This window comes from Molossus molossus, unplaced genomic scaffold (genome assembly GCF_014108415.1).
Source record: "Molossus molossus isolate mMolMol1 unplaced genomic scaffold, mMolMol1.p scaffold_m16_p_5, whole genome shotgun sequence".
NCBI lineage: Eukaryota > Metazoa > Chordata > Mammalia > Chiroptera > Molossidae > Molossus > Molossus molossus.
Genome location: NW_023425388.1, coordinates 111,607,262 through 111,679,350, shown reverse-complemented (window position 1 = coordinate 111,679,350; position 72,089 = coordinate 111,607,262). Strand labels below are relative to the sequence as shown.

Here is a 72,089-nt window from a genome sequence, read left to right as displayed (position 1 = left end):
AATGATATTTAGGATGTGGAGAGATGTGATAAAACACACAGCCTCTACTGGAAGAAGAGAATACGTTTCTATGGTGTTTACAGAAAGATATGCACAAGGATTGTGACCATGACATAATTCGTCATTGTGTAATTGGAAGCAAAGGACACTGTGATGATTAGATCAGTGACACAGTTCTGTATTAAAGGCAAGGAGTTGGCCGGGAGGACCGGACGGCTGAAGCCTAAGGACGTTTTCTCCACTTGCTCCTAACACAGGGACAGACTTAGAGCTGAACTGCAGAACATCCGATTTGAAAAACCACCCGAAAATAGCTGATTGGAAATACTGCCAGCGGGGAGCGGAGAGGGGACAGGAGAGGACTAGAGTGGGCGACTGCACTCCCGCAGGTGCAGCAGCTCCTGACCCTGGGAGCGGGGACTCAGCCCACACAGGGATCCCCTAACTGAGAACAGCAGAGAAGGGATGGGGAGCGCACGCAGCCTCGGACAGTGGGAATCAGAGGTGATTCAGCCCACTGGGGACTCAGACAGCACTATCCCAAGCTAAAAGCGAGTGCTTGGTTACAAGACCAGCCTGGGAAGCTCTCCCTGATTGTGGCTGGCGGGAGGGAACACAAAGCTGAACTGTGTACCCCAGGAGGGGTCTGGGTAGATCACCCAGCAGGGAATCTGAAAGGCTGATTATTCGTTGAAAGACCTTTGATGGGTGCTAGTCAGTGTGCCCAGGGAAAGAGGCTCAATCCCCTCCACCTCTAGCAAAGAGGCGGCATCTCCTCCCCTAACAGAGAACAGCTCTGGGCTGGAAATCAGCACCCCAGAAGCTGGACCTGGCGGTGCTGTGGATTTGGACATCTGGCCAAGTGGGAGCCTGGGCAAAACCTTGCCCAGTGAGAGCATGCTGAGCTGAAAGATTAGACAGCCAAGCATGCCGTTTTCCATTTGTTCCTTTGTTTGCTTTTTGTTGTTAATCTCTCCTGAGGATATTTTTTCATTGACTTTTAGATAGAGGGGAAGGGAGAGAAAGAAAGAAAAACATCCATGAGAGACACATTGATTGGTTGCATACCATACAACCCCAATCAGGGCCTGGGATTGAACCTGTAACCCAAGTATGTGCCTTTGACCAGTAGTCAAACCAGCGACCCTTCAGTCCATGGGCGATGCTCTAACTACTGAACTAAACCAGCCAAGGCAGGGGCGATTTATTTTCTCCTATTTTTTTTTTGTTGTTGTTGTCCCCTGCTTGGGGTGGCAGCCGGGGGTGCCAGCAACCCAGGAAGACCTGAGGCATGGGAAGGAGAGAAGGCGACTGTTTGCCCCTCCTAAAAGCTACAGGCACCACACCAAACGCAAGTCTGTTTAAGCCATTTTGACTGGACCTGATACCCCGCCGAGCCCAGTGCCTTGGGGGAAGGGAAAGCAGCCCAGAACAAGTGAACTCAAGGGGTGAGCCCCAAAGCAGATTCAGCCTCTGGGCTAGGAAGCCCTGGCCACCGGACTACTTGGAGTTCCACCCTGCAGGGCTTCAGCCAAGTGACCCACAGCCAGGCAGGGACAGAAATTTAAATTGGCCTTTATCAAAGAACTGCTCACGAGGGCAGAGACTCACACACCAAGGGGCCAGGTCCAAGTACATCAGAGCAAAGTCCAGTGAACTCTACACGTAGCAGATCTAAGGCTATGTTGTTGTTGCTATGGTTGCTTTCTGTACGTTTTGTTAATTTTTAGTTATTTATTTATTTTAAATATGTTTTTATTGATTTATTTCAGAGAGAGAGAAACACATCTGCAACCCGGTCTTGTGCCCTGACCAGGAATTGAACCCAGATCTCTCCGTTCATGGGACAATGCTCAATCCAGGGAGCCACACCTGCCAGGCTTAATTTTTATTTTTAAATCAAATTTTTTTCTTCTTTTCTTTTCACACATTTTAATTTTATATTCTATATTTTATTTTATTTAGCATTATTACTTTCTAAAATTATTCTTTAATCCATTATTTTCTACCTTATATTTTTTATACTTACCCTATTTCTGGTCTCTGCTTTCAAATTCTTTTATTCCCCTTCACTAATTCTTTCAACCTCACGCCTTATAGTATTCTTAGTGTGTGTGTTTTCTTTTTATTTCTTTTTTAAAAAATTTGTTGTTGAGGTTGTTTTTATCACTGTTGTTACTGATTTTTTTTCAGGTTTTGTTTTTCTGGGGATTTTTTTTTTTTTTTTTGGTTTGGTCTGATTTTGCTCTGCCTTCTTTGCTTTCATATTCTTTTTTACCCTCCTATAATTATTTTGGTATCACACCTTCTAGCATTCTTTTAGTGTGAGTGTGTACCAGAGAACTGCACAAGAGGGCAGGGAATCACACACCAAGGGGCCAGATCCAACAACGTATTAGCAAATTCCCTAAACTCCACAAATAGCAGATTTAAGGGGTTTTTGTGGTGGTGGTGTTTGTTTTGGTTTGTGTGTGTGTGTGTGTGTGTGTCTTTTTATTTTTAAATCAAATTTTTTTCTTCTCCCATTTATTACTTTCTAATTCTATATTTTACTTTATTTTGCATTATTGCTTTCTATTATTATTATTATTATTATTATTATTATTATTTCATTCATTGTGTTCTACCTTATATTTTTTATACTTATCCTATCCTATTTCTGGTATCTGCCTTTTTTGCTTTCATATTCTTTTTTTTTCCCCCTCCTCTAATTATTTGACCTCGTGCTTTATAGTATTGTGTGTGTGTGTGTTTTCTGTGTGACTGTCTTTTAATCATTTTGTGGAGCTATTGCTTTTATCATTATCATTGCTGATATTTCAAGGGATTCTTTTAGGATTGGTCTAGTTTAGGCTTCTTTAGTTAAATCAGCACCTATATAACAGGTGGCATGACAAGGTTGGAGTTAAAACTCCCAGTCAACAACCCTTTGGGCTGAGCCCACCCACAAATGGACAAAAGCCATCAAGACCCAAATTCAACAGGAGGGCCCACATAGCACACGCAGGGTCTCTCCTAGAGCACCCAGCTCAGATGATCAAGGAGACTGTCAAGGAGACTGGGACCAACACGGGTACCCCCCACCAGGACGGGGAAATATAGCATTCTTACCAGATACACACTGACTGCCTACGCATTCCCGTTCACCTCACCTGTCCCCAAACTACCAGGCTGCTAAAATGGTGAGACAAAGAAACAACTCCCAAAGGAAAGAAAAGGAGGAATCACCATTAAAAGAAAGTAAATGAAATGGAGGCAAGCAGTTTTTCAGATAAATAATTCAAAGTAATGGATTTAAGAGTGCTCAAACCACTTAGTGAGAATCACAAGCATTTTAGTAAGAATTATAAACAACTCAGTGGAAACTATGCCAGCATGAAAAAAAAGAGGTAGAAGCAACAAATAAAAATCAAGTGGAAATAAAGAATGACAGCTGAAATAAAAAATTCTCTGGTCTTGGCCGGTTTGACTCAGTGGTTAGAGCATCGGCCTGCTATCCAGAGAGATCCGGGTTCGGTTCCCGCTAAGGGCGCGTACCTCGGTTGCAGTTTGTCCCCGGCCCTGGTTGGTCGTGCGGGTGGCAGCCACTCAATGTGTCCCTTTCACGTCGATGTTTCTCTCTCTCTCTCTCCCTCCCACTCTATCTGAACAAAACAATGGAAGAATTAAATTGTAGATTAGAAGAAACTGAAGCCCAAACCAGCAGTTAAAAGACAAGGTTGGAGCCCTGGAAGGTTTGGCTCAGCGGTTAGAGCATTGGCCTGCGGTCTGGAGAGACCCAGATTCGGTTCCCACTAAGGGCACATAACTCAGTTGCAGTTTGTTCCCAGCCCTGGTAGGGTCGTGTGGGTGGCGACCACTCGATGTGTCCCTTTCACATTGATGTTTCTCTCTCTCTTCCTCCCATTCTATCTGAACAAAATATCAAAAAGTGTCCTTGGGTGAGGATAAAAAAAAAAAGACAAGGTTGAAGAAACACCCAATTAGAGTATCAAACGGAAAAAAAAATTTAAAAAGTAAGAGGAGAGTTTAAGGGAGCTTTGAGATAATATGAAACATAACAACATTTGCACGAAGAGGGTTCCAGAAGGAGAAAACTCAGAGAAAGGAATAGAGAACCTGACTGAAGAAATAATGACAGAAGATTTCCCAAACATGGTCAAGTAAAAAGTCACATAAGTCCAGGAAACACAGAGAGTCACAATCAAGTTGAACCCAAAAAGACCCACACCTAGACCCTTCATAATTAAAATGGCAAGCATTAAAGACAAAGAAAGCATCTTAAGGATAGCAAGAGAAAAACAGAAAGTTACCTACAAGGGAGCTCCCATTAAACTGGCAGTTGATTTCTCAATAGAAACATTACAGTTCAGACGGGAGTGGCAGGAAGTATACAAAGTAATAAAAAGCAAGGGACTGATTGCAAGACTACTCTATCCAACAAGGCTTTCATTCAAAATTGAAGGTGAAATAAAGAACTTCACAGGCAAAAATTTTCTAAAGGAATATACTACCACCAAACCAGCACTGCAAGAAATGCTAAAGAGATTGTTGAAAGAAGAAGAAGAAGAAATAGAGAGAGAGAGGAACACAGGCATAAAAAATAAAAATAGCAACAGATAAGTACCTATTAATAATAACTTTACATGTAAATGGCTTAAATCCTCCAATCATGAGTGGATAAGAAAACATGACCCATATATATGCTGTCTACAAGAAATCCGCCTCAGAACAAAAGACTCACACAGGATGAAAGTGAAGGGATGAAATAAAATTTTTCAATCATATGTAAATGAAAAAAAGCAGAGGTAGCAATATTCATATCTTATAAAATAGACTTCAAAATGAAAGATATAATGCAAGACAAAGACGGACAGTTTTTACTATTAAAAGGATCAATCCAACAAGAAGATATAACTCTGGTGAAAGTATATGCCCCCAATATAGGAGCTCCAAAAAACATTTAAAAACTTCTGGAGGACTTCAAAGGAGAAATCAACATTAATACAATTATAGTAGGGAACTATAACACCCAACTAACTTCACTCAATATATCTTCTAGACAAAAAATTACAAGGAAACAGAGACCTTAAATGATGCACTAAATCACATGGATTTAATTGATATTTACACAAAAGTTCACCCCAAAGCCACAGAACATTCATTCTTCTCAAGTGTACACAAGATATTCTCAAAGGTTTATCACATGTTAGGACACAAACTAAGTCTCTGCAAGTTCAAGAATATTGAAATCATATCAAGCATCTTCTCAGATCACAATGACGTAAACTTAAAAATCAATTACTATAAAACACTCAAACACATTAAGTCTAAATAATATATTGTTAAACAATGAGTGGGTTACAAGGAGACCAAGGAAGAAATCAAAAACTTCCTGGAAACTAATTAAAATAAACACACAACACCACAAAATATATGGGACTAAGTAAAAGCAGTAGTGAGAGGGAAGTTCATAAAATTACAGAACTACCTCAAGAAAAAAAATTCTAATAAGCCATCTAATCCTACAACCTAAAGAATTAAAGAGACAAAAAGAAAAATCCAGATCCCAGCACAGCAGCCCCCTTTCTGAGTCCCCCAGTGGGCCTCGAGCTCGAGTCCCCGGCCCGGCCGCGAGATGCTGGGCACCTGGCCTCGGCCCACCGGGCGGAAGGAGCTGCCCACCCGCAGCAAGGAGGTGAGAGGAGCCTGAAGGAAGAGGACAAAAGAGCTGTCATAAATCCTTAAATTTGTAAAGCCATGTCCAAGGATTTTGTGACATTTGCGGATATGGCTATAGATTTCTCTCAAGAGGAGTAGGAATGGCTGAACCTAGCTCAGAGGAATTTGTACAGGAAGGTGATGTTGAAGAACTACAGGAACAATGTATCACTGGGAGTTTCAGTTTGTAAGCCAGAGGTGATCTCACTACTGGAGCAAGGAAAAGAGCCCTGGACGATGAAGAAGGTGGGGACAGGAGGCTCATGCTATTATTGGGAGTATGCATTTAAAAACTGAATTTTGATTGCAAAATGGCGGTGGAGTGAATGGAAGCTACACAGACTATCTCCCAGGACCAAAATGGAATTACAACAAAAATAAAGACAAATTGTCAGGACAAAGCAACAGAAAAACAGCTTGGAGGACCATATAACCAGGGACACTGACTCAATCCTGGTAGGATTGGGGACGAGGTGCAAGAGGGGGGCTGGGAACCCATGCTCGGCAGCGGCCTTAGCTATGAGCAACATCCTCAAGGTTATACTCCCAAGTGGCTCCAGCGCAGAGCCAGGACAGACATTAAAAATAGCCACAGCAACTCACCTTGGGCTCCAGCAGAGGGAGGGCAGATTGGACTGGAACTGTGTAGGGACACTTGAAATTTGGAGGGCACTCAGAGCTTTTGCTGAATTGTGACCACGCAGGACAGTGTTCATCTTACTCCTTCCCAGGGCTCTGGAGAGAGGTGGTGGCCCCTCCCTCAGAGATTCAACCCCACCTGGTGGGCATTGAAATACAAATTGAGGCCCATTAACAACTAGCATCTGCCCCACCCTCTGGAAATCCTCTTACCCTGAACACCTGAGGGAGTTTTTCATTCAACTGAAGAGCCAAGGCTCTTCAAGTCACTGCTACTAATAGCCTCCAGGCAAAAAGCTACACAATAACTGAACCATTCCTGGGCTTGCAACTCTGCCCAGGAAAGTAAGACTTGACAGTGGTGTTTAACATGGGTCCTCCCAAGCTCATCCAAACCCAGGAGAGGGAGCCACAAACAGCAGAACATCAACACCCACAGGGAAAATTTGGCAGGCTCCAAAGCCCACTGAGATAGCCAAAATGGTGAAACAAAGAAACAAATGCCAAATGAAAGAACAAGAGACCTCTCCTGAAGATGAGATAAATGAAGTGCAGTTAAGCAAGTTAACAGAACTAGAATTCAGAGCCATGATCTTGAAGAAACTCAACAATATGTGTAAGGACATGAGCACCACGAGTAAAGACATAGAAATGTTGAAAATCAACCAGCTGGAAATTAAAAAACAACAAGAAGAAATCAAGAATGACATAGCAGAAATAAAGAACACATTGAAAGATCTAAATGACAGAGTAGAGGAAGCAGAGGACCAGATCAATGAATTAAAAGACAGAGTAGAAAAAAATCAACAAATCAGAAAACCAAAAGGAAAAAACAATTAAAAAACAGGAAGACAGCATAAGACAACTGTGGGACAACTGGAAATGTAATAATATTTAGATCATAGGAGTCCCCAAAGAAGAAGAAAATGAGCAAGGTTTAGAGAATATATCTGAAGAAACAGTGACAGAAAACGTTCTCAATTTGGTAAAAGAAGAAGGCATTCAAGTTCAGGAAGCACAGAGAACCCCAAGTAAGAAGAACCCAAATAAGCCCACACCAAGACACATAGTAATTAAAATGCCAAAAATTAAAGACAAAGAGAGAATCCTAAAAGCAGCAAGAGAAAAGCAACAGGTTACCGAAAATTGAACCCCCATAAGGCTCTCAGCTGACTTCTCAACAGAAACACTACAGGCCAGAAGGGAATGGCATGAGCTAATCAAGGTCATGAAAAACAAGAATCTGAATCCAAGACTACTCTACCCAACAAGGCTATCATTCAAAATAGAAGGTCAAATAAAGAGTTTCCCAGACCAAAAAAAAAAAAAAAAAAGGCTAAGGGAATACATTAACACCAAACTGGCACTGCAAGAAATGTTAAAAGGACTGCTGTAATTGGCAGGAGAAATGGAAAGAAAAATAGAACCACACTAAACAAAAATGGCAATAAATAAGTACATATCTATAATCACCTTAAATGTAAATGGATTGAATGTTCCCATAAAAAGACACAGAGTAGCTGATTGGATAAGAAAGCATGACTCATCTATATGTTGTTTACAAGAGACCCACCTCACAACAAACGACTCACCTAGGATGAAAGTGAAGGGATGTGCCCTGGCCGGTTTGGCTCAGCGGTTAGAGCGTCGGCCTGCGGTCCTGAGAGACCCGGGTTTGGTTCCCGCTAAGGGCACGTACCTCGGTTGCAGTTTGTCCCCAGTCCTGGTCGGTTGTGCGGGTGGCAGCCATTAGATGTGTTCCTTTCGCATTGATGTTTCTCTCTCTCTCTCTCTCTGTTCCTCTCTCTCCCTCCCACTCTACCTGAACCAAAAAATGGAAAAATGTCCTCGGGTGAGGATAAAAAAAAAAAAATAGGTTTAAAGTGAAGGGATGGAAAAAAATCTTCCAAGCAAACAGAAAGGAAAAAAAAAGCTGGGGTAGCCATACTCATATCTCATAAAATAGATTTCAAAATGAAGGCCATAACTAGAGATAAAGAAGGACACTACATAATATTGAAAGGATCTATCTAACAGGAAGATATAACCTTGATAAACATATGTGCACCCAATATAGGAGCACCAAAATATATTAAAAATCTTCTGGAGGACTTCAAAGGAGAAATCGATAGCAATACAATTATAGCAGGGGACTTCAACACCTCTCTGACATCATTGGATAGATCCTCTAGACAAAAAATTAGCAAGGAAACAGAGACTCTAAATGAACCACTAGACCAAATGGATTTAATAGATATCTATGGAGAATTACACCCCAAAACTACAGAATTCACATTCTTCTCAAGTGCACATGGAATATTCTCAAAGATAGACCACATATTAGGACACAAACTAAGGCTCTACAAGTTCAAGAAGATTGAAATCATATCAAGCATCAGATCACAAGGGAATGAAACTAGAAATCAATTGCAACAAGAACATGCAAAGACATTTGAACACGTAGAGGCTAAATAGTATGTTATTAACAATGAATGGGTTACCAAGAAAATCAAGGAAGAAATTAAAAACTACCTGGAAACCAATGAAAATGAATACAGAATACAAAATCTATGGAATGCATTGAAAGCAGTTATGAGAGGGAAGTTCATAGCACTACAAGCCTACCTCAAGAAACGAGAAAAATCTCTAAGAGACTATCTAGCCTCACAACTTAAAGAACTAGAAAGCAAACAGAAAGAAAACCCCAGAGTAAGTACAAAGAAGGAAATAGTAAAGATCAGAGCAGAAATAAATGACATAGAGACAAAAAAAAAAAATTCAAAGCATCAATGAAACAAAGTGCTGGTTTTTCGAAAAGATAAACAAGATTGATGGACCCTTAGCTAGACTCACCAAGAAAGAAAGAGTGAAAACCCAAATACACAAAATCAAAAGTGAAAGAGGAGAAGTAACAAGTGACACCACAGAAATACAAAAGATTGTTAACAACTACTATGAACAATTATATGGCAACAAATTCGACAATTTAAGAGAAATGAACAATTTTCTAGAAACACACAGCCTCCCTATACTGGACTAGGAAGAGATAGAAAACTTGAAGAAACAAATAACAACTAAGGAAATTGAAGAGGTAATCAAGACTCTCCCTGTAAACAAAAGCCCAGGCCTGGATGGCTTCACGGGGGAGTTTTACCGAACATTCAAAGAAGAACTAACACCCATTCTCCTCAAACTATTTCAAAAAAATTCAAGAAGAAGGAAGACCTCCAAACTCATTTTATGAGGCCAGCATAATTCTAATTCCAAAACCAGAAAAAGACACTACAAAGAAAGAAAACTACAGGCCAGTATCCCTGATGAACATAAATGCAAAAATCCTGAACCAAATACTAGCAAATTCGATCCAACAATACATCAAAAAAATTATTCACCATGACCAAGTGAGATTCATCCCAGGGATGCAAGTCTAGTACAATATTCACAAAGCAATAAATGTGATACACCACATAAACAAAATGAAAGATAAAAACCACATGATCACATCAACAGATGCCAAAAAAGCCTTTGACAAAATTCAGCAACTGTTTTTGATAAAAACGCTCAGCTATGTGTGAATAGAGGGATCATATCTCGACATAATAAAGGCCATATATGAAAGACCTACAGCCAACATCATACTCAATGGGCAAAAATTGAAAGCATTTTCCTTAAGGACAGGAACAAGATAGGATGCCCACTTTCGCCACTCTTATTTAACATAGTACTGGAAGTCTTAGCCACAGCAATCAGACAGGAAGAAAAAATAAAAGAGATCCAAATTGGAAAGGAGGAAGTGAAACTGTCATTATTTGCAGATGACATGATACTATATGTAGAAAACCCCAAAGACTCCATCAAAAATTTACTAGACTTAATAAATAAATTTGGCAAAGTAGCAGGATACAAAATTAACGTCGATGGCATTCTTATACACCAATGATGAACTTATAGAAAGAGAAACTAAGACAACAATCCCATTTACCATTGTGGCAAAAAATAAATAAATAAATAAGATACCTAGGAATCAACTTAACCAAAGAAATAAAGGACCTATTTGCAGAAAACTACAGGTCATTGAAAAAAGAAATAGAAGAAGATATAAAAAGGTGGAAGCACATACCCTGTTCATGGATTGGAAGAATTAACATCATTAAAATGTCCATACTCCCCAAAGCAATCTATAGATTTAATGCAATCCCCATCAAAATACCAATGGCATACTTCACAGAATTAGAACAAATACTTTAAAAGTTCATCTGGAACCAAAAAAGATCTCGAATAAGCCACAGCAATCTTGAAAAAGAAGAACAAAGTAGGAGGGATCACATTACCAGATTTCAGGTTATACTACAAAGCCAATGTAATCAAAACAGCCTGATACAGGCACAAGAACAGGCATGTAGAACAGTGGAACAGAACAGAGAACCCAGAAATAGACCCAAGGCAATATGCTCAATTAATATTTGACAAAGGTGGCAAGAGCATACAGTGGAGTAAAGACAGACTCTTTAATAAATGGTGTTGGGAAATTTGGACAGCTACTTGCAAGAAAATGAAACTAGAGCATCAACTTACCCCATACACAAGAACAAACTCAAAATGGATAAAAGACTCATGAATCCATAAAAATGCTAGAAGAAAATGTAGGCAACAAAATTTCAGACATCATACGCAGCAGAATTTTCACTGATACATCACCTAAGGCAACAGAAACAAAGGAGAAAATGAACACATGGAACTACATCAAACTCAAAAGCTGCTCAGCAAAAGATACAATCATCAAAATGGAAAGGCAACACACTCTATGGGAAAGCATCATTGCCAATGATATATCAGATAAGGGGTTAATTTCCAATACACATAGAGTGCTCATACAATTCAACAAAAGGAAGACAAAGAACCCAATTAAAAAATGGGCAGAGGAACGAAATAGACACCTCTCCAAACAGGACCTTCAAATGGCTAAGAAACATATGAAGAAATGCTCAATATCACTAATCATCAGAGAGATGCAAATTCAAAGGACAATGAGGTATCACCTCACACCTGTCAGAATGGCAGCCATCAACACATCATCAAAAAAAATGTTGTCGAGGGTGTAGAGAAAAGGGGACACTAGTGAACTGCTGGTGGGAATGCAGACTATTGCAGCCACTATGTGAAACAATATGGTGTTTCCTCAATAAATTAAAAATTGAACTTATATTTGACCCAGTGATCCCACTTCTAGCAATTTATCCTAAGAAGCCTGAAACACCAATCAGAAAGAATATATGTACCCCTATGAGCATAGCAGCACCATTTACAATTTCTAAGATCTGGAAACAGCCCAATTGTCCATCAGTAGACAAATGGATAAAAAAGCTGTGGTACATATACACAATGGAGTACTATGCAGCTGTAAGAAAAAAAGATCTCTTATCCTTTGAGATGACATGGAGGGACCTGGAAAATATTATCCTAAGCAAAACAAGCTCAACAGAGAAAGCAAGTATCATATGATCTCACTTATTTGTGGAATAGAATGAACATAACAGTCTGTGGATTGAGGTAGTCCCAGAGTCATGGAAGTGGGGTACAGATTGACAATCCCCAGGAGAGGGAGTGGTGTGGGAGAGATAAACCACAGAACTTATATGCATGTATGCATGAACAATGGACATGGACAACAAAGCTGGTGACTGGCGGGGAAGGGGGAAATTAGTGGGGGGGGGGGGAACATCTGTAACAATAATAAATTAATTATTTTTTTAGAAAAAGAAGGCATAATAAATATAAAAGACAAAAAAAAAGTAAAAACTGAAATTTCATCAAAGCCAGTTATTTATGAAGAATCATCCAAAGTAGTGACAATGGGAAGAAGCCCTGTAAGTTACAGCCTTGACTGCCCCAGTTTGAGTGAAGACTGTAAAAGGGGGTGTGGCTTAAGAACAATTTGGCAAGTAAGGAGGTACATCCTCATCAAGTGGTCATCATGCATAAGGAAATCCTCACTGAAGATCGAAGTTGTGAATATATGAAATCTTGGCAAGCTTTCCACCAGGATGCAATATTTGCTATAAAAGAGAGTTTTCCCACCAAAAAAAAAAGTACATAAGCATGAACCACAAAAGAGAAGTTACAAAAAAAAAAAAAATATGTTGAAATGAAGGATAAGAAAGTCTATGTAGAAAAGAAACTTTTGAAATGTAATGAGTGTGAGAAAATCTTCAACCAGAGTTCATCTCTTACTCTTCACCAGAGAATTCACACTGGAGAGAAACCTCATGCCTGTGTTGAATGTGGGAAAACCTTCAGCCAGAGTGCAAACCTAGCTCAACATAAAAGAATACACACTGGGGAGAAACCCTATAAATGTAAAGAATGTAAGAAAGCCTTCAGCCAGAATGCACACCTTGCTCAACACCAGAGAGTTCATACTGGAGAGAAACCTTATCAATGCAATGAGTGTCAAAAAGCCTTCAGCCGGATTGCACACCTGACTCAGCATCAGAGGGTTCATAGTGGAGAGAGAACGTTTGAATATATTGAATGTGGAAAGGCCTTTAGTAATGGTTCATTTCTTGCTCAGCATCAGAGGGTCCATACTGGAGAGAAACCCTATGAATGCATTGAATGTGGGAAGGCCTTTAGCAATAGTTCATCACTGGCACAACACCAGCAAAGTCATACTGGAGAGAAACCTTATATGTGTGAGGAATGCAGGAAATCATTCCTTTAGCCAGAATGCAGGCCTTGCTCAGCATCAGCAAATTCATACTGGAGAGAAACCTTATGAATGTAATGTGTGTGGGAAAACCTTTAACTATAATGGCTCTCTTACTCTGCATCAAAGAATTCACACTGGAGGGAGACCCTATGAATGTAAGGACTGCAGGAAATCTTTCAGGCAGCGTGCACATTTGATTCATCGTGAGAGAATTCATACTATGGAGTCATTCTTGAGTCTCTCTTCTCTCCCTCCCTCCATGTCCAGTCATTTGCCAAGACCTGTCGGTTTTATCTCCTAAATATGCCTTGAATCTCACTCCTTTAATCATTTCCACTCCATTATCTTTGTCTAGTCCGCCACAATCTACTTGACATGGGCTATGGACATAGCTTTCTAACTGGTTTCCTATGTTTACCACTTATTTTGTCAGTTGTCACCTTGCAGACAAACGTATTAAAATGAGTTTGATCACATCAATCCTTATTAAAACCCGTTAGTGGCATGCCATAGTTCTTAGGTTAAAGCACACATCCCTCAAAATAACCTGAAAGACCTTACCCTCAATACCTTGTTCCAGTCTACCTACAAAGCCCCATCTCATGCCAATATCCATCTCATTCTCTGGAGACTTACCCAGATTAAGATTTTATATGCCAGAATCAAATAGATCTTGGCTCTAACCCTTGCTCTTCCATTTATTTAGCACTCTAATTTTGGAGAAACATTTTGTCTTTTGTAAGGTTCAGTTTTATTTATGTTATGGGAATAATAATGGTACTACCTCGAAAGTTAATGAGAGCATTAAATGAGATAATGCGTGCAAATGGCTCAGCACCGTGTGTAGCATAAAATATTTGTTCAGTAAATGTTAGTGTAAAATAAAAAGATACAGTGGTTTACAAAGAAGACATGATCACCGTGACAATGATCAGCTGAAAAATAACAAAAGCAGTAGCTCAAGACACCAGATGCTATAAGGACTTTTGATTAGGAACAGTGGTCATCATTTTAAAGGAGGGTGACCAGGGTATCTAATACAGTAGGATTGGTATTCGAGTACATGACTACATAGAGTGAGATGGTGGCTTCTAGTTCAGCATGAATATATAGGGATAAAGTTTGTTGGTAAAAAATCTAACTTTATTGCATATTCAGTGGTTCAAAGAAGCCAGACTTTAAAAATCAACTTGTGATAAGTAGAATTTACTGAGATATTCTTTCTTTACATTTAAACAAAAAGGCAACAGATATTTGAGAAAACTTGAAAAGATCAATAACCAAAGAAGGCTAAAAGATAAAGTATAAGTTTGACCCCTACCCCTAATTCCAGCTGGATATATTGTATTACATCTGTTCCTTAAAATGAAAAAAGTTACTGCTCCCCTTCCCAAAAAAGAAAAAAAAAAAAAAAAAAAGGAAAAGTAGCCTGCTAGTGTGGCTCAGTGGATTGAATGTCATCGCATGGACTGAGAGGTCCTGGTTCAGTTCCCAGTCAGAGCATATGTCTGGGTTGTGGGCTCAATCCTCAGTAGGGGGCATGCAGGACGCAGCCAATGGAGGTTTCTCTCATATCAATGTTTCTATCTCTTCCTCTCTAATATAAATAAATAAATAAATAAATAAATAATCCAGAGTAAGTGGAAGAAAGGAAATAATAAAGATCAATGTGGAAATAAATGACATAGAGACCAAAATATAAATTAAAAAATCAAAAGATCAATGAAATCAAGAACTGGTTCTTTGAAAAGATAAATAAGATTGTTCAACCTTTAGCCACAAAGAAACAAAGAGAGAAGAGTCAAATAAAATCAGAAACAAAAGAGGTGAAATAACAACGGACACCATAGAAATACAAAGAATTATAAGAAAATGCTATAAATTATATGCCAGAAAACTGGAAAATTCAAGTGAAATGGGAAAATTCACTTAGATTTTGAAATCACACAGTATTTCAAAACTCAATCAGAAACAGTCAGAAAACCTGAACAGACCAATAACAACTAAGGAAATTGAATCAGTAATAAATAAACTTCCAGCAAACCAAACCCTTGGCCCACACAGCTTCACACGGGAGTTTTACCAAAAATTCAAAGGACAACTGACATCTACTGTCCTCAAACTATACCAAAAAATTCAATATGAAGATTTGCAAGCTCCTTTTATGAGGCCAGCATATCCTAATTCCAAAACCAGACAAAGACAGTACAAAGAAAGAAAATTACAGGCCAATAATTTTGATGAACATAAATGCCAAAATCCTCAACAAATACTACCAAATTGTATCCAGCAATATATTAAAAGAAAATTATTCACCAAAACCAAGTGGTATTTATCCCAAGAATTCAAGGATGGTACAATATTTGCAAGTCAATAAATGTGATACACCACATAAACAAAATGAAAGATAAAAATCATATGATCTTATCAATAGATGCTGAACAAGCATTTGACAAAATCCAGCACCCATTTTTGATAAAAAACTCACAGCAAATTGGGAACAGAAGGATCATTTTTTTTTTTTATCCTCACCCGAGGGCGTTTTTCCATTTTTTGTTCAGATAGAGTGGGAGGCAGTGTGAGAGAGAGAGAGAGAGAAACATAGATGTGAAAGGGACACATTGAGTGGCTGCCACCCACATAACCCAACCAGGGCCAGGGACAAACTGAAACCGAGGTACATGCCCTTAGTGGGAACCGAACCTGGATCTCTCTGGACAGCAGGCCAAGGCTCTAACCACTGAGCAAAACCAGCCAGGGCATATCTCAACATTTTAAGGCCACATATGACAAACCTACAGCCAACATAATACTCAATTGGGCAAAAACTAAGATCATTTCCCTTAAGAACAGGAACAGGACAAGGATGTTTGCTTTCACCACTATTACTCAAAATAGTACTGGAAGCCTTAGCCACAGTGAACTAACAAGAAAAAAAAAAAAAAAAGTAAAAAGCATCCAAATTAGAATAGAGAAAGTGAAACTATCATTATTCAAAGATGGAATAATATTCTACATGGAAAACCCTGAAGAGTCCACCAAAAAAAAAAAAAAAAAAAAAACAACTAGATTTAATAAATGAATTTGGCAAAGCAGTAAAATATAAAATTAACATCCAGGAATTGATGGTATTTTTAAACACCAATAATGAGCCTCAGAAAGAGAAATTAAAAAACAATTTCATTTACAGTTGCAACAAAAAAATTAAGATACCTATGAATAAACTTAACCAAGGAGGAAAAAGAGTGGTTGATTGAAAAAACTACAGGATAGGATATGGAAAAAAAGAAATAGAGGAAGATATAAAAAAATGGAAGGAAGTATATACCACATCATGAATGGATTGAAATAAATCAACATCCTTTAAATGTGCATACTACCCAAAGCAATCTATAGATTTAATGCAATCCCTATTAAAATACCAATGGCATATTTTACAGATCTAGAACAAATACTCCAAAAGTTTGTAAGGAACCAAAAAAAAACAACAACAACAACAACAAAAAACCTGAATAACCACAACAATCTTGAAAAAGAAGAACAAAGTTGGACAGATCACAATTCCAGATATCAGGATATAATATAAAGCTATTGTAATCAAAACAGTCAGATAGTGGCACAAGAACAGGCATATACAGCAATGGAACTGAACAGAGAACTCAGAAACTGACCTAAGACATTATGCTCAATTAATATATGACGAAGGTGGTGAGAGCATACAATCGAGTAAAGACAGTCTTCTCAATGTGTGGTGCTGGGAAAATTGGACAGGTACATCCAAATAAATGAAACTAGTCCACCATCTTACACCATACACAAGAATAAAGTCAAAATGGATAAAAGACTAACATGAAACTAGTGAAACCATAAAAACCCTAGAAGAAAATTTGACAGCAAAATCTCAGACATCTCACGCAATAAAATTTTCACTGATACAACACTCAGGGCAAGAGAAACAAAGGAAAAAATTAATAAACGGGACTCCATAAGCTTTGAAAGCTTTTACACAGCAAAAGAAACCAGCATCAAAATGAAAAGGAAACCCACTGTATGGGAGAACATATTTGCCAATGATACATCAGATAAGGGATTAATTTCCAAAATATATAAAGTACTCATACAACTGAACAAAAGGAAGACAACCCAATTAAAAATTGGCAGAGGATCTAAATAAATATTTCTCCAAAGAGGACATACAAATGTCCACAAGACAAATGAAAAAATACTCAGTCACCAATTATCAGAGAGATGCAAATTAAAACAACTATGAGGTATCACTTTACACCTGCCAGAATAGCTACCATCAACAAATCATCAAACAAGTTCTGGCGAAGGTGTGGAGAAAAGGGGACTCTAGTATACTGCTGATGGGAATGCAGACTGGTGCAGCCACTATGGAAAACACTATGGTATTTCCTCAAAAAATTAAAAATTGAACTGCCATTTGACCCAGTGACCCCACTTCTAGGACTCGATCCTAAGAATCCTGAAATGCCAATCAGAAAGAATATATGCACCCTTATGTTCATAGCGGCACTATTTACAATGGCTAAGATCTAAAAACAGCCCAAGTGTCCATCAGTAGATGAGTGGATAGAAAAACTGTGGTACATAACACAATGGAGTACTATGCAGCTATAAGAAAGATATCTTACCCTTGAGATGATATGGAGAACCCTGGAGAGTATTAGGCTAAGTGAAGTAAGAGAAAGACAAGTATCGCATGATCTCACTTGTTTGTGGAATCTAACGAACAAAATAAGCTGATGAACAAAATAGATCTGGAGACATGGAAGTAGGGAACAGACTGAGGAACCTCAGAGGGAAGAAAGGTGGGGTGTGGGAAGAGATAGACCAAGAACCCCTATGCATATATACACAGCCAATGGACAAGAACAAGGTGTGGTGAAGGTGCGGGAGTGGGGAGGACGGTGTAAATGGGGGGGGGGTAGCATCTGTAATACTTTCAAGAATAAAAATAAATTTTAAAAATAATAAAGTCAAGGAGATGTCTAAGATGAATCACAAAGTGGAAACACATGAGAAAACAGTTTGCATAAAAGAATCCTGTGTGTGTTTAAAAAACACGATGCACTTTTGTATACATAGTCATTTTTGAGCGCTTACTCTGTGGCAGACATCGCTCTAAACTTTTTGTATATTTTAACTTCCTTAATCCTTATAAAAGTTCTATGATGTAGATAGTATTGCTACCCTCATTTTACCGATTAAAAAAGAGACACAGAGTGCCATTTGCACAAAGTCACAGAGAGGAGAAGGGATTCAGACCAAAGTGGCTTGGTTTCCTCTCTCTTGTTCAGTCTTATTTTCTCAATTTCCTTACAACCCTCCTTTCAACTCCCTTCTCTCCTGCTCCCTCCCGGTTCTCCCAGTAAATTTTCAAATGTGCCTTAACAGCATCCAACGTAGAGGTAAAGAAGGTATGTGGCCCTTCTTGTCTCCGTCTTTGCCTTTATTGTGTGGAATTTCATGCGTGACTTTTATAAATGAAAAGTTTGAAAGAAAACAGTACACAGTGAATTCTTCAGTTCAGTTCAACGACTATGTATTGCGCTTGGTTGCCAGACCGGGGACCTGAACAGCATTCTGAACACACCCGATTGGTTTGACTTAGAAGAGTGAGGACTGGACCCCGAAAGGGAGACAAGGAACCGAACAGGAGTGAGAAGGCTCCCCAAAGACGCGAGCGTGACCGAGAACCGTCCGCTGCCCCCAGCCCGGAAAGCGCCAGGCGTCTCGGGGATGGAGGTTAGGACCGGGGTAAGGAAGTTCCCAGACTGACTGCCTTCACCCCACTTCGGGGACAGCCCCGCGGGGTTCACGCCTGTCCAGGCCCCCGCGGGTGTGGACGCCGGCCTGGCTGCCCTGAGCGCCGGACCGGGAGTTTGTGAGCCAGGCCGGAGGGCAGGAAGGAGGGCGGGGCGACACTCCCCGGCCGGGGCGGAGGCTCCCCCAGCGGCCCCTCCAGCAGCCGAGCGGGACGGGGGCGCCCGCGGGACACTGGGGCGCAGTTCCGTGTCCCTAGGTCCAGGAAACGAAACCCAGAGCTGAAGTTTGGCGCCAAGGTCCTCGGAAGCCCCTAGCTGGTGACTTCAGGGTAAGTTGCGTAACCAGCCGTGCCCAGGGGAGCAGAACCGCTGTGAGTGCCGGGGTTCCCGGGGTCCCCGGGTCCCCGGTCCTGCGCGGCCCCGGAGCAGCGGCAGCCACAGGTGCGCGGGCGGCGTCCTCGGCTCCGGGCGGGGGCCCGCGTTTGCCAGGCCTGGGCCGGGCTCCAGGGGCTGCTTGTGACACAGGGGTGCGAGGGCTGGCGGGTTGCGCTGGCGCCGCGGTTAGCGGCTGCGGGTAGGGCCGGGGTCCCTCCTGCCACGGAGAGCCTCCCGGAAGTGGAGCCGGGCTCAGCAGGGGGCCCGGCTGGCCCAGTGGTCCCCCAGGCTAGGAGGCGACCCCTGACGAGGATCCCTGCCTGCAACGCCGGCCAGCGGTGTCTTCACAGCCCGGAGAGCAACTTGAACCATGGCAGGAATCTGGGCCCCGGTCATCTGCAGCCTTTGGGGGAATGAGAAGGGACAAGGAATGGAGCCTGCCAGCTGTCCTGCAGCAGTAACTCTAAGTAGGAGTGTGGGTGGGACTCTGCTGGGCACGCTGCAGCACCAGAATAGAAAGAGGCAGCTTGTCGCGGCCCAGGCCAAGGCCATTCTCCCAGGAGTCCATCTGCTTGACTTGAATGCTGTCTCTCCTCCTTCTTCTTCGGGGACTCCAGCCACTTTCTCACAGACCTTCCCTCCTTAGCCCAGCTCGGAAACGGCACCGGTTAAGATTTACAGGAGTTAGAGGGTGAGTGTGTGCGTGTACCTTTCTTAGCGCAGGGTCTGGCACTGCAGAAAGTACTCAGGAAAAATCAGTTTTCATTGTTTTGAATATCTGACAAGGTCCCAGCTTCTCCAAGCTCACCATCGGGTTTCCTAGGGTTTTATTCATAGGTTTGTCTGGGGGGGGGGGGGGGGGGTGCCATGATGACGTCCCAGTTCCAGGAACAGGCAGGAAAGGATTGTTTCCCCGAGTTGAGCAAGAGCATCCGGGATATGTTAGCACTGTACTTAGTGCCAAGTGTCAGGCAGGGGATTTGGGAACCCTCTTTTCTCCCTTGAATTTTGTGACAGCAGAAGTTCCTCTTCATACCAGCCTGGTGAGTATGACAAGCGGAGGAGTTTGAACACTGAAGGAACACAGGGCTGTGGGGAAAATGAGTGGACTTCTGCACTTGGGTAGAAATAGCTAGGTCGTAGATACTAAGCAGATCCCTTCTGATCTGGAAGGGAGCTATGCTTTCTGACGGAAAGGAATGAAATAATACTGTACACCCCTTGTTGAATCAACAAGCTTGTTAAGTGCCCCGCCCTGGACTTGGCTATGTCCTGGCCTTTGAGAGATTAGAGTGCAGATGGAGAGACAGTGATGTGTAAGGTCTGTCTCCTGTGCACCTCCCTGTCCTCACGCCTAGTGCCTCTCCCTCTCTGGTCTGTAGCCCACAGACCTTTCCTTTCTTTGAAGGAGATGCGCTCCTTCAGCCTCAGGACTTCTACCTATGCAGTTACCTACATCTCTAATGCCTCACCTCGCCCACTGTCTAACCTGGTGCCCCCGTAACTCTTTATTATAGCTCCACTGTATTTGGTTATAACAGTGTTTGTAGTAAAGTACTGTCCGTCATTTTGTTCTAGTGATTGTTATAGTGTCTTACATGCTCTATGCCCATCATCAATATTCTTTGAAAAAAGGCACAGAGTGCCCCAGCTTAGTGTTTGGAGCAGTACCAAAGGGTTGTAAGTTTGAATCCCCGGTCAAGGGCATGTACCTGGGTTGCAGGTTTGATCTCTGACAGTCAGGGTGGAAATGGAAGGCAACTAATCCATGTGTCTCTCACACATCAATGTTTCTCTCTCTCTCTCCTCCCCTCCTCCTCTCTCCCTCCCTTTCACTCTCTCTTAAAACAATCAATGGAAAAAATATCATCAGGTAAGGATTAATAAAAGAAAGAAAAAAGGCACAAGCTTTATACTTTTTTTTTTTTTATCCTCACCCGAGGACATTTTTTCACTTTTTTGTTAAGATAGAGTGGAAGGGAGAAAGAGGAAGAGAGAGAGAAACATCGATGTGAAAGGGACACACGGAGCGGCTGCCACCCGCACAACCAGCCAGGGCCGGGGACAAACTGCAACCGAGGTGTGTGCCCTTAGCGGAAACCGAACCTGGGTCTCTCTGGATCGCAGGCCGGTGCTCCAACCGCTGAGCCAAACCGGCCAGGGCAAACTTTATACTATTTATACTAAGTGAATATATAATAGTTGTAAATGTATCTTATATATGTGTGCACACACCTGTATAGCACTTTCTTAAATGAACCAAGAATCATTTTAATTCAGCTAATATGTGGGCTGTCCAACATGAAGTAACCAATTTCTTTTTTTTGAGGGCATAGTTTCCTCATTTGTAAGGAGGAAAAGAAACAACTCAGTGTGTGACCGAGCTCTGACCTGTCCACAAAGGCTTTGTGGGAGGAATGAAACACCCTCCCCCGGATAACTGGCATGAAGTCGTTTTTGTTTCTTTTGTTTTTCTGGTTTGCCTGTTAGTTTTGTAGAACATTTAACCGTCACTCTCTCAGTTGGTTCCAGTTGATTTAATAACTACTTTTGTCTTCAATGTTTCCTATGAAATGCTATCCCAAAGTAGTTCTGAGAGTATTTGTTTTATTTTCTTGAACATAAAATACAGTAGACTTTTATCGGAAGATTCCCCTTTACCAGGTACTTTTGCTTTTATAAATCGGCCTCAACCCTCTGACCTCCATACCTTGTACATGCATTTGGTGGCCTGGTGGCCTCATATCTGTGTAAACTCATCTGGTTTTGGTCTACTTATCTTTTATCGAAACTACAGTTCGACAGATGAAGTGTTTTTTGTCCTTAGTGTTAACTATTTTTTTTTATTTATTTATTCTAATTTAATTAATTTATTTTTGTTACAGGTGTTTCTCCTTTTTCCCCCATTGACACCCACCACCAGCATTGTTGCCTATCTCCATGGGTTATGCTTATATGCATAAGTTCTTTGGTTTATCTCTCCTCCCACTCCCCACCCCCATCGCAACTCTGAAGTTTGTTAGTCTGAACTCTACTTCCATGTCTCTGGGTCTGTTTTGTTCATCACCGTATTTTGTTCATTATATTCCACAAACAAGTGAGATCATGTGATACTTGTCTTTCTCTGACTGGCTTATTTCACTTAACATAATACTCTCCAGGTCCCTCCATGTCATCTCAAAGGGTAAGAGATCTTTCTTTCTTACAGCTACATAGTGTTCCATTGTGTACATGTACCACAGCTTTTTTATCCACTCATCTACTAATGGACACTTGGGCTGATTTTAGATCTTAGCCACTGTAAATAGAGCTGCTATGAACATAGGGGTAAACATATTTTTTCTGATTCGTGTTTCAGGCTTCTTAGGATCTATTCCTAGAAATGGGATCACTGGGTCAAATGGCAATTCAATTTTTAATTTTTTGAGGAAACACCATATTGTTTTCCATAGTGGCTGCACCAGTTTGCATTCCCACCAGCAGTGTACTAGAGTCCCTTTTTCTCCACACCCTCGCCAGCACCTCTTATTTGATTATTTGTTGATGGCAGCCATTCTGGCAGGTATGAGGTGATACTCATAGTCATTTTAATTTGCATCTCTCTGATGATTAGTGATGCCTAAGGCAAGAGAAACAAAGGAAAAAAATGAATAAATGGAACAACATCAAATGATAAAATTTCTGCACAGCAAAAGAAACAAGCATCAGAATGGAAAGGGAACCCACTGTATGGGGAAGCATAATTACCTTCGATACATCAGATATGTGGTTAATTTCCAAAATATATATAGTACTCATACAACTCAACAAAAGGAAGACAATAATCTAATTAAAAATGGGCAGAGGACCTAAATAGACACCTCTCCAAACAGGTCATGCAAATGGCCAAGAGACATATGAAAAAATGCTTAACTGAAGCTTTTTAAATGAACAAAATGTACTTACAAACATAAGATGAACAACAATGAAAGTATTTTATTTGTGACCTATTTCAGCTCAGCAAATGTTGGGTTCTTTACTTCCTGTGTCCAGTTTCTCCCCCGCTCCCTCCCAGCCTAATATCTCATTCTCACTTATTCATAGGAATTTAGGGACATTGAATTCTGTGACTGATTTTAGAGCAGAAACATTTCTAAAGTAATTTAGAACTTAGATTCCTCATCTTGGGAATCTGAGAAAAAAAATGTGAACTGACTTGTTCTTAGGCAATTAAGAAGTAAATTTGGATAAATAATTCAAATATCGTTTTTCATAATTTGTAAGCATAGTACTGTTAGAATTTCCAAAATGAGGGGTGCTTCCCCCTTGGGTTCTAGGTTTTAGATTCATACTTTTTGAAAGCAAAGAGATAGAAATTTTAGGACCCCAAGAGATGGTCAAAATGGTTTCACTCCATTATGACCTGTGGAACAATAACTGGATATCAACTGCGCTATTTCTCCTTCTCCAGGTGATAGAAATTTATAATTTGAAGTTCTATATATGTCCTGAAGTAATTAAGATCCAATGGTACCATATGTAATATGACTTTATTAGACACTGTTTTTCTTTTAGTACAGGATAAATGTGACTTTCTCTTTCTTGGAAGTCTTTTGGGATTTGTTTCTTATAGAAGTAGTGAGAGGCATTATTTAATAAAAATTATTATTTTAATTATTTAATTCATTCACCCAAGACTCAGCTCAGTCATTTCCAAAGCTGAGGGACATTATATCTTGTAATAGACCCATTACATTTGAGAAAATCAAAATATCCTTAAAACAGCACAGTGTGAACAGGGATGAACATGGTGCATATCTGTAATCCACACGTGCTTTCTTCGACCTGGCACATGCAGGTTGTACCTTCGACCTGGCACACGCAGGTTGTACCTAACATTTTTGCACCAGAGCTTATGACATACCGTTTTTATGCTTGCGATATTATGCAACAGCGAAAATTCTAACACCCAGGAAAGTGAGGGCCCAGGTTTTGTTCCATGCTATTTTTCAGATACTCATCCTCACAGACTCCAAATAATGTAACCAAATAGGAAGGAGAAGAGCAACTATGAACAGAAGAGTTCTGTGTTGGGGACCATTTAGTTTTTCTTCCTGGAATTTCTGTGCAGGGAGGGAGTGATACCCCATGAAAGAAAGGCAAATACTCTGGTATGCAAGTTGGTACCCATCTGGCCTGGCGTTGGGAGATTCCAGCACTTTGTTGCTTAGGAGCCCCCACCTGTCCCTAATGAGATGCACAGCATTTGTTTATGACTTCCTTTCTGACACACCCATTCTTTCTGGCTGGTCCTGGACTGCCAGGCTCAAACAACTAAATGTAAGAGAAATACTTTTAAATAAAAAATATTCTATTTTTTTAAGTGAAATTTTTTTATTTTGTTACTTTTAATGCTCCCCCCCCCCCACATACACACACGGGGGACTTGTCTGTGTTCTTCCTCCAGGTTCATACTTGAAATGAATACCGTTCTGACATTGTAGGCAAGTGGAGAATGGTGGAAGCAATGGTCCTTTAAAATTGCTGTAAGATTGGTTAAAGGTATAGGAGATTTTTAAATTAATCATATTAAAGATGGCTGTCCTATGAGCAATAGAGGACAAATAAAACCTTTAGAGATGTCCAGTCCAGCATGTTGGTTAAAGGATACTATTTAATTCTACTCCACAACTGTAGTGTTTTAATTTTATGTATCTATAAAAGTACTCAGTGTATTTTAAGGTAATGGGTGTTACTTTTAATGTATCATATTTGATCATGGAAATATGAGGTTAACAAAGTAACCATGGCATTTGGTCTTTAGTCTTTTACTGTTCCTTTTATGATAGAACCTAAAACATAAATGTGGCTTATGAAAACTTTTAGCCAACTTTGGTTACATACTTTTTTATTATTATTATTATCAACCATCTTATAGATTAACTGAAGAAAAACATAAATTTTAATCTGTTTGCCCTTCCAGCATGATGAGTTCCATAGCAGTTGGTTTCTGACTAGTGAAAACTTGGGTTAATATTATTCTAAGAAAATCAAGGAAGTCAAATCAGTAACTCAAACACAGTTTTTGCTTTATTCCAAGGCCAAGTAAACCCATTCCAAATTATTCAACCATTGCTGAAGTTTTGAGTACACATAATTAAGATGTGACTATAATTGGAATGTTCATAATAGTTTTACTAGATTATAAAGTTTTATGCTTAAAATAGGTAATGATAAAGAAATAAAATTAAAAGGAGCCCTGGCTGGTGTGGCTTAGTAGTTGGAGCATTGGTGTACTTGAAGGGTTGTGGGTTCAATTCCCGGTCAAGGGCACATACCTAGGTTGCAGGCTCCATCCCTGGCCCTGGTCAGGGTGTGTGTGGATTGCAACCAATCAGCATGTCTTTCTCAGATCAATGTTTCTCTTTTTATTTGTCTCCTTCCCTCACTCCCTCCCTTCTACTCTCTCTAAAAAAGTGATTGAAAAATATCCTCAGGTGAGGATTAACAAAAAAATAAAATGAAATCAGAAGAAGGACATGATTTCTTCTTGCGAACATCAGATTTTAGTAAAGAATGTAGAGGGATCAGTTGGCTGTATTTCCCACTTACGTCAACACAGGAGGAGGAGTTAATAAAGTGGCAGCCAGACTGGAGAGGCCCGGGGAAGGGCGGGGCTGATGTATGTTAGTGTGTGGGTCCACGATAAAGCATTCAGGTAACACAGTTTTGTCTCATGCGTTAACTGTCATTTACAGGCATACTGGGGGTTGGGATTTAAAGTGCAGAGACAGAATGTAGCCACTGGGTAGGAGTGGGAACGTATAAGATGCGATCAAGGCACTGGAAGGCAGAAGTACTGAGTCCATTGTTTATTATTATTTATTTCTTATCATTATCTATTGTTTTTCAGTAGAAATAACCAGACATAAATTTTCAGTTGGATTGTCATGCTACTACAACTATGACTACCCCTGAGTGTGGGTGCTCTGGCTAAGAGCACGTCTTAAAGAATAGAGCAAAGGGCCAGGCCTTTTCATATTTACCAGTCACGCTGGGCACAGCTCATCTGCAGGAGCTGGTATTTCCAGAGATATTTGCAGTATATCTCACCTTCCTTCCTGTCGTGTTGAGCACACCCAGAGCCCAGCCCTGACTGCTAGCTGGGCTGACCAGCCCTGGCTGACCACGACTTCTGGAGTCCGACTCAGAAACATAGCCGTGGGGCCTGGGTCCGGACCAAAGCGTTCAAATGACCAGATGCTGGTAAACTGGATGAATGGAGGAATACCGTACGTGCATGTATAGTTTCAGAGTATCTGGCTTTAACAGTATTATTTGACCATAAAATTGTGACCGATGTATTAATATCAGGTCTTCTTTTTCAGAACTTTTTAAATCATGGACAAACAAAGTAAGTAAATTATGTGTTTACTTTTCTCCTATGATGTTAAATCTTTCGTTAATATATTATTTATCATATGTTTTATTCAGTTTCTGAAAGAATATAATTTGCTGTGTATTGTTTATTCTCCAGAATCCAAAGTTTAGTTCAGTGTTTTTATATATAGTGTACAGAAATATTCACTACCACAAATTTTTTCTTAAGAAAAAAAAAAGCCTTAGATAAACCTAAAAAATTTTACTTACTCAAAAATATGTTGTGCAACTTATGCTATATTTCATCCAGATCAGTTTTTCCTTTTCTATGTGTATTTCATATTCATAAAGATTATTCAAATCATATTAACATATAAATTTTATATGTTCTGTTTATTGTAATAAATCCCTGATATATATTTCATAATATATGCACATGATTATTTTAAAATAAATACCAATCATTATATTCTTTTTTTTCTTTTAAGAAAATTCTAAATAAGTTGAGTATTGACCAAGCATGCACTAAGATATTTTCTGATTGAAAACCTAACGCAATTCATGTGGGGAGAGATATAAAAAACAAAATCCCGTGTTCTGAAAGGATTTGTATTCTCTATTTTTGTCTAGATAGACAAAGATGTTTATCTCTCACCACAATGTCAACCTTGCTATATATAGTATCATTTATTAGGATCAGAAACCTTGGCTCCTCTTCAGCAGTTTCATGATTTTCTCTTAACGTTTGCTGTATTAATCATGTTTACAAAACTCAAAGCTTTTAAAATGTAAGTTTATAGAATATTAAGTTGTGTTGTTTGCTGTAAATTTTAGGATCCTTCAAATCACTTTAGAAAGATTCTTTTGACCACAGTCATAGTCACCTTATAACTCATCAGTTTCGTATATGTAAGTTGTACGTATATGTATGCATAAATAGAAGTGAAGTGTACATTAGTATATAAATATACATATATAAATAAAAATAAAATACCTTTACAACCACGGGACACTCTTATGATTTTATAAGTTATTTTAAGTTGAATTTCACAAATTCATTCGGGATTCATATGCTCGTTGCCCTAGTCCGCCACTTGCCCATTCACACATCTCTCTTTGTACGAATTTCCACGACTCCTGTTGCCAGGCTCATTGCTCTGGAGCCAAAACCCCAGAGATGATGAGGTCCTAATTTTTTGCTTCTGTCAGGCCATGGATAGATGCGCACCTTTAGTCTTGTTCAAACAATGGCACAGTGTGGCCTATGATTTAAGGGTAGCTCTTTGAGTCAGACTTGCGGTGTGTTTCCTTAGGACGCATTGAGTCTGATGATCCTGTTTTCTCCAAGGAGGCTGAGCACGGGGGCTGTGAGCGGAGCCCAGAGAACTAGGAGCTCGGCCGCTCACGTGACGCTGAGAAAAGAAGGGAATGGTCAGGAGAGAATGGCTTTGCAGTGTTTCAGGAGTCTGTGCTAATCCGGTGTGTCTGTCCAGAGGCAAGTCCTCATGGAAGAGCTCTGGGGCCTGAATCTGCAGTCCCCATGGACTCCATTCTGCTGAACTTATTATGAAGCCGATTGAATGGAGGAGAGAGTGGCCCCCAGTCCAGCCTTCCTGCTGAAACCACGTGTTGAGTGATCTTAAAAGGCTCATGAAAGAGAAGCATATAGGAAAGATTTCAGATTGAAAGTCTGACCTACAGTTTCTTCTCTATTGATGCCATGTCCCATAATTCAAAAAAAAAAATTAATTTACAATTAGTAAGTCATAAGAAAGAGAGGAGGACATCATACAAGGGGAGAATCCAATAAACCATAGGTTCCATGAAGGCAGAGCCAGGATAGCCCCAGAGCCCAACTCAGAGGTAAGACGGGAGATACTCAGCAAATATTTATTGCCTGGCTGGGATGGCTGCTAAATGAATAATTGGAGAAACACAATTATGAAGAATTAGGATGTTGAACCATTTGTACACATATTAGAATTATTTAAGGCACATTGATTAGCAGATAACAACATGTGATATGTTAGTTTATTGTAATTAAGTCAGTTATGATTTTCATAGATCAACATCAGTCAAATATTAGAATTTACTTTGGTCAACTGTATTAGGGTAGTTCCAGAGTAAGCATGAAAGGATATTTAAATACAGATATATATGTGTTATTTTACATAGTTTTAAAAGTCCTATAGCAATGATGGATATCTTTAAAATCATCCATAATCCTTCCATTCCCATGCTCATATCCACCGAATTTTATTTATCTCTTCACACTCTATCTGAGGTTTTAAAACCATCTTTTTTCTAATACCGACAAAATCCAAGTATGGAAGTGAACACACATCAGGCATAGTTGAAAACTAGAAATTCAACCCCGGGAGCTCAGCTGTCTCATTTTGTACAAAGGGAATTTGTTTGCCCTGGTTGCTCATTTGATTGGGCACCGTCCTGAGCACCAAAGGGTTGCTGTTTCATTTCCCAATTGGTGGGAGCATGCTGGAGGCAGCCAATAGATGTTTTGTTCTCACATCAGTGTTCCTCTCACGCTCCCTTTTTTTTTCCTCTCTAAAAATCAATTAAAACTTTATTTTTCTAAGGGAATTTGTTTAAGACAGGAGTCTATGGCAAAATAATTCCGGTAACAGGCACAGTTTGCATTGAGTGAAGAATTAACTTTATTTCAATACAGCACAAAATCATGTAAATGAAGTTATCTATCCACAGACATTGTATTTTTCTTTCTGATGTGTATTTTATTAAAGCAGATAAATGTTTACCTCTCCTTGAATTACAGATGCACAAATGGATGCTCCTCACCCAGGAACAAATTTCCCAGCTGCATACAATCCTCAGTATCCTCCAGCAGCATTCCAAGGTAAAACTTTCATTTAAAGAGTAAAACCAAATGACTCGATCATTGATATTCCCCAAAGGGTGGGTGTGTGTCTGTCCATCTGTCTGTGTGTTCATTAGAGCGTTGCACTTTGTTGAAGCAGCAATAATGTAATTGGCAGCCTAGTTCTTGATTTGTTTTGGTTGACTGTGTGTTATCATCAGTATTGTTAAAGAAATTTTTATTATACAGGAGAGTAAAGGTACAGAGTTAGTAAAAATAGTAGTGAGTTTACATTTAGCAAGGGAAATATAAAGCTGCATGTAACTTAAACCCCCAAATACATGTATTAAGCAAAAGACTGTATTAATTCTTCATCTCTTCAGCAAACTGAGATCATGAAGTCAGTTAGAATAGTTAATCCGGAGTGTTTCTGAGTCATGTAGAGCTGAGGGTAGTTGTGTTCAGAGAGAGTCACAGAAAAGATGTGACTTAAAAAGAAGATGCGAGCAATAAAAATGTTGCTATCTGGGCGTAATTTTCATCTTCATTTGGTAACGTGAAAACTTTTGTGTACATGCTGGATCATGCCTTCAATGGAATAGGTAGGCTTCCCACATCTTGAGAGACCGCACTGGGAACTTGGGACCAAATGGAATCAGGTTTGAACCGAAGGGTGTGTATTGCATTTTGTATTCTACTCTGAACAGTCTTCTTGGGCACTGAAAGTTCTTTTTAATTGTCGAGCCAGACACTTCCCAGTGGCGCCTGGGTGTTATCAGATGTTTGCAATTAAAAGCATGTGAACTAGAAAAAATCCAAGGCTCCAAGTGATAGTCTCAAGAGTGCCTGCACTTCAGCATTACACGAGAGCTCTTCAAAACACTCATGCAAGAGCATCACCCAGAAAAACTGAAGCAGAAGCTTTGGGAGTGGGACCCAGGGACCAGTCATTTTTAATTCCCCAGGTTAGTCTAATGTGCAGCTAAGGCTGAGAACCACTGTGCTAAATTCTTTTTTTTTCTATTGTTTTTTATTTTCAGTTATAGTTGACACAAATCAGTGTACACCCCAGTGACCAGATATTACGTAACTTAATTAATGATCACTCCAATGAATCCCACTCCCATCCAACATCAGGAATAGTCATTAGAATATTATTGACTATATTCCCTATGTTGTACTTTACATTTCCATAACTCTTCTGTAAAAACCAATTTGTACTTCTTAATCCCTTCACCTTTTTCACCCATCCCTCCAAACCCCCTCCCATCTGACAACCAACAAAATGCTCTCTGTATCTATGAGTCGGTTTCTGTCCTGGTTGTTCTTTTTGTTTGTAGATTCAATTATTGATCGATATGTATTTATTGACATTTTATTGTTCATAGTTTTGATCTTTCTCTTCTTCTTGAAGAAGACCTTTTAACATTTCATATAATACTGGTTTGTTGGTGATAAACTTCTTTAGTTTTTTCTTGTCTGGAAAGCTCTTTATCTGTCCTTTGATTCTAAATGATAGCTTTACAGGTAGAGTAATCTCGGTTGTAGGTCCTTGCTTTTCATCACCTTGAATATTTCTTGCCAGTCCCTTCTGGCCTGCACAGTTTCTTTTGAGAAATCAACTGATAGTCTTATGGGAGCTCCCTTGTAGGTAACTAACTGCTTTTCTTTTGCTGCTTTTAAGATTTTCTTTTTGTCTTTAACCTTCTGCATTATAAATATAATGTGTCTTGCTCTTTGGGTTCATCTTGTTTGGTACTCAGCACTTCCTGGACTTGTATTTCTGTTTTCTTCACCAAATTAGGTAAGCTTTCTGTCATTATTTTTTAAAATAGGTTTTCAACTTCTTGCTCGCTCTCTCTTTGACTTCTGGCACCACCATGATGCAAATGTTGGTATGCTTGAAGTTGTCCCAGAGACTCCTTACACTATCCTCTTTTTTTTTGCTATTCTGATTAGATGTTTTTTGCTTCCTTATATTCCAAATCAGATTTGATTCTTGTCTTTATCTACTCCACTGTTGATTCTCTGTAAATTACTCTTTATTTTAGTTAGTGTATCTTTCTGACTAATTTTTTTTTATATATATATATTATTAAGGTTGTAACTAAATTCATTGAGTATCCTTATAACCAGTGTTTTGAACTCTGCATCTAGTAGTTTGTTTATCTCCATTTTGTTTATTTCTTCTTCTGGAATTTTGTTTTTTTCTTTTTTCTTTGGGACATATTGCTTTGTCTCCTCATTTTGGCTACCTCCCTGTGTTTGTTTCTATGTATGAGGTGGAGCTGCTATGTCTGTCTCCCAGGCTTGGTAGCATGGCTAAATGTAGTAGGTGTCCTGTAGGATCCAGTGCCACAGCCTCCTGATCACCCAAGCTGGGTACTCAAGGTGTACCCCCTGTGCCGACTGTACACTCTCTTTTTGTAGTTGAGTGTTCATTGTTGTTGGCACATCGATGGGGGGGATTTACCCAGGGAAATCAATGGCAAGAACTGGTTATGGCCACTGACAACTGACCTCTGACCACCTCGGAGAATCAGTTGTGCAGGGGCCCACCACACAGAGCAGGACTTACTTCAGCAGGGCTCTGGTACCCACTAAGCCCACTCATTGATTGTGTCACTGGTGGAGGTGGTTGGGTGGTAATGCTTTGACATGGTCTGAAACATCCCCTGGGTGCTCTGTCTCTTGATCATCCCGAGAGGAGCAGGCCAGGGTTAGCCACTGTTTATGCCACCAGGTGTAAGCCACAAAGTGATCTGCAGATGGTTGCTTCTTGTGCTGTGCTTGGAGGTGCCCAGGCAAAGCCAATCTGTGAACCAAGGCTGGCTGCTTCTAGTGCCAGACCTGGTGTCACTTAGAAAGAGGTACAGGGCTCACTGAGGCCAGGTGCTGCTTGTTTGAGAGATTTTAAGTGTGGGTGGGCCTGAAAGTGGGGTGGGGAAGGGCCTCTGGGAATCACCAGGGTGGGGCAAATAATATGAGCCAGGTTAATGGAGTCTCAGATATGGTGCCCCTCTGGTGTCTGTGGGGGGAGGGCTCATCAAAGGAATAATGGACTCTGCCAGCCTTTGGTCTGGGAGAAGGCTGCCCCTGTAGCTGTCACCTTGATGCCAAACAATTCAGTTCCTCCCTATCTGTCTTTGGTGCCTTTCCAGCTGCTGCCCCTGTGCTGGAGCTCAGTGGGAGTAAGTCTGAATAAGTCTGTGTCTGGGCCTGAGGAACTGCTTGGGACTCTAGCAGCCCTCGTTCTCACTCAGCCTCAGTTTCCGCTGGTTTTGACAGCCAGGAGTTGTGGGAATTTCTCTTCCTGGCCCTGGAAACCTGGGTGTGGGCCCAGTGAGGGCCTGCACCCCTCACTCCTCACAGAGGATCTTTACAGCCGAGATACCCCTCCAGATTTTTATCCACCACATGTGGGTGGGGGTCCAGCCTTTCCATACATCTGCCCCTCCTACCTGTCTTGATGTGGCTTCTTTAATTTCACAATCGTAGGACTTCTGTTCAGCTTGATTTCATGCAATTCTTAATGATGTTTGTTCTGCGGTTTAGTTGTAATTTTGATGTGGTTGTGGGAGAGGGCAAGTATCAAGTTTACCTATGCTGCCACCTTGAGGAAGTGTACTCTACATTCTTACATGGTTGGTGTTTAGAGAATTATTAGCAGGTCGTTTATACTCATCCCAGATACTTGGAAAATGATTTAATACAGCCATTGCTAATTAAAAGTAGATGATATATAATTAAATTTGGTTATCATAAGATTCGAGAGTTGTAAGAAAATTATAGCTCGATTTTATTTCGCAAGTTCAAAGCCACATATAGTGTAGGTCTTAATATAACAATGACGCTAACAATAATAATAGCTTAATATTGACAGCTTACTCTGCGTGATATGGATTAATTCATTTAATTCTCAGATACTCTTATGAGGTAAATACTATTAATTATCCCTGTTGTGCAAGTGGGAAATCAGGCATAGAGAAGGTTGATCAGGCTTCTGGTTCTGGCTTCTGTGCTTAGTGGTTGGTGGTGGTGTTAAACCAGTTGCTGTCCCTCCAGGCTTCGGTTCTTATCTATAAAATGGGGATAAGCCCGGCCGGTGTGGCTCAGTGGTTGAGCATCGACGATTCCATCAAGAGGTCGCCGGTTTGATTCCCGGTCAGGGCACATGCCCAGGTTGTGGGATAATCCCCAGTGGGGGGCATGCAGGAGGCGGCCAGTCGATGTTCTCATTCATCGATGTTTCTGTCTCTCTTCACCCTCTCCCTTCCCCTTTCTAAAATCAATAAAGAAAAAAAAATTACAGAGAAGGCTTTTCCTATTTTTAAAAATAAATAAATAAAATGGGGATAATATTTCCAATTCAGGCTATTTAGCGATAAAATGAAAGTCTAGGTAAAACACCTAGTACCATGCTTTACAAGTAATAAATGAAAAATATTTGCTGACTAGATTAATAATATGTGCAATCAATTGGTCTTTATATGCATGAAAATATCCAAATTTCAGATAATTGTATATGTTAATCCATTGATTTTGGAAATAATGAACTATCTCATCTCTCCAAGAATCTTGAGATGGTTGAATTAATGCCACTAATGTTACCAATTAACACATCTGCACCTGCTCAGTGGCTCTTTAAAAATACAAATCTATTCATAGTACAGACAGTATTCAGTTTCTGTTGGCATCCTGTTACTTTAAGCTAGAAGCTAGGTCCTAGGTGCTTCCCTGCCCTCCCTTCGAGGTCCTCTTAAGCCATGCTCTACCGTTCGGCTAGACGGGCCTTTTCCTCTGATTTGAAGAGCCCTAAATTGTTACTATGCCAGAGCTTCTCTCAGAAATGATGTTTCTACGCCACAGGCCTGCTCACCTCCTTTTATCTCTGGGTCCTCAAGGAAGCTGCTCCAGCTCCTTCCCTGTCTCTCTCCTCATCCAAACACCTTCGTATGGCAAACATAGTCATAACACTGGTTATTCGTTCAAATGACTTGCCTCCAATTCCAACCAATTGGTTAACCACAGTGCTGTTGTATCTCCTTACAGTAGGGTGCGTAGAACGTTCTCTCTCCCATTCGCCAATGGGGGCAGGGACTTTTACCTGCACTTCTCATTTTAAATCCCAGTGCTCGGCACTCCTAAGACTTCTTCAGATATAAATCAGATCAGGGAAGTAACTCACTCTTCCCCAAACCCTGTAATCCTTGTGAGTCACACTTGGCGTAAAATCCAAACTCCTTAAGGGACTCACTAGATGAACCACTCTCTTCTTTACTAACAGCCATTACTAGTCTTTCTCTTCCTTAGGATGGTTCTCTCTCTCTCTCTCTCTCTCTCTCTCTCTCTCTCTCTCTCAAACATGCCAATTCATCCCTAAATTAGATTTTTACATTAGTTTTCCTTCCTCCTAGAACACTTCTTACCAGTTCGTCACACAAAGCCTTTCCTTTCACACCTTTTAGTCCTCAACGTGAAATTTACCTACTTCAAAGTAACTAGTTGATACTTTTCTCTCTCCCCATGCATTTCCCCATCAGTTCAATGTGAAATCTTTTTGTTTTTAATTAATTTTATGTCTCCCTAAAGTTGCCTGTTAGTCCCATGAGTGCAGGTTGCTTGTTGATAGCTGTATCCTCTGATTATAGAAAGGAGTCAGACTACAGGTCATCCGTAAATATTTGTTCATTGTAGAAGGAATGAATTATAAAAGTTGTAGTATGTAAAAGATGTTCACATGAGGATTAGTCTCTATTTTAAGTCTTGTTTTTTAATGGTGCATACATTTTTTATTAGTGTTCCCTTAAAAGTATTTATAAATTGCCTGTTATAATTACCAAATTATGCATAGCCTTTACTGTTAAAATAGTGTGGAACACAGTCCTTTGAAATTATATTTCATTGCTTGGAATTATTACTGTGGGTACTATATATAAGCTTATGAAGCTTCATTCTAGTCAAAAGAGAGTGAAAATAATGATACAGTTGTGAAATCCATGATATATAAAGTACACGTGTGAAATTCACATGGGATACAGAGTGCACACATATATGAAGTTAACCTGGGATACAGAGTGTGCACAGTGTGAAGTTCATATAAGATATAGAATGCACACAGGGTGAAGTTCACATGGAATGGAGAGTGCACAGTGTGAAGTAAACATAACATATAGGGTGCGCACAGTGTGCAGTTCCCACGGGATGTAGAGCGCACAGTGTGCAGTTCCCACTGGATGTAGTGCGCACAGTGTGCAGTTCCAACGGGATGTAGTGCGCACAGTGTGCAGTTCCCACGGGATGTAGTGCGCACAGTGTGAAGTCCCCGTGGGATGGAGAGCGCACAGTGTGAAGATCCCAAGATTTGGAGAGCGCACAGTGTGAAGTTCCCACGGGATGTAGAGCGCACAGTGTGAAGTTCCCATGGGATGGAGAGCACACAGTGTGAAGTTCCATGGGATGTAGTGCGCAGAGTGTGAAGTTCCCAGGGGATGTAGTGCACACAGTGTGCAGTTCATATGGGATGTAAAGTGAACACAGTGTGCAGTTCCCATGGGATGGGGAGCGCACAGTGTGAAGTTCCCATGGGATGTAGAGTGCACAGTGTGAAGTTCCCATGGGATGTAGAGCACACAGTGTGAAGTTCATATGGGATGTAAAGTGCACACAGTGTGCAGTTCCCATGGATTGGGAGCGCACAGTGTGAAGTTCCCATGGGATGTAGAGCGCACAGTGTGAAGTTCCCATGGGATGTAGAGCACACAGTGTGAAGTTCATATGGGATGTAAAGTGCACACAGTGTGCAGTTCCCATGGATTGGGAGCGCACAGTGTGAAGTTCCCATGGGATGTAGAGCGCACAGTGTGAAGTTCCCATGGGATGTAGTGCACACAGTGTGAAGTTCCCACGGGATGTAGAGCACACAGTGTGAAGTTCATATGGGATGTAAAGTGCACACAGTGTGCAGTTCCCATGGATTGGGAGCGCACAGTTTGAAGTTCCCATGGGATGTAGAGCACACAGTGTGAAGTTCCCATGGGATGTAGTGCACACAGTGTGAAGTTCCCATGGGATGTAGAGCGCACAGTGTGAAGTTCCCATGTGATGGAGAGTGCACAGTGTGAAGTTCCCATGGGATGGAGAGCACACAGTGTGAAGTACCCATGGGATGTTGTGCACACAGTGTGAAGTTCCCATGGGATGTAGAGCGCACAGTGTGAAGTTTCCACGGGATGTAGAGCGCACAGTGTGAAGTTCCCATGGGATGGAGAGCACACAGTGTGAAGTTCCCATGGGATGTTGAGCACACAGTGTGAAGTTCCCATGGGATGTAGTGCACACAGTGTGAAGTTCATATGGGATGTAAAGTGCACACAGTGTGCAGTTCCCATGGGATGGGGAGCGCAGAGTGTGAAGTTCCCATGGGATGTTGAGCACACAGTGTGAAGTTCCCACGGGATGGAGAGTGCACAGTGTGAAGTTCCCACAAGATGGAGAGCGCACAGTGTGAAGTTCCCATGGGATGTTGAGCACACAGTGTGAAGTTCCCATGGGATGTAGAGCGCACAGTGTAAAGTTTCCACGGGATATACAGCACGCAGTGTGAATTTCCCATGGGTTGTAGTGCGCAGAGTGTGAAGTTCACATGGATGGAGAGCGCACAGTGTGAAGTTCACATGGGATGGGGAGCGCACAGTGTGAAGTTCATATGGGATGTAAAGTGCACACAGTGTGCAGTTCCCACGGGATGTAGATCCCACAGTGTGAAGTTCCCATGGGATGTAGAGCACAGAGTGTGAAGTTCCTATGGGATGTAGAGTGCACAGTGTGAAGTTCCTATGGGATGTAGAGCGCACAGTGTGAAGTTCCCACGGGATGTAGTACATACAGTGTGACATTCCCACGGGATGTAGAGCGCACAGTGTGAAGTTCCCATGGGATGTAGTGCACACAGTGTGAAGTTCCCATGGGATGCAGTGCACACTGTGTGAAGTTCCCACGGGATGTAGAGCGAACAGTGTGAAGTTCCCACGGGTAGGAGAGTGCACAGTGTGAAGTTCCCACAGCATGGAGAGCGCACAGTGTGAAGTTCCGAAAGGATGGAGAGCGCACAGTGTGAAGTTCCCATGGGATGGAGAGCACACAGTGTGAAGTTCCCATGGGATGTAGAGCGCACAGTGTGAAGTTTCCACGGGATGTAGAGCGCGCAGTGTGAATTTCCCATGGGTTGTAGTGCGCAGAGTGTGAAGTTCACATGGATGGAGAGCGCACAGTGTGAAGTTCCCGTGGGATGGGGAGCGCACTGTGTGAAGTTCATATGGGATGTAAAGTGCACACAGTGTGAAATTCCCACAGGATGTAGTACATACAGTGTGACATTCCCACGGGATGTCGAGCGCACAGTGTGAAGTTCCCATGGGATGTAGAGCGCACAGTGTGAGGTTTCCACGGAATGTAGAGTGCACAGTGTGAAGTTCCTACGGGATGTAGAGCGCACAGTGTGAAGTTCCCACGGGATGTAGTACATACAGTGTGACATTCCCACGGGATGTAGAGCGCACAGTGTGAAGTTCCCATGGGATGTAGAGCACACAGTGTGAGGTTTCCACGGAATGTAGATCCCACAGTGTGAAGTTCCCATGGGATGAAGAGCACAGTGTGTGAAGTTCACATGGATGGAGAGCGCACAGTGTGAAATTCATATTTAATGGGGAGCGCACAGTGTGATGTTCCTATGGGATTGAGAGCCCACAGTGTGCAGTTCCCGTGGGATGGGGAGCGCACTGTGTGAAGTTTATACGGGATGTAAAGTGCACACAGTGTGAAGTTCCCACGGGATATAGTACATACAGTGTGACATTCCCACGGGATGTAGAGCGCACAGTGTGAAGTTCCCATGGGATGTAGAGCGCACAGTGTGTGGTTTCCACGGGATGTAGAGCGCACAGTGTGAAGTTCCTATGGGATGTAGAGCGCACAGTGTGAAGTTCACACGGGATGTAGTACATACAGTGTGACATTCCCATGGGATGTAGAGCGCACAGTGTGAAGTTCCCATGGGATGGAGAGCACACAGTGTGAAGTTCCCATGGCTGTAGAGCACACAGTGTGAAGTTCCCATGGGATGTAGAGCACACAGTGTGAAGTTCCCACGGGATGGAGAGCGCACAGTGTGAAGTTCCCACGGGATGGAGAGCGCACACTGTGAAGTTCCCATTGGGATGTTGAGCACACAGTGTGAAGTTCCAATGGGATGTAGAGCGCACAGTGTGAAGTTTTCACGGGATGTAGAGCGCGCAGTGTGAATTTCCCATGGGTTGTAGTGCGCAGAGTGTGAAGTTCACAAGGATGGAGAGCGCACAGTGTGAAGTTCACATGGGATGGGGAGCACACAGTGTGAAGTTCCCACGGGATGTTGAGCACACAGTGTGAAGTTCCCATGGGATGTAGTGCACACAGTGTGAAGTTCCCATGGGATGTAGAGCACACAGTGTGAAATTCCCATGTGATGGAGAGCGCACAGTGTGAAGTTCCTATGGGATGGAGAGCGCACAGTGTGAAGTTCCAATGGGATGTAGAGCGCACAGTGTGAAGTTTTCACGGGATGTAGAGCGCGCAGTGTGAATTTCCCATGGGTTGTAGTGCGCAGAGTGTGAAGTTCACAAGGATGGAGAGCGCACAGTGTGAAGTTCACATGGGATGGGGAGCACACAGTGTGAAGTTCCCACGGGATGTTGAGCACACAGTGTGAAGTTCCCACGGGATGGAGAGCGCACAGTGTGAAGTTCCCATGGTATGGAGAGCACACAGTGTGAAGTTCCCGTGGGTGTAGTGCACACAGTGTGAAGTTCCCATGGGATGTAGTGCACACAGTGTGAAGTTCCCATGGGATGTAGAGCACACAGTGTGAAATTCCCATGTGATGGAGAGCGCACAGTGTGAAGTTCCCATGGGATGGAGAGCGCACAGTGTGAAGTTCCCATGGGATGTTGAGCGCACAGTGTGAAGTTCCCACGGGATGGAGAGCACACAGTGTGAAGTTCCCACGGGATGTAGTGCACACAGTGTGAAGTTCCCACGGGATGTAGAGCGCACAGTGTGAAGTTCCCACGGGATGTAGAGCGCACAGTGTGAAGTTCCCATGGGATGTAGTGCACACAGTGTGAAGTTCATATGGGATGTAAAGTGCACACAGTGTGCAGTTCGCATGTGATGGGGAGCGCACAGTGTGAAGTTCCCATGGGATGTAGAGCGCACAGTGTGAAGTTCCCATGGGATGTTGAGCACACATTGTGAAGTTCCCACGGGATGGAGAGTGCACAGTGTGAAGTTCCCACAGGATGGAGAGCGCACAGTGTGAAGTTCCCATGGGATGGAGAGCACACAGTGTGAAGTTCCCATGGGATGTTGAGCACACAGTGTGAAGTTCCCATGGGATGTAGAGCGCACAGTGTGAAGTTTCCACGGGATGTAGAGCGCGCAGTGTGAATTTCCCATGGGTTGTAGTGCACAGAGTGTGAAGTTCACATGGATGGAGAGCGCACAGTGTGAAGTTCCCGTGGGATGGGGAGCGCACTGTGTGAAGTTCATATGGGATGTAAAGTGCACACAGTGTGAAATTCCCACAGGATGTAGTACATACAGTGTGACATTCCCACGGGATGTAGAGCGCACAGTGTGAGGTTTCCACGGAATGTAGAGCGCACAGTGTGAAGTTCCTACGGGATGTAGAGCGCACAGTGTGAAGTTCCCACGGGATGTAGTACATACAGAGTGACATTCCCACGGGATGTAGAGCGCACAGTGTGAAGTTCCCACGGGATGTAGAGCGCACAGTGTGAAGTTCCCACAGGATGTAGTACATACGTAGTGACATTCCCACGGGATGTAGAGCGCACAGTGTTAATTTCCCATGGGTTGTAGTGCACAGAGTGTGAAGTTCACATGGATGGAGAGCGCACAGTGTGAAGTTCACATGGGATGGGGAGCGCACAGTGTGAAGTTCATATGGGATGTAAAGTGCACACAGTGTGCAGTTCCCATGGGATGTAGATCCCACAGTGTGAAGTTCCCATGGGATGTAGAGCACAGTGTGTGAAGTTCACATGGATGGAGAGCGCACAGTGTGAAATTCATATTTAATGGGGAGCGCACAGTGTGAAGTTCATATGGGATGTAAAGTGCACACATTGTGCAGTTCCCACGGGATGTAGATCCCACAGTGTGAAGTTCCCATGGGATGTTGAGCACACATTGTGAAGTTCCCACGGGATGGAGAGTGCACAGTGTGAAGTTCCCACAGGATAGAGAGCGCACAGTGTGAAGTTCCCATGGGATGGAGAGCACACAGTGTGAAGTTCCCATGGGAGGTTGAGCACACAGTGTGAAGTTCCCATGGGATGTAGAGCGCACAATGTGAAGTTTCCACGGGATGTAGAGCGCACAGTGTGAAGTTCCCATGGGATGTTGAGCACACAGTGTGAAGTTCCCATGGGATGTAGAGCGCACAGTGTGAAGTTTCCACGTGATGTAAAGCGCGCAGTGTGAAGTTCCCATGGGATGGAGAGCACACAGTGTGAAGTTCCCATGGGAGGTTGAGCACACAGTGTGAAGTTCCCATGGGATGTAGAGCGCACAGTGTGAAGTTCCCATGGGATGGAGAGCACACAGTGTGAAGTTCCCTGGGATGTAGAGGCCAGAGTGTGAAGTTCACATGGATGGAGAGCGCACAGTGTGAAATTCATATTTAATGGGGAGCGCACCGTGTGATGTTCCTATGGGATGGAGAGCGCACAATGTGCAGTTCCCGTGGGATGTTGAGCACACAGTGTGAAGTTCCAATGGGATGGAGAGCGCACACTGTGAAGTTCCCATGGGATGTTGAGCACACAGTGTGAAGTTCCAATGGGATGTAGAGCGCACAGTGTGAAGTTTTCATGGGATGTAGAGCGCGCAGTGTGAATTTCCCATGGGTTGTAGTGCGCAGAGTGTGAAGTTCACAAGGATGGAGAGCGCACAGTGTGAAGTTCACATGGGATGGGGAGCACACAGTGTGAAGTTCCCACGGGATGTTGAGCACACAGTGTGAAGTTCCCACGGGATGGAGAGCGCACAGTGTGAAGTTGCCACGGGATGGAGAGCGCACAGTGTGAAGTTCCCATGGTATGGAGAGCACACAGTGTGAAGTTCCCACGGGATGTAGAGCGCACAGTGTGAAGTTCCCACGGGATGTAGTGCACACAGTGTGAAGTTCCCACGGGATGTAGAGCGCACAGTGGATATTTCCCACGGGATGTAGAGCACACAGTGTGAAGTTCCCATGGGATGTAGTGCAGACAGTGTGAAGTTCATATGGGATGTAAAGTGCACACAGTGTGCAGTTCCCATGGGATGGGGAGCGCACAGTGTGAAGTTCCCATGGGATGTAGAGCGCACTTGTGAAGTTCCCATGGGATGTTGAGCACACAGTGTGAAGTTCCCACAGGATGTAGAGCGCACAGTGTGAAGTTCCCATGGGAGGTAGAGCGCACAGTGTGTGGTTTCCACGGGATGTAGAGCGCAAGTGTGAAGTTCCTATGGGATGTAGAGCGCACAGTGTGAAGTTCACACGGGATGTAGTACATACAGTGTGACATTCCCACGGGATGTAGAGCGCACAGTGTGAAGTTCCCATGGGATGGAGAGCACACAGTGTGAAGTTCCCATGGCATGTAGAGCACACAGTGTGAAGTTCCCATGGGATGTAGAGCACACAGTGTGAAGTTCCCATGGGATGGAGAGCACACAGTGTGAAGTTCCCACGGGATGTAGAGCACACAGTGTGAAGTTCCCACGGGATGTAGAGCGCACAGTGTGAAGTTCCCACGGGATGTAGAGCGCACAGTGTGAAGTTCCCATGGGATGTAGAGCGCACAGTGTGAAGTTCCCACGGGATGTAGAGCGCACAGTGTGAAGTTCCCACGGGATGTAGAGCGCACAGTGTGAAGTTCCCACGGGATGTAGTGCACACAGTGTGAAGTTCCCACGGGATGTAGAGCGCACAGTGGATATTTCCCACGGGATGTAGAGCACACAGTGTGAAGTTCCCATGGGATGTAGTGCACACAGTGTGAAGTTCATATGGGATGTAAAGTGCACACAGTGTGCAGTTCCCATGGGATCGGGAGCGCACAGTGTGAAGTTCCCATGGGATGTAGAGCGCACAGTGTGAAGTTCCCATGGGATGTTGAGCACACATTGTGAAGTTCCCACGGGATGGAGAGTGCACAGTGTGAAGTTCCCACAGGATGGAGAGCGCACAGTGTGAAGTTCCCAAGGGATGTAGAGCACACAGTGTGTAGTTCCCATGGGATGGGGAGCGCACAGTGTGAAGTTCATATGGGATGTAGAGCACAGAGTGTGAAGTTCACATGGATGGAGAGCGCACAGTGTGAAATTCATATTTAATGGGAGCGCACAGTGTGATGTTCCTATGGGATGGAGAGCGCACAGTGTGCAGTTCCCGTGGGATGGGGAGCGCACTGTGTGAAGTTCATATTGGATGTAAAGTGCACACAGTGTGAAGTTCCCACGGGATATAGTACATACAGTGTGACATTCCCACGGGATGTAGAGCACACAGTGTGAAGTTCCCATGGGATGTAGAGCGCACAGTGTGAGGTTTCCACAGAATGTATAGCGCACAGTGTGGAGTTCCTGCGGATTGTAGAGCGCACAGTGTGAAGTTCCCACGGGATGTAGTACATACAGTGTGACATTCCCACGGGATGTAGAGCGCACATTGTGAAGTTAACATGGGATGGAGAGCACACAGTGTGAAGTTCCCATGGGATGTAGAGCACACAGTGTGAAGTTCCCATGGGATGGAGAGCACACAGTGTGAAGTTCCCATGGGATGGAGAGCACACAGTGTGAAGTTCCCATGGGATGTAGAGCACACAGTGTGAAGTTCCCATGGGATGTAGTGCACACAGTGTGAAGTTCCCATGGGATGTAGAGCGCACAGTGTGAAGTTCCCATGCGATGTTGAGCGCACAGTGTGAAGTTCCCATGGGATGTAGTGCACACAGTGTGAAGTTCCCACGGGATGTAGTGCACACAGTGTGAAGTTCCCACGGGATGGAGAGCACACAGTGTGAAGTTCCCATGGGATGTAGAGCGCACAGTGTGAAGTTCCCATGGGATGTTGAGCACACATTGTGAAGTTCCCACGGGATGGAGAGTGCACAGTGTGAAGTTCCCACAGGATGGAGAGCGCACAGTGTGAAGTTCCCATGGGATGGAGAGCACACAGTGTGAAGTTCCCATGGGATGTTGAGCACACAGTGTGAAGTTCCCATGGGATGTAGAGCGCACAGTGTGAAGTTTCCACGGGATGTAGAGCGCACAGTGTGAAGTTCCCATGGGATGGAGAGCACACAGTGTGAAGTTCCCATGGGATGTAGAGCGCACAGTGTGAAGTTTCCACGGGATGTAGAGCGCACAGTGTGAAGTTCCCATGGGATGGAGAGCACACAGTGTGAAGTTCCCATGGGAGGTTGAGCACACAGTGTGAAGTTCCCATGGGATGTAGAGCGCACAGTGTGAAGTTTCCACAGGATGTAGAGCGCACAGTGTGAAGTTCCCTGGGATGGAGAGCCCACAGTGTGAAGTTCCCAGGGATGTAGAGCACAGAGTGTGAAGTTCACATGAATGGAGAGCGCACAGTGTGAAATTCATATTTAATGGGGAGTGCACTGTGTGATGTTCCTATGGGATGGAGAGCGCACATTGTGCAGTTCCGGTGGGATGTTGAGCACACAGTGTGAAGTTCCCATGGGATGGAGAGCGCACAGTGTGAAGTTCCCATGGGATGTTGAGCACACAGTGTGAAGTTCCCATGGGATGTAGAGCGCACAGTGTGAAGTTTCCACGGGATGTAGAGCGCGCAGTGTGAATTTCCCATGGGTTGTAGTGCGCAGAGTGTGAAGTTCACATGGATGGAGAGCGCACAGTGTGAAGTTCACATGGGATGGGGAGCACACAGTGTGAAGTTCCCACGGGATGTTGAGCACACAGTGTGAAGTTCCCACGGGATGGAGAGCGCACAGTGTGAAGTTCCCACGGGATGGAGAGCGCACAGTGTGAAGTTCCCATGGTATGGAGAGCACACAGTGTGAAGTTCCCATGGGATGTAGTGCACACAGTGTGAAGTTCCCATGGGATGTAGTGCACACAGTGTGAAGTTCCCATGGGATGTAGATCACACAGTGTGAAATTCCCATGTGATGGAGAGCGCACAGTGTGAAGTTCCCACGGGATGGAGATCGCACAGTGTGAAGTTCCCACGGGATGTAGAGCGCACAGTGTGAAGTTCCCACGGGATGCAGTGCACACAGTGTGAAGTTCCCACGGGATGTAGAGCACAGAGTGTGAAGTTCACATGAATGGAGAGCGCACAGTGTGAAATTCATATTTAATGGGGAGTGCACTGTGTGATGTTCCTATGGGATGGAGAGCGCACATTGTGCAGTTCCGGTGGGATGTTGAGCACACAGTGTGAAGTTCCCATGGGATGGAGAGCGCACAGTGTGAAGTTCCCATGGGATGTTGAGCACACAGTGTGAAGTTCCCATGGGATGTAGAGCGCACAGTGTGAAGTTTCCACGGGATGTAGAGCGCGCAGTGTGAATTTCCCATGGGTTGTAGTGCGCAGAGTGTGAAGTTCACAAGGATGGAGAGCGCACAGTGTGAAGTTCACATGGGATGGGGAGCACACAGTGTGAAGTTCCCACGGGATGTTGAGCACACAGTGTGAAGTTCCCACGGGATGGAGAGCGCACAGTGTGAAGTTCCCATGGTATGGAGAGCACACAGTGTGAAGTTCCCGTGGGTGTAGTGCACACAGTGTGAAGTTCCCATGGGATGTAGTGCACACAGTGTGAAGTTCCCATGGGATGTAGAGCACACAGTGTGAAATTCCCATGTGATGGAGAGCGCACAGTGTGAAGTTCCCATGGGATGGAGAGCGCACAGTGTGAAGTTCCCATGGGATGTTGAGCGCACAGTGTGAAGTTCCCACGGGATGGAGAGCACACAGTGTGAAGTTCCCACGGGATGTAGTGCACACAGTGTGCAGTTCCCAAGGGATGTAGAGCGCACAGTGTGAAGTTCCCACGGGATGTAGAGCGCACAGTGTGAAGTTCCCATGGGATGTAGTGCACGCAGTGTGAAGTTCATATGGGATGTAAAGTGCACACAGTATGCAGTTCGCATGTGATGGGGAGCGCACAGTGTGAAGTTCCCATGGGATGTAGAGCGCACAGTGTGAAGTTCCCATGGGATGTTGAGCACACATTGTGAAGTTCCCACGGGATGGAGAGTGCACAGTGTGAAGTTCCCACAGGATGGAGAGCGCACAGTGTGAAGTTCCCATGGGATGGAGAGCACACAGTGTGAAGTTCCCATGGGATGTTGAGCACACAGTGTGAAGTTCCCATGGGATGTAGAGCGCACAGTGTGAAGTTTCCACGGGATGTAGAGCGCGCAGTGTGAATTTCCCATGGGTTGTAGTGCGCAGAGTGTGAAGTTCACATGGATGGAGAGCGCACAGTGTGAAGTTCCCGTGGGATGGGGAGCGCACTGTGTGAAGTTCATATGGGATGTAAAGTGCACACAGTGTGAAATTCCCACAGGATGTAGTACATACAGTGTGACATTCCCACGGGATGTAGAGCGCACAGTGTGAGGTTTCCACGGAATGTAGAGCGCACAGTGTGAAGTTCCTACGGGATGTAGAGCGCACAGTGTGAAGTTCCCACGGGATGTAGTACATACAGAGTGACATTCCCACGGGATGTAGAGCGCACAGTGTGAAGTTCCCACGGGATGTAGAGCGCACAGTGTGAAGTTCCCACAGGATGTAGTACATACGTAGTGACATTCCCACGGGATGTAGAGCGCACAGTGTTAATTTCCCATGGGTTGTAGTGCGCAGAGTGTGAAGTTCACATGGATGGAGAGCGCACAGTGTGAAGTTCACATGGGATGGGGAGCGCACAGTGTGAAGTTCATATGGGATGTAAAGTGCACACAGTGTGCAGTTCCCATGGGATGTAGATCCCACAGTGTGAAGTTCCCATGGGATGTAGAGCACAGTGTGTGAAGTTCACATGGATGGAGAGCGCACAGTGTGAAATTCATATTTAATGGGGAGCGCACAGTGTGAAGTTCATATGGGATGTAAAGTGCACACATTGTGCAGTTCCCACGGGATGTAGATCCCACAGTGTGAAGTTCCCATGGGATGTTGAGCACACATTGTGAAGTTCCCACGGGATGGAGAGTGCACAGTGTGAAGTTCCCACGGGATAGAGAGCGCACAGTGTGAAGTTCCCATGGGATGGAGAGCACACAGTGTGAAGTTCCCATGGGAGGTTGAGCACACAGTGTGAAGTTCCCATGGGATGTAGAGCGCACAGTGTGAAGTTTCCACGGGATGTAGAGCGCACAGTGTGAAGTTCCCATGGGATGTAGAGCACACAGTGTGAAGTTCCCATGGGATGTAGAGCGCACAGTGTGAAGTTTCCACGTGATGTAAAGCGCGCAGTGTGAAGTTCCCATGGGATGAAGAGCACACAGTGTGAAGTTCCCATGGGAGGTGGAGCACACAGTGTGAAGTTCCCATGGGATGTAGAGCGCACAGTGTGAAGTTCCCATGGGATGGAGAGCACACAGTGTGAAGTTCCCTGGGATGTAGAGGCCAGAGTGTGAAGTTCACATGGATGGAGAGCGCACAGTGTGAAATTCATATTTAATGGGGAGCGCACCGTGTGATGTTCCTATGGGATGGAGAGCGCACAATGTGCAGTTCCCGTGGGATGTTGAGCACACAGTGTGAAGTTCCAATGGGATGGAGAGCGCACACTGTGAAGTTCCCATGGGATGTTGAGCACACAGTGTGAAGTTCCAATGGGATGTAGAGCGCACAGTGTGAAGTTTTCATGGGATGTAGAGCGCGCAGTGTGAATTTCCCATGGGTTGTAGTGCGCAGAGTGTGAAGTTCACAAGGATGGAGAGCGCACAGTGTGAAGTTCACATGGGATGGGGAGCACACAGTGTGAAGTTCCCACGGGATGTTGAGCACACAGTGTGAAGTTCCCACGGGATGGAGAGCGCACAGTGTGAAGTTCCCATGGGATGGAGAGCGCACAGTGTGAAGTTCCCATGGGATGGAGAGCACACAGTGTGAAGTTCCCACGGGATGTAGAGCGCACAGTGTGAAGTTCCCACGGGATGTAGTGCACACAGTGTGAAGTTCCCACGGGATGTAGAGCGCACAGTGGATATTTCCCACGGGATGTAGAGCACACAGTGTGAAGTTCCCATGGGATGTAGTGCACACAGTGTGAAGTTCATATGGGATGTAAAGTGCACACAGTGTGCAGTTCCCATGGGATGGGGAGCGCACAGTGTGAAGTTCCCATGGGATGTAGAGCGCACTTGTGAAGTTCCCATGGGATGTTGAGCACACAGTGTGAAGTTCCCACAGGATGTAGAGCGCACAGTGTGAAGTTCCCATGGGAGGTAGAGCGCACAGTGTGTGGTTTCCACGGGATGTAGAGCGCAAGTGTGAAGTTCCCATGGGATGTAGAGCGCACAGTGTGAAGTTCCCACGGGATGTAGTACATACAGTGTGACATTCCCATGGGATGTAGAGCGCACAGTGTGAAGTTCCCATGGGATGGAGAGCACACAGTGTGAAGTTCCCATGGCATGTAGAGCACACAGTGTGAAGTTCCCATGGGATGTAGAGCACACAGTGTGAAGTTCCCATGGGATGGAGAGCACACAGTGTGAAGTTCCCACGGGATGTAGAGCACACAGTGTGAAGTTCCCATGGGATGTAGAGCGCACAGTGTGAAGTTCCCACGGGATGTAGAGCGCACAGTGTGAAGTTCCCATGGGATGTAGTGCACACAGTGTGAAGTTCCCACGGGATGTAGAGCGCACAGTGTGAAGTTCCCACGGGATGTAGAGCGCACAGTGTGAAGTTCCCACGGGATGTAGTGCACACAGTGTGAAGTTCCCACGGGATGTAGAGCGCACAGTGGATATTTCCCACGGGATGTAGAGCACACAGTGTGAAGTTCCCATGGGATGTAGTGCACACAGTGTGAAGTTCATATGGGATGTAAAGTGCACACAATATGCAGTTCGCATGTGATGGGGAGCGCACAGTGTGAAGTTCCCATGGGATGTAGAGCGCACAGTGTGAAGTTCCCATGGGATGTTGAGCACACATTGTGAAGTTCCCACGGGATGGAGAGTGCACAGTGTGAAGTTCCCACAGGATGGAGAGCGCACAGTGTGAAGTTCCCAAGGGATGTAGAGCACACAGTGTGTAGTTCCCATGGGATGGGGAGCGCACAGTGTGAAGTTCATATGGGATGTAGAGCACAGAGTGTGAAGTTCACATGGATGGAGAGCGCACAGTGTGAAATTCATATTTAATGGGGAGCGCACAGTGTGATGTTCCTATGGGATGGAGAGCGCACAGTGTGCAGTTCCCGTGGGATGGGGAGCGCACTGTGTGAAGTTCATATGGGATGTAAAGTGCACACAGTGTGAAGTTCCCACGGGATATAGTACATACAGTGTGACATTCCCACGGGATGTAGAGCGCACAGTGTGAAGTTCCCATGGGATGTAGAGCGCACAGTGTGAGGTTTCCACAGAATGTATAGCGCACAGTGTGGAGTTCCTGCGGATTGTAGAGCGCACAGTGTGAAGTTCCCACGGGATGTAGTACATACAGTGTGACATTCCCACGGGATGTAGAGCGCACAGTGTGAAGTTCCCATGGGATGGAGAGCACACAGTGTGAAGTTCCCATGGGATGTAGAGCACACAGTGTGAAGTTCCCATGGGATGGAGAGCACACAGTGTGAAGTTCCCATGGGATGGAGAGCACACAGTGTGAAGTTCCCATGGGATGTAGAGCACACAGTGTGAAGTTCCCATGGGATGTAGTGCACACAGTGTGAAGTTCCCATGGGATGTAGAGCGCACAGTGTGAAGTGCCCATGCGATGTTGAGGGCACAGTGTGAAGTTCCCATGGGATGTAGTGCACACAGTGTGAAGTTCCCACGGGATGTAGTGCACACAGTGTGAAGTTCCCACGGGATGGAGAGCACACAGTGTGAAGTTCCCATGGGATGTAGAGCGCACAGTGTGAAGTTCCCATGGGATGTTGAGCACACATTGTGAAGTTCCCACGGGATGGAGAGTGCACAGTGTGAAGTTCCCACAGGATGGAGAGCGCACAGTGTGAAGTTCCCATGGGATGGAGAGCACACAGTGTGAAGTTCCCATGGGAGGTTGAGCACACAGTGTGAAGTTCCCATGGGATGTAGAGCGCACAGTGTGAAGTTTCCACGGGATGTAGAGCGCACAGTGTGAAGTTCCCATGGGATGGAGAGCACACAGTGTGAAGTTCCCATGGGATGTAGAGCGCGCAGTGTGAAATTCATATTTAATGGGGAGTGCACTGTGTGATGTTCCTATGGGATGTAGAGCGCACAGTGTGAAGTTCACACGGGATGTAGTACATACAGTGTGACATTCCCATGGGATGTAGAGCGCACAGTGTGAAGTTCCCATGGGATGGAGAGCACAGAGTGTGAAGTTCCCATGGCATGTAGAGCACACAGTGTGAAGTTCCCATGGGATGTAGAGCACACAATGTGAAGTTCCCATGGGATGGAGAGCACACAGTGTGAAGTTCCCAGGGGATGTAGAGCACACAGTGTGAAGTTCCCATGGGATGTAGAGCGCACAGTGTGAAGTTCCCACGGGATGTAGAGCGCACAGTGTGAAGTTCCCATGGGATGTAGTGCACACAGTGTGAAGTTCCCACGGGATGTAGAGCGCACAGTGTGAAGTTCCCACGGGATGTAGAGCGCACAGTGTGAAGTTCCCACGGGATGTAGTGCACACAGTGTGAAGTTCCCACGGGATGTAGAGCGCACAGTGGATATTTCCCACGGGATGTAGAGCACACAGTGTGAAGTTCCCATGGGATGTAGTGCACACAGTGTGAAGTTCATATGGGATGTAAAGTGCACACAGTGTGCAGTTCCCATGGGATCGGGAGCGCACAGTGTGAAGTTCCAATGGGATGTAGAGCGCACAGTGTGAAGTTCCCATGGGATGTTGAGCACACATTGTGAAGTTCCCACGGGATGGAGAGTGCACAGTGTGAAGTTCCCACAGGATGGAGAGCGCACAGTGTGAAGTTCCCATGGGATGTAGAGCACACAGTGTGAAGTTCCCATGGGATGGGGAGCGCACAGTGTGAAGTTCATATGGGATGTAGAGCACAGAGTGTGAAGTTCACATGGATGGAGAGCGCACAGTGTGAAATTCATATTTAATGGGAGCGCACAGTGTGATGTTCCTATGGGATGGAGAGCGCACAGTGTGCAGTTCCCGTGGGATGGGGAGCGCACTGTGTGAAGTTCATATGGGATGTAAAGTGCACACAGTGTGAAGTTCCCACGGGATATAGTACATACAGTGTGACATTCCCACGGGATGTAGAGCGCACAGTGTGAAGTTCCCATGGGATGTAGAGCGCACAGTGTGTGGTTTCCACAGAATGTATAGCGCACAGTGTGGAGTTCCTGCGGTTTGTAGAGCGCACAGTGTGAAGTTCCCACGGATGTAGTACATACAGTGTGACATTCCCACGGATGTAGAGCGCACATTGTGAAGTTACCATGGGATGGAGAGCGCACAGTGTGAAGTTCCCATGGGATGTAGAGCACACAGTGTGAAGTTCCCATGGGATGGAGAGCACACAGTGTGAAGTTCCCATGGGATGGAGAGCACACAGTGTGAAGTTCCCATGGGATGTAGAGCACACAGTGTGAAGTTCCCATGGGATGTAGTGCACACAGTGTGAAGTTCCCATGGGATGTAGAGCGCACAGTGTGAAGTTCCCATGCGATGTTGAGCGCACAGTGTGAAGTTCCCATGGGATGTAGTGCACACAGTGTGAGTTCCCACGGGATGTAGTGCACACAGTGTGAAGTTCCCATGGGATGGAGAGCACACAGTGTGAAGTTCCCATGGGATGTAGAGCGCACAGTGTGAAGTTCCCATGGGATGTTGAGCACACATTGTGAAGTTCCCACGGGATGGAGAGTGCACAGTGTGAAGTTCCCACAGGATGGAGAGCGCACAGTGTGAAGTTCCCATGGGATGGAGAGCACACAGTGTGAAGTTCCCATGGGAGGTTGAGCACACAGTGTGAAGTTCCCATGGGATGTAGAGCGCACAGTGTGAAGTTTCCACGGGATGTAGAGCGCACAGTGTGAAGTTCCCATGGGATGGAGAGCACACAGTGTGAAGTTCCCATGGGATGTAGAGCGCACAGTGTGAAGTTTCCACGGGATGTAGAGCGCACAGTGTGAAGTTCCCATGGGATGGAGAGCACACAGTGTGAAGTTCCCATGGGATGTAGAGCGCACAGTGTGAAGTTTCCATGGGATGTAGAGCGCGCAGTGTGAAGTTCCCATGGGATGGAGAGCACACAGTGTGAAGTTCCCATGGGAGGTTGAGCACACAGTGTGAAGTTCCCATGGGATGTAGAGCGCACAGTGTGAAGTTTCCACAGGATGTAGAGCGCACAGTGTGAAGTTCCCTGGGATGGAGAGCCCACAGTGTGAAGTTCCCAGGGATGTAGAGCACAGAGTGTGAAGTTCACATGGATGGAGAGCGCACAGTGTGAAATTCATATTTAATGGGGAGTGCACTGTGTGATGTTCCTATGGGATGGAGAGCGCACATTGTGCAGTTCCGGTGGGATGTTGAGCACACAGTGTGAAGTTCCCATGGGATGGAGAGCGCACAGTGTGAAGTTCCCATGGGATGTTGAGCACACAGTGTGAAGTTCCCATGGGATGTAGAGCGCACAGTGTGAAGTTTCCACGGGATGTAGAGCGCGCAGTGTGAATTTCCCATGGGTTGTAGTGCGCAGAGTGTGAAGTTCACATGGATGGAGAGCGCACAGTGTGAATTTCACATGGGATGGGGAGCACACAGTGTGAAGTTCCCACGGGATGTTGAGCACACAGTGTGAAGTTCCCACGGGATGGAGAGCGCACAGTGTGAAGTTCCCACGGGATGGAGAGCGCACAGTGTGAAGTTCCCATGGTATGGAGAGCACACAGTGTGAAGTTCCCATGGGATGTAGTGCACACAGTGTGAAGTTCCCATGGGATGTAGTGCACACAGTGTGAAGTTCCCATGGGATGTAGATCACACAGTGTGAAATTCCCATGTGATGGAGAGCGCACAGTGTGAAGTTCCCACGGGATGGAGAGCGCACAGTGTGAAGTTCCCACGGGATGTAGAGCGCACAGTGTGAAGTTCCCATGGGATGTAGTGCACACAGTGTGAAGTTCATATGGGATGTAAAGTGCACACAGTGTGCAGTTCCCATGTGATGGGGAGCGCACAGTGTGAAGTTCCCATGGGATGTAGAGTGCACAGTGTGAAGTTTCCATGGGATGTAGAGCGCACAGTGTGAAGTTCCCATGGGATGTAGAGCACACAGTGTTAAGTTCATATGGGATGTAAAGTGCACACAGTGTGCAGTTCCCATGGGATGGGGAGCGCACAGTGTGAAGTTCCCATGGGATGTAGAGCGCACAGTGTGAAGTTCCCATGGGATGTTGAGCACAGTGTGAAGTTCCAACGGGATGGAGAGTGCACAGTGTGAAGTTCCCACAGGATGGAGAGCGCACAGTGTGAAGTTCCCATGGGATGGAGTGCGCACAGTGTGCAGTTCCCATGGGATGGGGAGCGCACAGTGTGAAGTTCCCATGGGATGTAGAGCGCACAGTGTGAAGTTCCCATGGGATGTTGAGCACAGTGTGAAGTTCCAACGGGATGGAGAGTGCACAGTGTGAAGTTCCCACAGGATGGAGAGCGCACAGTGTGAAGTTCCCATGGGATGTAGAGCACACAATATGAAGTTCCCATGGGATGTAGAGCGCACAGTGTGAAGTTCCCATGGGATGTAGAGCGCACAGTGTGAGGTTCCACGGAATGTAGAGCGCACAGTGTGAAGTTCCTACGGGATGTAGAGCGCACAGTGTGAAGTTCCCACGGGATATAGTACATACAGTGTGACATTCCCACGGGATGTAGAGCGCACAGTGTGAAGTTCCCATGGGATGGAGAGCACACAGTGTGAAGTTCCCATGGGATGTAGAGCACACAGTGTGAAGTTCCCATGGGATGTAGAGCACACAGTGTGAAGTTCCCATGGGATGGAGAGCACACAGTGTGAAGTTCCCACGGTATGTAGAGCGCACAGTGTGAAGTTCCCATGGGATGTAGTGCACACAGTGTGAAGTTCCCACGGGATGTAGAGCGCACAGTGTGAAGTTCCCACGGGATGTAGAGTGCACAGTGTGAAGTTCCCCCGGGATGTAGAGCGCACAGTGTGAAGTTCCCACGGGATGGAGAGCACACAGTGTGAAGTTCCATGGGATGTAGTGCGCAGAGTGTGAAGTTCCCAGGGGATGTAGTGCACACAGTGTGCAGTTCATATGGGATGTAAAGTGCACACAGTGTGAAGTTCCCACGGGATGTAGAGCGCACAGTGTGCAGTTCCCATGGGATGGAGAGCACACAGTGTGAAGTTCCCACGGGATGTAGTGCGCAGAGTGTGAAGTTCATATGGGATGTTAAGTACACACAGTGTGCAGTTCCAATGGGATGGAGAGCGCACAGTGTGAAGTTCCCATGGGATGTAGAGCGCACAGTGTGAATTTCCCATGGGATGGGGAGCGCACAGTGTGCAGTTCCCATGGGATGGGGAGCGCACAGTGTGAAGTTCATATGGGATGTGGAGCGCACAGTGTGAAGTTCATATGGGATGTAAAGTGCACACAGTGTGCAGTTCCCAGGGGATGTAGAACCCACAGTGTGAAGTTCCCATGGGACGTAGAGCACAGAGTGTGAAGTTCACATGGATGGAGAGCGCACAGTGTGAAGTTCCCACGTGATGGAGAGCACACAGTGTGAAGTTCCCACGGGATGTAGTGCACACAGTGTGTAGTTCCCACGGGATGTATAGTGCACAGTGTGAAGTTCCCACGGGATGTAGAGTGCACAGTGTGAAGTTCCCATGGGATGTAGTGCACACAATGTGAAGTTCCCACGGGATGTAGAGCGCACAGTGTGAAGTTCCCATGGGATGTAGTGCACACAGTGTGAAGTTCATATGGGATGTAAAGTGCACACAGTGTGAAGTTCCCACGGGATGTAGAGCGCACTGTGTGACGTTCCCATGGGATGTAGAGCGCACAGTGTGAAGTTTCCATGGGATGTATAGCACACACATGTGAAGATCATGTGGGATATAGAGTGCACGTGTGAAGTTCACATGAGATAAAGAGTGTGCACAGTGTTGAAATTCACATGAGATAGAGTGCACACAGTGTCAAGTTCACTAGGGACAGTGTACACAGATACACTATGCTTATTAACTACTTAGGACAGTTTTGTGCATGATAACTTTTTACCTATCTTGGTTCTCAAACAGTATTTCCAAATACCTGGAGGTGCTAAATAGTGAAATTTTAATTTATAACCTAACCCTGGCTGGTGTGGCTGTGTTGGTCGGAGCTCCGTCCAGTGCACCAAAAATTTGTGAATTTGATATCAGGTCATGGCACATACCTAGATTGTGGGTTCAGTCCCCAGCTGGGGTGCATACAAAAGGCAACCAATTAATATTTCTCTCTCTCTCTCTCTCAAGTTAAAGGGCATGTGCTCAGGTGAGGATTACAGGAACAAAAACAAATGAAAATGTGTAACCTAATATCATAGTGATTTTTTTGTTGTTATTCATGTAGAGTGTCTTAGGAAGTGAATATACAGTGGATTAAAACTTCAGGAAATTGTTAACCCAGAAAACTACTTGGACAGTGTTGGAAGGAATGACATGCCTTTACCTTTACAGCAGACGTTCTCAACAGCAGCACTATAATATTTTGGGATGCATAATTCTTTTACTCATGGTGCTATTTTTGGCATTTTAAAAATTATTTAGCCACATTCCTGGTCTCTATCCACCTGTGCTACCCTCCCCTCTAGTTGTAACAGCCGGGAACATCTCCAGAACTTGCCAAATATGCTTTGAAAAGACACAATCATCCCCAGTTTCATGTATACAGGAAATACAATGTGTTAGAATTCCAAAATTGCCATTTGTTTAGAGTGTGCTTTGGTCCGAGAAATGCTGGCTCAAAGACGTTATTTTTGGACTTTTACTCAATCCCATCTCTCTTTTCCATGAAAACATTACAGAATAATTATGCTAATAAACATTGTTGATTTTCTTTCACTTTCTTCGGTATTAAGCTATTTTCGTCTGAGTTTTGAATGGTGAGGGTGAGGCCTGGGCCAACTCTATTCCGCTTAAAACTTTCAACATAGAAGTGTATATGAAACCACCTATATTTCATTGAAAATGTGTCAAAATATAAAAACATGAACGTTAAGCGTCCTAGAAACAGGATTCCTGAACTGAAATTTCAGGTTGTAGAAACTAGGGTAATTCTGAAGAGCTGATGTTTTTATCGTTCAGCACAGTTACAAACTGTTCTACTTGTTCCTATTTCAGGACCTCCGGGACAGACTGCCTACCCTGGCTTCGGCTACCCTCACCCCCAGGCCGCCCACCCCGGCACGCAGGCAGGCTACCCTGGCCCCCAGGCTAACTATTCAGTCTCACCGCCTGTCTATTCAGGTGCTGGTCCAGTGGGCTTTCCTGTCCAACACCAGCCAATGTATAACCAGCCAGGTGGACCTGCAGGGGTGCCATGGATGCCAGCACCACCACCTCCACCAGGCTGTCCACCAGGGTTGGAATATTTAACTCAGGTAATTTCAAATATGTTAAAGTTATTAAAAATAAAACTGTGCTTCCAGCTCACTTAATGAGATTAACACATGACGAATTCACAACCATCTGAAATGGTGAAACAACATTTTTTGCTAACAAATCACTCCCTTTCTTCTGGGTCAGGTTTACTTTTAAAGCAAACTACAAATTGCTTAGGAAATTGTGTTTTCTATGATCTTGAATATAATCTGTGATAATAGCCAATAACAAACATTTATTAAGCAACATTTTCCAGGCTTTGTTACAAAGTACAAGTATGAACTCATTTGAATCTTTCAAAAGCTTTATGATATACAGGTGCTATAATTAGTACCATTTTACATAAGAGGAGACTGAGGTTCAGAGAAGTGGCATAATTTTCTCAGCATCAAAATGCCAACTGAGAATGGCTTTTTACTACTGGAACCTTGGTTCTATAAACTGGGCTCTTTAATTCCAACACTGAATAACTTTCTAGGAATTGGAAAGAAAAGTCAAACTCAATTCACGGTTGAGTTTCAATAAGAAGTACCAAAAATGGAGTAAATATTTTGTATAGAATATTGATTCCTTTTTCCTGCCACATTAATAGTGAACACATTCAATAGATATTTTTAATTAAAAATGTATTATCTTTAGCCCTAGCTGGTGGCTGGTGTGGCTCAGTAGGTTGAGCATCATCCCAAGCCCACAGAGGTTGATGGTTCAATTCCCACTCAGGGCACATACCCAGGTAGCAGGCTCCATCCCTACTAGGGGGCAAGCAGGAGGCAGCTGATAGATGTTATGCTCTCACATCAATAGTTCTCTCTTCTTCCTTCCTCTCTCTCTAAAAATGAATAAACTATTCTTGTTGATTTTTTTTTTCCTTTTTTTTTTCTGATAGAATGAGAGGGAGAGGAAGAGAGAGAGAGAGAGAGAGGGAGAGAGAGAGAAACATCAATGTGAAAGGGACACATGGAGTGGCTGCCACCCACACAACCAACCAGGGCCAGGGACAAACTGCAACCGAGGTATGTGCCCTTAACGGGAACCGAACCTGGGACTCTCTGTACAGCAGGCCGATGCTCTAACCGCTGAGCCAAATCGGCCAGGGCAAATAAATTATTCTTTAAAAAATATTAAAATATATTAACTTTAGTCACACGTAGAAGTAATATAAACTATCATTAAATATTGATAATATTGGTACATATTGTTAATAGATTATTGTATTGTTTAAAATATAAAAGCACTAATGTTAATTTGGTTTAAAAAACGTGATATATAATTTACAGCTTAACTTTTTTTTTACTATGACAGATAGATCAGATACTGGTTCATCAGCAAGTTGAGCTTCTAGAAGGTATGTATTGATTGTATTGATTACATTTCTAGAAAAAGAAGACATTTGTGCAAATAAAGGCATATCAACAACCACAGATATAACAGTTTCACTGATGTGGAATGATTAAGCCTGGTTATTTACAAATGTCTCTCATCCTGATAATGAAATTATGACCATTGTCAGCAGCTCGTTTCTTGAAATTAGGAGTCAAATGGTAAAATACTGTTACTCTTGGCATCTGTCCTCATGATATAGACCCTAATTTAGAAGGACACCAAACAAAACTTATTTTTGCTCCCCCTTCTCTCTGGAAATCACTTCAGTGACTTATCACTTCATCTGGCCTCTCTTAGTTCGTCTCTTCCTCCCTGATCTTTGGTGATCTTGAGATCTGTGAACCTTGTGTAGTGATGAACTCAACTTAGTGCATTTCCAAAGTGAATGCATGTTTTGAATGTGGATGTGTATGTTGTGGAAAATTGCAATCCTTTTGGAAACTTCTCTTGGGAGTTCAGATGAATCATTGAAAACCTTTTTGCTGTGCTGTGGGCTAAGGATTATCCCCTTGGCTGTTTGAGGATGCTGACCGGCAGGCGAGAGGCCTGGCTTCCTAAACAGCACTCCTGCTATGGGTGGGCCTGATTCCAGCAGGTGTCTCTCTGGGCCCCGTGCTCCTCATGTGGGAAGTCACCTGATGCTTCAAGTTCCTGCCAGGAACATTCATGAACCATAGTATTTTTTTTCCAGATATAGAGATCAATGAAAACTCTGCTAGTTATAGAAATATATCTATTAAATCTTTGTTCGCTGCTCTGCAAAGTTTCTTTCCACTAGTAGAAATTATAATACGAATCACACTAGTCAGTGCTAGATTCAGTTAGTATATACAATTCTTATCTATTGTAATTGGATTACTTACAGTGTACATTGTTAGATATTCGTAATGACCTCTTGTTGTTAGTCTGTTTGAACTAAGTTTAAACTCCTGCAAAGGAGCTCTTTGTTGTTGGAAAATTTGTATTCTGAATTTTTTAATGTTTTATTCTAGGGAATTTATTTTAGAGATGATAACCCCCCTCACAAGGCCCTATCCATTGTACAGTACTCCATTCATAGTTTTTAGATTTATGGCTTTTACATACTTTTAAAAATATATAAGTATTAATCTTAAATATAAAGTTCCAAATTTAGTAGTTATTAATTCTATTTTTAAAAGGGATCTCTTTAATTTTGTTTTATATTTCAAATTGGAAGTCTATATTTTAACATTATGAATAGCAAAAGAGATGAATATGTATTACTATCTTTTTTAGTATCAGACTATGGTAGCCACCTTTCCCAACTCAAAGTTTAGTAGACAGTAAAGACATAGGCATAGAATTTATTCGTTTCATTTGTTTTCATTTTTTAAGTAAATAGAAGGAAATTTAGAGATTGTGAAAGTCCATTGATTTCATTTTACAGATAAACAGACCAAAAACATTGACACCTGGATAACAGGGCCTGTGTGAGTCAGAGCAAAGTCACTTAAGGGCAGTCATGGTGCTAGACTTTGTGCAGGACATCTCTATCTGAATGGAAGTCCATCCACACAGATACTGGAGATACAGTGATACCTCGGTTCTCGAACATAATTCGTTCCAGGAGGACGGTCGAGAACCGAATTGTTCGAGAACCGAAGCAATGAAACCCAATAGGAAAGCGGACTCCACAAAGCGTGACTCTCTCTCTGCGCTCACACTGATGACGCCAGCAAGGCGCGCTGGGCCGAATGAACGCCATTCGGCTCAACTCGGAAGTTCGAGTTCCAAATATTTGTTCGGATTCTGAGACAAAAGTTTCTCGAATCCTGATTTGGTCGAAAACCGAGGCGTTCGAGAACCGAGGTATCACTGTAGTTTGTCTCCAGATTTTTTTTTAAATCACTAGCTATTTGGATGGCTTGCGACATTTTTTGGCCCAAGGTAAAGTGAGCTCTTCACAAGTGGACCTAGGGTTGCTCCTTCCCGGCTCTAAGCAAGGACTAGTTTCCAATGTGTGGTTCAGCCTGGGAACACTTCGGTAAGACACCCAGTGGGTGTCAGTATTCAGCATCCCTCTTTTTCCCCAGTGAAGACTTAGCCCCCTCTAAAGTGCACAGTTCCCTTAGGGTGCCAGTGGTCTAGATGTTCTGAGATGAGGCCTTGGTCCCCAAGCACCTTTGCCCCTTGTCTAATACCACCTCGCCCTCGGAACAGCTGCTGCTGAATAAAACAGGGGCGCCCTGGGCCCAGTGTGACGCTCTGATCCCTGTCACTCTCTCCCTGTTCACAGGTGTGCATTGAGAGTAAACGCCTTCATTGCCTTCTCTTCCACGGTGCAAAAAGTAAGCCATGAATATGGTGGAAAACAAAACCCCAGGCCAATTTGTTTACTGTCTTGTTTCAGAGCATAAACATAGCGCTCATCCTCTGTTCCCTCCCTAACTGAACATGTGCGAACTGTACCGAGCAGTGGACACGTTCTGCACACTAGCACGGCTGTGACCATCGGCGCCCTGCCCAGCCCTCTGCAGCTGTGTCCCTTCCTGACACACGTCTGCAGAGCTCGGGACCTGGGAGGATGGGGGTTTCCTTTCCCCGACGCACATCGGACTCGTCATTGTGTGCACCTTCATACCCCTCCTGCTTCTCTTTCTTTGCCTTTTTTCTCTGCCTACATCATTTCTAAACCTTTCCTTTTTTTTTTCCCTATGTGACAGGAAGTGTCCTCTAGAAATGGTGTAACTAGAGGTTCTAGTACCTTAGAATTGCTGCAGAATTCTTTTATCATAATAGTCATAATGACTCCTTTTATGTTTTCAGTCTTAACGGGTTTTGAAACAAATAACAAATACGAAATTAAGAACAGCCTTGGACAGAGGGTTTACTTTGCCGTGGAAGATACTGATTTCTGTACCCGAAATTGCTGTGGGGCTGATAGGCCTTTCACCATGAGGATTCTGGACCTTATGGGCCGAGAGGTCATGACTCTGGAGAGACCACTGAGGTGTACCAGCTGCTGTTGCCCCTGCTGCCTTCAGGAGGTCAGTGAGCAATTAGCCCGTAACGGGGAAGGGAGCTCAACAGGAATTGTCACTGAATCTATATAATCCAATGAGTTTTTTCTAAATATTGGTCCATGAGCTACTGTTTTATGCTTGAGAGTCATGTGGACCGGAAGGATGGCGGGTAAAAAAGTGACCAGTTAGCCCCTGGCCCTGAGGAGTGTGCCTCATGGGTTGAGCATCCGCTCAGAGTCCGACTTCGGGGAGAGCTGAGAAGATAAGGCACCTCGGTCAAGTCCCTCACTTGAAATGACCATGAGAGGCCCAGATAAGGCCAGAGGAAGGCACCACAGAGAATATTCTAGAAACGATTCCAGGAGCAAGTAGAGAGAAGAATGCAGAGAAGAACAGTGTGTTCATCTCCAAGCTCGCCGTTATGGAAGAAACCTGGGAGAAAAAAATCTCAACTCCTGCGTGTTTTTTTTAACGGGTTAAAAAATTATTTCATTCTTAGTTAAATGCTTCTGTTGTTTTGTTTGTTTGTTATTCTTGTTTATTTTTAAATATGTTTTTTATTTATTTTTAGAAAGAGAGAGAGAGAGAGAAACATCATTTGCCCACCTCCTGTACAACCCCCACTGGGGATCAGACCCGCAACCCAGGCATGTGCCCTGACCAGGAATCGAACATGTGACCTCTTGGTGCATGGGTCAACACTCAGCCACTGAGCCACACTGGCTGGGCAAATGCTCTCGTTCTGGTAAAAGAATGGGAGTTGACCAGATTTGTTATGTGGGGAATTGGATCTGGTGTTTAAATGCTGCTTTAAAAAAAAACAAAACTTAATTTTTTAATATTTTTTTATTGCAGATGTCCCTCCTTTCCCCCCCTTGACACCTGCCTCCCTGCTCTCAGCCCTGCGCCCACTTTCACAGCCCTGTTGTCTGTGTCCATTGGTTGTGCATATGTGCATATAAGATATTTGGTTTATCCCTTCCACCCTCCCAACACCCTTCCCTCTGAGCTTTGTCCGTCCGTTCCCTGTGTTTTGAAGTTTCCAATTTTGAAAAATAATATATTGAGCACCTCTAATAGAAAGGTGCTAGGTATGTGCCTTGATCAGGTGGCTCAGTTGTTTGGCGCATCATCCAGTATGCTAAGAAGATTGCAGGTTCTATTCTACTCCAAGTCAGGGTGCATGCGGGACGCAAGAGGTCAATGTTTCTCTCACATCAATGTTCTGTGTGTGTGTGTGTCTTCCTCTTTCTAAAATCAATAACCATAACCTCAGGTGAGGATTTAAAAAGAAATTATTATACTAGGTGTGGGTACCTTCAGCTCTATAAGGACCAGGTGTCTATCGCGTATTACTTGTCAGCTCACTGAGACGGAACGTGGATCTCAGGAGGACACCAGGGCCCAGACAGTTTACAGGAAAGTCGGCCCTTGCTTGTCTCCCACTGGCCTGAGACCAGCCCTGCCTGGCCAGTCATTCAGCAAGGGGCTGTGAGACCAGGAAGCAGACAGGGAGGCACAGGCACGTGGTACTTGAGGTCAAAGTCTGCGTTCATTTTCAGAAGATAAGTGAAGCTATTCCTACTGAATTGCTTTGTGTTTTGTGTAATTTAGATTAAGTATAACAGTGTCTATCCAGAGGAGTATCTGAGGAAAAACTGAGAGTTTGATGGAATGTGCTCTAAATGGAAAGAGCACATTAACAAACATGATCCTACTGGTCTTAGAAAACGGGCTAGGAAGATGTCACTTACAATGAGCACCACGGGGTACTCTCTAGGTCTCCCAGCGAATAGCAGAGCCAAGACTCCAGGCCCCACCCAGTTCCTTTCCGCTAGAGAACCAGCACCACTCATACTTGAAAATCACACCAGTGATCAGGATCCTGTGCACACATCTCAACCACTATTTAAAAGGAGTCTGAGAAAAGACTTCCTTCATCATTCAGACATGTTTCATAAAGATGGAAATTTAAAAATGTGCAAGGTCAGCGGAGCGTTGCTGAGAGTGGAGTCCGCGCATGCAGAGGGCCAGAGCTGGTGACTCGTCCCTTCCGCTTTGCAGCGAGGGAATCTGATACCAGTCAGTTAACTCTCTGTTCTTCAGCTACTTTCTTCATAAATAGGGAAAACAGTACCAACCTGGTAAGATGTGTTGGAAATCAAGTGATGCCTAGAACAGTGTCTGGAACTTAGTATTCAGTAAATGAGAGTCCTTATTAGACATTAGTATTATTATTATTAAAATGTTTACACGTTCTTTTGCTTTTGTAGATAGAAATCCAAGCCCCCCCTGGGGTGCCAGTGGGTTACGTTGTCCAGAACTGGCACCCTTGCTTGCCGAAGCTGACGATTCAAAATGAGAGGAAGGAGGATGTGCTGAAAATTGTTGGGCCATGCCTTGTGTGTAGCTGCTGTGCAGATATTGATTTTGAGGTAAGAGATGCGATCATGTTTACAGGTTTTGCTTTTCTTATGTAATATCAATTGGGAGGATGCTATGAATCCTAAATAAATACGTGTATCCTAACATTTCAAGAGGGACACAATGTGCTCCTCATTGAACTTTGGTCAGAAAGGACGTTACTAATCTCATTGAGTTTCCATGTTGATTACACTAAGTGGAAAAAAGAAAAGCAGAGCCTGCAGTCCAATAAATATAAGCAAAACAACTAATGCGGGTGGTGGTTTGTGCGTGGACGCACTACCTGCTGTCCATTTGGTGTAGGACGTTCGCCTCGTCATGCGTCTGACTGCCAAAGCCTGGGGGTCCTTCCTGAGTCTGAAACACAGGCTGCTGGTGCTCTGGGCCCTCTTCCAAAGGTCTGACATCTTGGGGTCCCTACAAAAACCCAATTATGCAGAGAGAGTTTTCAGGAAGATAGTGTAAGATGTGCTACCCATGGTCTCTCCTTTATTCTTGTGTTCAATCTGATGATCAGGAATCACAACCTTATCTATGTACTTATGATACGGAGCGATTTCATGACAGCAGTTTTCCAACAGGTTGTCTAGCCTTAGAATTCACATTATTTAGTGGCAAATATTAGAATTTGGGAGATTTTATAACTTAATCTTGATTTTCTTGTTCTATTGGAAAAGCAGAAAATGTGGGAAAGTGGATTCACGTTTCTATAAAAGGGAAAGAAAATAGGCTGAACCTGAGTAGTGCTGCCCCGTTGTGACTGATATATGGGAACTCTGCAAGTCTCCCCTGGCTTCCTTAAGTTTTCCACTATCCAGCTTCATTGTTACATCATCTGCCTGGTGATATGATACTAAAGACGTGTGTCAGACCCTGGTTACATAAAGATGAATCCTCCCCTCATTGACTTCACAGTACAATGAGGGAGACAGGCAACTCTAAGAAAACACAGGCGATGTAATAGAGACATTATAAAGACTTTTTAAAAGGATATTGTTTGTGGGTGGGATTTATACCCTGTATGTGTAAAGCCTTTGTAGATTTATGTATACTGATATTTCTCTATGTAGGGGTTACCATTTCAATTAAAGATCTGGAGGAGTAAAAAGGAAATTGTTCTTTCAGGGAATATTAGCATTGAGTTTGGCTAACATATCATTTATTTGTTTAAAATAAATGAAAATACTGATGAAGCAAGTCAGACCAGATTGCAAAACTCTTATATTAATGCTAAGGAATTTAGAAATCACCTGACAACCCTTCTCAACCTTATAGCCTCCATTAGGTAATAAATTAACTTACTCCCATGCATCTAAAATGGTGCTACTAAGTAACATCTTTGAGGGAATTGAGAAAATAGTCCCTTTAAACATTGTCAGAAAGCTAGCTGATTGGATGTTTGAATGCAGAAATTATCTATATGAAGAACCATTATGGAACATGAATTCCATCTGGGTGTCAGTGAGCATGGCAACTTGGTATATGTAAAAAAAACAAACAAACAAACAAAAAAAAACAGCAAGAGCAGAAGTCACTCTATAGGAAGAAATCATTCAAGAGGCATTGAATAAGTGTACTAAGTGGAATTGATTCATGGATTTGATGTCAGTTGAAGGTGAAAGAAAATTGGGAGATTGTTCTGATGTCTGAGGATTAAGAAGCTGAAAAACAATAATGCCGTTGACCACCTTAAGGATCTTTCTACCAATTGATTTGTAGAAAGCTAATAATGTGTAATTGAGTTGCATTGGATTTTAGATATGTAGACAGAAAAGTTGAGGGGTTTTCAGCATACCAATGATAGCTGAAGCCATGAGTACATACTGCTCTAGAAACGAATCCACCAAGAACAACCTTCATATAATAGAACATTGTGCAATCAATCATATGAGAAGTACTTAAATAAACATTACACAAAACAAGAAGCTTAATGGGAAGAATGAAACTAATATTAAAGGACAGGAAAATTTGAAAACAAGCCAGATAGTAAAATAAAGAAGAGTTACTTATACAATCTCATGGAAAGCATTTAGATACAGATGAAGATAAAATTACTGAAATTGATGATCCATGTTAGGGAAGTAAAGGAGGAAAATATAAATTTGAAGGAATAAAAAAAATTGAAGGAATGAGGAAGCTAGAGTAAACTACTCTTGAAGACAGAAAATGTGCTTAGATAATATTCAAGTAGATAAATGGCTAAGAATCTTTAAAATACCTTCATCAATTACTTTTTTAAATAATAAAAATTTTAAAATAATAATATACCAATTTAATTTTTCAGAAGTAGAAATACTTTCATTATATAGATTTTATTTCTAAAATATTATCTAAAATTGAGCCAAAAATTGTCTAGTCCTGTTGACTTCTCAGCTGTACATTTTTCACATCTATGAACCTATCCCTAATAAAATTCTATCTTCTACTTTTTACATGAATTTTTATATTTCTTACTATAGGCATCAAAAAGGGTTAATGTTAAGTTTAGTGATAGGATTATGGTGGCTGCCAAGTTACCTCTTGTATATTTTATTGCAAAATATCTTAAAAATTAGTAATAACTAAATTAAAAACAAAATGTCAAGTTTTATTACCAGCTACAAATGCTTACATGACAACTATTCACAGATAAACCACTAAAGTGTCAAAAGAGATGATTTGTATTAGTCTGTTCTCCCACAATAGTCTTATGTAAAATAACCCCTAAAGCTTCGTAGCTTAAAACAACAAACACACTATGTGTCTCCAGGTCAGCCGAGTCACAGTGGATACACATAGGCTCTGCTAGATGGCTGTAATTTACACTCTAAGTTGACCTTCGTCCTGCTCCAGGTCTGCTCATTCTAGAGCTGTAGCAAGAACAAGCACACGATTTTCTAGCGGCTGATGACTGCAGAGCAAGAGCCAGGCCGAACCGCTTAGCCATGTTTCAGGTCTCTGCTCACCGTCAGATACACTAACATTCCACTGGTCAAATTCGTCAAACAAGTCACACTGTGAAGCCTAATTATCAATGTTCAGGGGAGAATACTGGGCCTACAGTGGGAGGGGTGAATGAATATGGATGAACAGTAATCCATGCTACCACAATTTTCATATACAAGTTTATTTCAGGTCTATTAGGAAAACCACCCACACGGGAATAAAATGAATCAACTGTTTCTAGTTTCCCTGCATTTACTGAGCAGCTTCCAACCTGAGGTAGGACTTCAAAGTGCTAGCGTGTGTACATTTGAAAAGGCCGTTTCTCTTCCTGGGTTGACACAGCCCCATGTGTACACACCATGGGGAGTGTGGCTGCCTTCAGCCCTGCACGCCCACTGGTGCGGTGCTGTCGTCCGGCTACAATCTGTTCAACTCTCTATGGTGGCCCTGGAGTTTCCTCAGGCAGAATTGCAAGATTAGAAACATTTTATTTCGGAGCTTGTTTTCATACACCCTTCTTCTTTTTGTTGTTGTCCAATCTTACCCCAACCCTGGCCCTGTGCATCCCATCAAGTTCCTTCTTGGATACTTTCCTTCACTCCAAACTGCCAGTCCTCATTCCAGGCCCTCAGCACTTCCTGTTTGCCTGCTTTCAGTGAGGGGTAAGGCCCCTCCCGTCACAGTAAACACTGAGCCAGGTCAGCTCTGTGCTTGTCTTATAGCAGATGCTGCACATGGGGCTTAGTTTGCTACCGTCCTGGTGCGTCTAGAAATTTCACCAAAGAAACATTTCACGTTTGTGTCTTTTCCTGTTTCAATTGTGTTTTAGATCAGTTAAAAGTATTTAGTACTGTGCTTCCATGTACAATATAAGACGTTAACTATTTTAGTAAAACTACTTTCTATAAGTTTTCTGTAACAATTTCTTTCATGTATCTATAGATATAGGAACTTATATGCATCTAATGAGTGATATAATGTTCATAGTTACATATTATGTATCCGTTTAATAACACATTTGTTTCATTGTATTCCAAATTTTAAAGGAGTTTTGTGATTAGTTTTCCAGAATTCTTTTAGACCCTTATTTTTTTTTTTTTTTTCCTTAGATTAAATCTCTTGATGAAGAAAATATAGTTGGCAAGATTTCCAAGCAGTGGACTGGCTTTGTGAGAGAGGCATTCACAGATGCTGACAACTTTGGGATCCAGTTCCCTGCCGACCTGGACGTGAAGATGAAGGCCGTGATGATCGGCGCCTGTTTCCTCATCGTAAGTCTGCTGGCTCCTCGTGGCGGTCCGAGTGCCCGGGGAAGATTCCGTGAATTACAGTTTTTTAAATGACCCACTTACACTTACAGGTTTTATTCAAGCAGGGCCCCATTTAATCCTAGCTCTGAAATCCCATTTGCTCCTGATAGTCTGGATTCACAAATGACTAGTTTCCCTGGAAATTCTGCTCAGTTTCACGTGGCAACAGAAAGACTTTGTGCATTACCGAGAGGCCCTCGTCTTTGGGGCTTCTATTTAAAACTTAAAATAGGTGCATTCAGATATCGCTCACATGGAGCAGAACCCAGTGAAACTGGGAGGTCCGTCTTGATTCATTATTCAGTGAAACTCTCTACTACAGGGGCGTGGTCTGCAGTAAGAGCGCATCCAGTCCAGCCCCCCGATGGCACTGCCCGTTGACACACATGGGGTTGCGCAGTGATTCTGAACTTGTCCTCCACTGAACCACACAGGGAGATTTCAGAAACCCAAGTGCCAAGTCACCCCGCAGTTCAATTCAATCAGAAGCTCACAATCAGAAGTGTGTGTAGCTCCCCAGCTGATTCAATAAGCAGCCAGTCGAGGACTCCTGGTGGGGAGCAGTGGTTCTCAGCCTCAGCTGCGGTGGAAACGCCGGGGTAGATTTTCACACTCCTGGGTCCCGATGCACCAGACAGCGAATCAGGGCCTCTGGAGACGGGACCAAGCCGACAAGTCCCTCCCCGGTGACTCCAGTCTGCAAGCAGGTTTGGAACCACTGGATGAATATCTTGAGCATTTATTTGGGGATGCACGCAGGAAACAATTAATAAAACATGAGAGAGTATACAGCAAAAGGATCCAGTTCCTTCAACAAATAAATGTCAGGAAAATAAAAAGATAATAAAATGAGAGAAAGACTTGAAAGACCTCAAGGCAATGCAGTGTGTAGTCTCTGTATGCTGAATCAAACAAACCAGTATAAAAAGACATGTACAGGCATTCACAGAAATGTCAGCATTGACTGGCTATTTGATGATTAATGACCTTAATTTTTTAAAGATACGATGGTGATATAATGGTGTGGGAAGATAAGGTAGGCTGGGATGTTTGGATAGATGGGACGTGGGATTGGGGGTGGGGTTGTTAGTAAAGTGACTCTAAATTAGGTTGGGCTTCTTCGAAAGGTCTTTTAAAGACTGGGCAACTTCTATTTGACTTTGGGAAGATACTGAAAAGGGTTTAGTTAACTGGTTATTTTTAAACTAGGAATAAATAAAATAGTTATACATCCAAATTTTAGAAAGATAAATCCTGGTAACTGAGAGAAATGGATTGAAGAGAGCTGTAACTACAGCAGAGGCAAGTGACTGGAGCAGGATGAGATGACATCTGTCGAAGGGGTGAAGGAAGGAGATAGATGTGGGAGGTGAAACCTGTGGGATTTTACGCTGTCACGGAGGAGAGGGTCTAGTGAGACTCTGATGGAGCGAGGCCAGATGGGGGGCATTTGGAAGAGAAATAATAAAACGGGGCCAAGCAATTCTAAGTGATATTCTAACCCTAAGATGGCTTTTATTTCCCTGCAAAAAAAAAGTAAGGGGAGAAGGGTGTTGGGGTGTGGGGAGGAGAAACATCTGTAACAAAAAATAAATTAATAAAAATTGGGGAAAAAAATAGATGAAATGGAAAAAATAAAAAAAAGTGGAAGTTGTACATGGTATTTTAGTCATAAGAAAAGTTATATTACTAGAGAAGAAATATAAAAAGTTTAGGAAGATTCAAAAAGGATCGTTCTGAGGGACCTGAGAAAAAGTGAAATTTAGAGAAATGACCAGAGGCCTAATTAATAAGTGATCAGAATGATAGGATTTCATTGCTATTAAAAGGGAAGCTGAAGCTATCGCCTTTTCCCAGATCGACTCATAAGAGTCAGTTTTCTTGTTAGGAGGTATGTCATTCTGTTTCATCATAGCCCTTACCATTTATGCATCTGAGAACTGACCCGTTTTATCACTGAAAACTCATTTCTCTGTTTTGTTTTTGTTTAGGACTTCATGTTTTTTGAAAGGAGTGGACAAAAAGAACATCGAGCAGGAGTGTGGTAGTAGATTAATAAATGTCTCATAAATTGTGAAATCTGTATATTGATTGGGACTATGGACAAGTAAAATTTTACTTACATGTTTCCTTATTGAAATGACTTATAATGTGTCAATTATATTGTGCAGCCTAGAGCTCCAGGTGTATAATTTTAATTTTTAAATTATAGTTTATTTTCTGTATCACTTACTTATGTTTATATACATTTTCTTTCATTTTATAATTTTGTATTTCATTGTGTATTTCAGGGAAAGGACAGGTATTTTTACATTTAAACATGAAACTTCCTTTGATAAATTGTTTTATTTTCAATTTTATAGCAAAACTAATTAAAATGATTTAATATAAAATTATACAGTACTTTATTAAATTTAGTTATAATTGCATATGTAACAACTAATGTTATTTTGCAAATATTGTATATTCAAAAAAATTAGGAATGAACATAACTTCAGTTTTCTTTACAATTATGTTCAAATAATACTCAATATTCATATTATCAAGGAAAAGTAAAATATGTATTTGTTTTTATTCAGCAATTATGTCACATTTAACTTTTATATAAGCTAATCTAGCACTATAAAATTTTCATATCAACAAAACAATAGATTACCATTTTTTAGTGTATTTCAGTGAAAAAGACATAATTCTGTCCCAAAGAAGAACACATTTAAAGACTCAGTCAAAAACTAGAATATTATTATCACATTTGAAGTATGTATTTACACTTGGAATGTTTAGTATCTAATTCTATCATTCATAGAACATGGTAGTTATGAGATCATTCAGGTATAAATTATATAGAATCTGTATATTCCATCAGAGTATGAACTTCAATAATGGACTAGTAGGTTATTTATACCAACAATGAAGTAACTGAAATAAAAAAAAAAAATGGTTGATATATTTCTTTCCATATTTTCATTTTTAAACTGCACAATCAATGTATATGGTGTTCTTACCCTTACACATTTACCTCTCCCCTTCCTTTTCAAAAGAGCAAAAGCATCTGCTGGAAACTAAGATTTCTGCCTGGCACAAACTTAAGGAATTTTTTTATCTGTTTTATAGAGAAATTTGGATTGAATGAGAAGAGATGTCCAAGCCATAATTTTACTCATGCAAAGGAAAAGCATGCTTAGGATATAAGGTCTTAGGGGAGAAACTCCTTTTTATCTTCAAAATTTCACCAAAGCCACTAGTTCCTAAAGTTGAGAACATTGAGATGTCAGAGGAGCTACAGGAAAAGCTAAGTCTGGACCATTTCTCATTAGTGAAATAATTCACCAGATGCCGGATTCCAATGATAAGAAGTCACCATGGCACTGGCATTGTGTTTACACTTGGTACAGACAGCAAGCCAGGCGAGGTTAGGGACTGGCAAAGCTGGATCCTAGGGGCATTGGTTACACCAGTTAGGGGTGGGGGGGCTTTCCAGGTTAGTTGTTGGGTACCACAACCTACACAAAATGAGGCCCGAGGTATTGAGATCAGCTCTGTGACAGTACATCTTACTTTCATGTTCCATTTTCCTCACCCCTCCTCCTTTCCCTCCTGTGCACAAAATTCAGGATCTCTGGTTCAGCAAAGTATACATACAACTGCTCTGAAACAGTTCCCTTCTTCTTTATCTGTGCAAGGAAGTTTTGTGCAGACATCCACACACCATCTGCAGAATCCTTTTAAGTTTGAATACTAGAAAAACTTAACATTTACAAAGAGAAAAATCATTACACATGAAAAATTAGAAATTTTAATAAGAGAAATACCAGAAATGACAACAAGTGTCTTTATCTGTAATCTCAGTGAGGTTTGGAGGAATGCTGCCTGTTTCTGAAATAGGCTGTACTAAAGTTGAAAACTATGATGACCACATTTTAAAGTGTAATGGATGGATATAACATTGCCGAGGTTGGGGGCGGGTGATGGGAGGAGGGTGTCAATGGGGGAAAAAGGAGAAATATCTGTAACAAAAATAAATTAATAAAAAAAAAAACTAAAAAATAGTATGATGGAGACATGGGAATAGTCGATTGCATAATATATAAAGATAACACAATAAAGCAAGAGAGACTTTAGAAAATTTCCCAGAAGTCATAAAATATAGAGAAAAATGCAATTCCTGAGGAATGAATACATCAACTTTAATTTATGCACAGCAGGGATTCCAGAAGCAGAAATCAATGGAGACAAGAGAATTTTTTTAAAAAGAAAACTATGGGCAAAAAGGACAAACTACTCTCTAGGTGAATTGATTTAGCATATAACAGAAAAAATTATTAAAATGCCTATTTGTGATTATGTTTGATAAAATAATTACCATATACCTGCACTATGGCAGGCCCTGTTAGACCCTCGTGCAGGGATGTCTGTGTCCCATCTTCATGATAGTCCCCCAGTCTAGTTCACCTTTTCTTACCTCACTATGACATTTGATCAATTTAGTACTGTAATCACAGGCACTTAAAAGGACCAAAGGAGTCTGGCCAGTGTGGCTCAGCGGTTGAGCATCGACCCATGCATCAAGAGGTCGCTGGTTTGATTCCCTTTCAGAAACATGCCTGGATTATGGGCCAGATCCCCAGCGGGGGGCATGCAGGAAGAGGCCAGTCGATGTTCTCTCTCATGGATGTTTTTATCTCTCTCTCTT

At 43.2% G+C, this 72,089-nt stretch overlaps 1 protein-coding gene across 7 annotated transcripts; it reads left to right on the top strand.

Annotated features, from left to right (window-relative positions):
• Window positions 1-19,061: 19,061 nt before the first annotated feature.
• On the top strand, window positions 19,062-69,607 carry PLSCR1 (phospholipid scramblase 1). Of its 7 annotated transcripts, XM_036243308.1 has the most exons (10): window positions 24,694-24,774; window positions 26,601-26,626; window positions 27,223-27,380; window positions 29,387-29,467; window positions 56,110-56,369; window positions 57,673-57,715; window positions 60,541-60,761; window positions 63,011-63,172; window positions 67,196-67,357; window positions 69,388-69,606. In XM_036243308.1, the coding sequence occupies exons 4-10, from the start codon at window positions 29,395-29,397 to the stop codon at window positions 69,442-69,444; spliced, it is 978 nt and encodes a 325-aa protein (XP_036099201.1). In that variant the 5' UTR covers window positions 24,694-24,774; window positions 26,601-26,626; window positions 27,223-27,380; window positions 29,387-29,394; the 3' UTR covers window positions 69,445-69,606. The 7 variants fall into 7 exon arrangements, with proteins under 7 accessions (XP_036099197.1, XP_036099203.1, XP_036099200.1 ...); XM_036243304.1 differs by lacking the exons at window positions 24,694-24,774; window positions 27,223-27,380 and adding an exon at window positions 19,062-19,187 and having other exon boundaries at window positions 69,388-69,607; XM_036243307.1 differs by lacking the exons at window positions 24,694-24,774; window positions 27,223-27,380 and adding an exon at window positions 19,833-19,924 and having other exon boundaries at window positions 69,388-69,607.
• The last annotated feature ends 2,482 nt before the right edge of the window (window positions 69,608-72,089 follow it).

Excerpts from the sequence above, each read along its gene's own strand:
- PLSCR1 (XM_036243304.1), top strand. Across the intron at positions 29,468-56,109 it reads TCCTCCAGCAGCATTCCAAG|GACCTCCGGGACAGACTGCC; the intron begins GTAAAACTTTCA and ends TTCCTATTTCAG. Across the intron at positions 60,762-63,010 it reads GCCCCTGCTGCCTTCAGGAG|ATAGAAATCCAAGCCCCCCC; the intron begins GTCAGTGAGCAA and ends TTGCTTTTGTAG.